Source organism: Rattus norvegicus, chromosome 5, assembly GCF_036323735.1.
Source record: "Rattus norvegicus strain BN/NHsdMcwi chromosome 5, GRCr8, whole genome shotgun sequence".
Taxonomy (NCBI): Eukaryota; Metazoa; Chordata; class Mammalia; order Rodentia; family Muridae; genus Rattus; species Rattus norvegicus.
The window spans coordinates 160951986-161015394 of record NC_086023.1 but is presented as its reverse complement, the minus strand read 5'-3'; the positions used below and the strand labels follow the sequence as shown (position 1 = coordinate 161015394).

Sequence of the window (63409 nt, the reverse complement as noted above, 5' to 3'; positions counted from 1 at the left end):
GGACAAGGAGTCCGTCCCCGAGGACATCGGCCTGGTACCCACTGGGAAATTGACTTCACTGAAATCAAGCCTGGTATGTACGGACACAAATACCTCTTAGTGTTCATAGATACCTTCTCCGGATGGGTAGAGGCTTTCCCCACGAAACATGAAACGGCCAAGGTGGTGACCAAGAAGCTCCTCGAAGAAATCTTCCCCAGGTATGGAATGCCCCAAGTATTGGGGTCAGATAACGGGCCCGCTTTCGTCTCCCAGGTAAGTCAGTTGGTGGCCAAGTTATTGGGGATTGATTGGAAGTTACATTGTGCTTATAGACCCCAAAGTTCAGGACAGGTAGAGCGCATGAATAGAACAATTAAGGAGACTTTATCTAAATTAACGCTTGCAACTGGCTCAAAGGATTGGGTGTCCCTACTACCCCTAGTCCTATACCGGGCCCGGAATACACCAGGCTCCCATGGCCTGACTCCCTTTGAAATAGTATACGGGACCCCACCCCCATTTATCAATTTCTTTGATTCAAACATCGCTGAATTCGCTAATAGCCCTTCCTTGGCAGCACATCTTCAGGCCCTACAAATCGTGCAGAGAGACATCTGGAAACCTCTAGCCGCGGCCTACCAAGACAGGCTTGAACAACCGACGGTGCCGCACCCGTTCCAGATCGGAGACACCGTGTGGGTGCGCAGACATCAGACCAAGAATCTCGAGCCTCGGTGGAAAGGACCCTATACAGTTCTCCTGACTACCCCGACAGCCTTGAAGGTAGACGGAATTGCGGCTTGGATCCACGCATCTCATGCCAAGGCAGCCCGACCTGAGGAAACGGCAGATCACAACATCGCACCCCAGACATGGAAGGCTCAACGCACTCAAAACCCCCTAAAGCTAAGATTTTCACGTTGTTGCTCTTAACTGTCTTATGGACTAGGGGTGGGGCGAGTCTGGGGGCTAGCCCCCACCAGGTATATAATATGTCCTGGATAATAACTAATTTAGAGACGGGCTGGTCTCAAGTCCTAGCTAATGGTAAGCATGCTGAAGGAACCTGGTGGCCCCCTTTGACTTTCGACCTTTGTCAACTGGCTAAGGACTCCTGGGAGCATACTGAGCGGACTCCCCACAACTCATACCCACCCTGCAGACACTCTGATTGGTATACTTGTCCCGGAGGTAAGAGGACACGGGAGTGCGGAGGTCCTGAGACCTTCTACTGCGCTAAGTGGGGGTGTGAGACTTACACTCGAGGATGGTGGGGGACCAAGAAGGGGGACTTAGTGGCCTTCTCCCCTGAGACTCCAGGCGAATCTCGAATTACAATAGAATTCACAGATCAAGGTAAAAACATAGATTGGAAGGTGGGGCGTAGGTGGGGGATACGGTTGTATACCCCTGGCCAAACTAACCCAGGACTCCTGTTCTCCCTCCAACTGGTGAGAGAACGGGTCACACAAGAGATTGGTCCAAACCCAGTCCTCATGGATCAAAAGCCCCCTTCCCGACCAGCACCAGCACTGCCCCCGGTCGGACCCCCACTATGGCTAAACACCACTCAGAACTCCGGGGATATCTTGACAACTCCCTCCCCGACTAGGGACCCTTCCACACCGGCCCCTCAGCTGCTAGGAACGGGAGACCGGCTAATCAACTTAGTGACCGGGGCATACTTGGCACTCAATTATTCAGAACCTGACAAGACCCAAGAATGCTGGCTGTGCCTGGTCTCTAGCCCGCCCTATTATGAGGGTGTGGCAGTCATGGGGAATTATACTAATCAGACTACGGCCCCGGCCAGCTGCACAACCCTCCCTAGCCATAGGCTGACGTTGCCGGAAGTCTCAGGACAGGGACTCTGTATAGGGACCATACCCCCCACTCACCAGGTCCTCTGCGCTATCACCGAGAGGATCCCCACTGGAAGCTACTACCTAGCAGCTCCTACAGGCACCTATTGGGCCTGTAACACTGGATTGACACCTTGTATCTCCGCCGCAATCCTCCGCAGATCCTCAGACTACTGTGTACTGGTAGAAATTTGGCCTAAGGTTGAAGGATTAAAAATTAATAATAAGCCGCCTAGCTACCCAAAAAAAAGAAGTAGGGTCTGTGAGAACATGAACTTTTCACCCCTCCCTTGCTGTACAATGGTTCCCGGAACATTCTTGCATGAAAAGTTTCCTGGAACAGCCACAATGACCCATAGCCTCCGGCCACAATGGTCCAATGGCCCTGTAAAATGTCACTACCCCTAATCACAATGTCACAAAGTCCTAAATTGTATGGGCAGTTTATGGTTTTGGAATTCCCCTCCTCCCTCCCTCTTGATCCCCCTGGTTTGTGGTTTTTTCCTTTATAAGCTCTGTGAAAATTCAGGTCGGGGTCGAACTCCTCTACTCCCTGTGTGGCGTATGAGTCTCGACCCCAGCATGCTGGCCTGAGCTCTCGTTTCATCTCGCTCACAATAAATCTTCCTCGTGTGATTACAGCAGGTCGGTGTCTGTGTCCTACTGGGTGCGCGTCTTTCCCGAGACTTGAGTGGGGGGCTCCCTTCGGGGGCCTTTCATTTGGGGGCTCGTCCGGGATCTGCGCGACCACCCAGGGGTCCTAGACCCACTTGGAGGTAAGATTCTCTGTTTTATCTCAGCGCTATGTCTGGGTCTGTGTCTATGTTCTGTCTGGGAATCTGGTGCGATCGCTGTTTCGGTTTTGCGGACGCTCAGTGAGACCGCGCTCCAGGAAGGAGAGCAGGGTGGATAGGGATAGACGTGTCCAGGTACCCACCGTCCGTTCGCCCTGGGAGACGTCCCAGGAGGACAAGGGGGGACCAGGGACGCCTGGTGAACCCCATCTGATAGGTCCAGAGGAGACTTTACTCCTTGACGACCGGTTTGTTAGGCAAGGTCTGCGACCTGCCGATCAGTTTCAGTGCCTCTGGTCGACACAAAGTCGACGTCGGTTTTGTTTTTGTTTTTTTTTTTCTTTCTCTTTTGTTTGTGCTCGTGTGTGTGAGTGTGTGTGAATTAAGTCCTGTAGTCTGTGTTTTTCGGTACCGGTTTAAGGTCTTAGTGCACTGTCTGGGCAGATGAAGGATTCCTGCCCTGTGCACGAGAGTCTTAGTGCACTGTCTGGGCAGAAGAAGGTTTCCTGCCCTGTGCACGGGTGGAAGAAGGTTCCCCACCCCGAAATGGCGCCTGTGAGTAGATGAAGGATTCCTACTCCGAATAGTCTTTTTCTTTCTTTTTTTTCCTTTTTAGAAAGCGCACCGGGGGACGCCCCAATCGCGCAGGCTCTGGGACTCGTGAGAGACGTTCCACGAGTCAGCCTTTGTTGGGTCCTGGCTCTGGGACGCGTGAGAAACGTTCCTCGAGCCGAATTTTGTCGGGAGGACCCGGCAATGGACAGTCAAAAAGATCTGACTGTGACTTTGGAGGTCGAGTTCGGCTGCCTATTTAAGTATAGGCACGGACAAGTGTGCTTAGATGTGTTAGTGTCTGTTGTCTGTATTCTGTTTCTGTGTTTGGTATCCCGGAAGCAGCTAAGGTTAAGCTGCAGTTTGGGCCAGGTACTGAAGGTACCAGGCATCTGTGGAAATTGGTTATAGGATGCTTTGTCTTGGTCTTGTTTGTCTGGATTGTTTTCTGTGGTATTGTCCAGTGTTTTTTTGACTTTTGTTTCGTGTTTGAATTTGGACTGACGACCGTGTTTAAAATCTTGGACTGACAACTGTGTTTGAAATCATGAAACTGTTTGCTTTGTTCGTTGAAGAGTTTTACTTGGTCCCCTTAATGCTTAGTGAGTAAGGAACTTAATTTTGTGGACCCCGCTCTAGTGGCGGTGTGTTGGTTGATAGCCAAAGTTAGTTTTTAAAACAGTGTTTTATCTGTGCTTGTGCTCGCAGCCAGCTGAGATAAGCTAGAGAAGTGAGTAAATATTGCTTGGGTTCTATCAAGAATCTTAAAGGCAGAGTTTCAGCCGGTATGACACTTAGTGCATAACTGCCTAAAAGATCAGAAATGCTGTTAACAGGCTAAAAAAAAAAAAAAAGGGACAGGCTGCGTTAGAAATGCTACAGGAAGAATAATCTAAAAAGGCTGAGAGCTAGGTGGGGCTATAAGGAAAACAAGAACAGGAAAAGAATTTCTGACATTTGCTCACAGAAGGAGAGTGCTCATTTAGAGAAGTTCTTTAAGGAAGCCTGCCTTATCTGCTGTCTTTATTCCAAGGGAGGAGTCAGTCTCCAGCACTAAATTACTTGGAGGTAGCCAAGGTCAGGATTAATGTTTTCTTTTCCATGGGCCTTTAAACCCAGTGAGACAGTTTGGTAAAGGGCTACTACTGAGGTCCTGATAGCCCCAGGTGAACTGGTTACAATTCTTTTATCAGCCCCCTGGCATCTAGCACCCAGGTTCTAACCATCTCTCCATCCTTTTGTTATTAGTTGTTACTAGAAGCCTAGTGTCATTTGGAGGCTGGTTCTCTTGAGAGGCAAAGCCATGGAGCTGACACTGACAATGGCCTTTTCGTTCCAAGAAAGGCCTCCTGGTTTAGCTGTGTGACTAAATGCTGTTTGCCCTCTTCGGTAGACTCTATTCTCAAGATTCTCTTGTTTTCTCACCATCCCATTTGATATGCTTGTTAGTAACTGTTACAGATCTTCTTTACCACCAAGGAAAGACAGAATCCTGCTAGAGGCCAGAAAGAATGTTCCAGACGTGGATGGAAGGCTCCTGACTGTTGATTTCAATACGCCTGAAGGTAGGGAGTGCTCCAGGTCTGCCCCCAGGCTCCAAGGGTGGGTCTCCTAGGGGCTGGAAAATGCCCCACCAATCTGGCTAAGATAAGGAAAGGGTATGAAGAGAAAGTTACAGAAACTTGAAGGGTTAAGCTAAGTCACTGAGAGAGTTATTGTAAGTTGCAGAGAAAATAAGTTGATGCGTGGTTCAGGGTCTGTGCAGAAAAGTGGACAGCACCTAATAGCTGTAGAAGAAGATGCAGAGAGACTGAAAAGAAAGAAAGAAAGAAAGAAAGAAAGAAAGAAAGAAAGAAAGAAAGAAGGTAAAAAAGAGCAGGAAGCTAGGGAAGAAAAGAGACTAAAAGAAGAGGAAGCTAGAGAGTTAAAGAGAGATAGAAGACAAGAGAGGAACATATACTGGCCACAGTAGTTAGGGAACCTAGGAAGATAGTACCTGGCAACAGAAGAGAATTCCTGGCTAAAGATTGAAAGACCCCAGCTTAGCAGCAGTAACGCCATTTTGCAAGGCTATATTTAAGATGACTGGTTCAGAGAAAGGTTAGAACACTGAGTACACAGCGGCTGCCAAACAAGATGTGTTTGGTTGAAGGCCTGGCAACAGGAGGACTGCCGTTGAGCACCTGACAATGAGAAAAGCCCCGGGAGAGGTCCCACACCCTGGTGGGGGGCCGAGTCAGCCGTTATGTTCCAAGAAGGTAGCTAAGAAACTTGCCCCCAGGCTGAACCCTTGGGGGGCCGAGTCAGTCCTTATGTTTCAGGAAGGTAGCTAGGAAACTTGCCCCCGGGCTAAACCCTTGCCATATTAGAATCCACCAATTATATCCCTGTAACCATGCATCTGCTTCTGTATGCTTGCTTCTGCTCCCCAAAATCCTATAAAAGCCCATCCTTGGTTCCATGGGGCGCGCCAGTCCCCCGAGTGACTGAAGCGCCCGCAGGTGCCTGTGCCTGTGTATCCCGACAATAAACCAAATCCTCTTGCTGATTGCATCCTGTGGTGTCTCGGTCTGGTCTTTGGAGTTGGAGGGTCTCCATCCCGAGGGAAAGTTCTCCATGAGAGCTTTTCATTTGGTGCGTTGGCCGGGAAAGGAGATCCTCCACCCAGGGACCACCGACCACCCACTGGGAGGTAAGCCGGCCGGCGTCTGTCTGTCTGTCTGATTTTGTCTCGTTCTGCCTTATTCTGTCTGTTCTGTGAGCACTCAGCCAGGTCTGTTCTGTGAGCGCTCAGCCAGGTCTGTTCTGTGAGCGCTCAGCCAGGTTCTGTGAGCGCTCAGCCGGGTCTGTTCTGTGAGCGCTCAGCCAGGTTGTTTGGAATTTGGGCGGGACGAAGAAGGAGCTGACGAGCTCGGACTTCTCGCCCCGCAGCCCTGGAAGACGTTCCAAGGGTGTTGGGGCCCGACTTTTCGAGGCCCAATCTGGGAGAGGAGAAAGATCCGGACTAACGGCACCTCTGTCTGTATTTTTGGCTTTCAGAGGGCCCCGGACCTTTGCCACCTCCATCTGACTTTTTGCTTTCAGTTTGGTACCAAAGCCGTGCAGCACGCCTGTCTGTTGTTTGTTTGACTGTTGGTGTTGTTTGTTTTCTCTGTGTTCTAATCTTCCTTAGAACTAACATGGGACAATCCCTAACAACGCCCCTAAGTCTCACTCTTGATCATTAGAAAGACGTCCACGACCGGGCACACAACCAGTCCGTCGAGGTTAAAAAAAAAAAAAAAAAAGGAAAAGGGCAGACTCTCTACACATCCGAGTGGCCCACTTTCGGAGCGGGATGGCCAGTGAATGGCACATTTAATAAGATCATTATTTTACAGGTTAAAGATTGGGTCGTCCACGGACATCCTGACCAGGTTTCTTATATTATCACTTGAGAGAGTCTCGCCTTAAACCCCCCCCTGGGCGGGACCCTTCGTGGACCCGAATTGGCCTCCCCTCAACCCCCAGCCTGTCCCCTCGGCCCCGCCCGGTCCGCCTGCCACGTCTTCCTCTCTCTACCTTTGTGAAATCAGAGCCTTCTAAGAAACCTGTCCTCCCGGCAGACCCAAACTCCCCTCTCATAGATCTTCTCTCTGACAGGCCCGGCTGAAACGGAGGAGGCAGAGCCGCCGGCCAGATCAGTTGCCGGGCCACAGTCTGATAAGGGTTTCTCCCCTGTCGCAGGGAGATTGCGCAATAAGCGCGAGGTGATGCCAGATTCAACCTCCCAGGTTTTCCCACTTAGACAGGGAACCGGTGACCAGACCCAATACTGGCCGTTTTAAACAACACAACCCTTCTTTCTCCAAAGATCCGGTGACACTCACCGACCTAATAGAATCTGTTTTACTTACCCACCAGCCTACTTGGGATGACTGCCAACAGCTCTTACAGGCCCTCTTAACCTCAGAAAAAAAAACAAAGAGTGTTCCTAGAGGCCAGAAAGCATGTTCTGGGAGATGATGGGCGTCCCACCCAGCTGCCTGAAAAAATTGATGCTGCATTCCCACTTAAGAGACCAAACTGGGATTTTAATACAGCTGAAGGTAAGGGACACCTACGCCTTTATCGCCAGTTGCTTCTAGCGGGTCTCCGAGGGGCTATACGACGCCCTACTAATTTGGCTCAGGTAAAACAGGTATTACAGGAAGCAGGGGAAACTCCCTCCGCCTTTCTAGAGAGACTTAAGGAGGCCTACCGTATGTACACTCCCTATGACCCAGATGACCCAGGACAAATGACGAGTGTCTCTATGTCCTTCATCTGGCAGGCTGCTCCAGATATCAGGACTAAGTTACAGAGGTTAGAAAATTTGCAGGGCTATACATTACAGGATTTACTTAAAGAAGCTGAAAAGATTTTTAATAAGAGAGAGATAAAAAAAGAAAAAAAAATTGAGTCGAATCTTGGCCGCCGTAGTACAGGGCCAAAAAAAGAAGGGAGATAGGGGGGAGCTCGAAAGGGGCTGAAGCTGGATAAAGATCAATGTGCCTATTACAAAGAGAAAGGGCACTGGGCCAGAGAGTGCCCCAAGAAGCCTGGTGGACCCCGAAAGCCTTGACCACGAACCTCCCTCTTGGCTCTAGATAAAGATTAGGGAGGTCAGGGCCAGGAGCCCCCCCCCCCCCCGAGCCCAGGGTAACGCTTAAAGTTGGGGGGCAGCCGGTTACTTTCCTGGTAGACACAGGAGCCCAGCATTCAGTCCTCACCCAAGCTTCAGGACAACTCAGCGACCGGACGGCCTGGGTACAAAGAGCTACTGGTGAGAAACAATACCGATGGACTACGGACCGCCGGGCTCAGCTGGCTACCGGTAAGGTGACCCATTCCTTCTTACATGTTCCAGACTGCCCGTACCCTCTGCTGGGCCGTGACCTGCTCACCAAACTAAAAGCACAAATTCATTTTGAGGAAAGAGGGGCCCAAATAACTGGCCCCCACGGAACTCCCCTTCAAGTTCTAACCCTATGAACCGGGACAGGACACTGGCTTGGACAGAGACTGGTGGGATGGGGTTGGCGCTCCAACAGCCCCCCTTAATTACAACTCCAGTCTCCATAAAACAATACCCCCTGTCACATGAAGCTTATCAAGGTATAAGGCCTCACATTATGAGGCTTCTGGATCAAGGCATCCTAGTCCTCTGCCGGTCGCCTTGGAATACGCCTCTTCTGCCTGTTAAGAAACCCGACACTAGAGATTATAGGCCAGTACAAGACTTGAGAGAGGTCAACAAGAGGATAAAAGATATTCATCCAACTGTTCCAAACCCTTACAATTTGCTCAGTAACTGTTCATCGATGAGAAACAGGGGTATGCTAAAGGGTCCTAACACAAAGGTTGGGACCCTAGAAACGCCCTGTGGCCTACCTGTCTAAGAAATTGGACCCTGTGGCCTCCGGCTGGCCACCGTGCCTAAGGATGGTGGCTGCTATTGCTGTCCTGATCAAGGATGCTGGAAAATTGACTTTGGGACAGCCACTCACCATCCTAGCACCCCACGCAGTGGAGGCCTTGGTAAAGCAGCCCCCAGACCGCTGGCTCTCTAATTCTCACACCAAGCCTTGTTACTGGATGCAGAACGGGTTCAGTTTGGGCCCGTAGTCGCCCTCAATCCTGCCACCTTGCTTCCTCTACCTGAGGAGGCAGAACAGCATGACTGCCTAAGTACATGGAACCAGGCCGGACCTATCGGACCAGCCTCTTCAGAATGCTGACCACACATGGTACACGGATGGCAGCAGCTTCTTGGCAGAGGGAGAGCGAAAGGCTGGAGCTGCGGTCACTACGGAGGACAAAGTAATTTGGGCAAAAGCCCTGCCTGCTGGTACCTCCGCACAACGGGCTGAACTCATCGCCTTGACTCAGGCGCTCAAGATGGCAAAAGGTAAGAGGCTAAATGTATATACAGACAGCCGCTATGCCTTTGCCACGGCACACATCCACGGGGAGATCTACCGGAGGCGGGGGCTGCTCACATCTGAGGGTAAAGATATGGCTAAAATTCTGGCCCTCTTAGAAGCCCTATTCTTGCCCAAAAGACTGAGTATTATACATTGTCCAGGACACCAAAAAGGGCACAACCCAGAGGCACGAAGAAACCGGCTGGCCGATGCCACGGCGCGAGAAGTGGCCATGAGCAAACAAATCTTGCCCTTAAATAGCCCAGACCAACCCACGCCCCCACCAGTGGGACAAACCAGTTGGGTTTATGCCCATGAGGACATAGAGCTCCTAGAAAAAATGGGGGCCATCTACCACCCTCAACTAAAACAGTGGGTCTACAAAGGACTTTTAAATTGATCTCCTTTTTACATAAATTAACCCATTTGGGGTTTAAGAAGATAAAAACCTTACTAGATCGGGAAGAGATAAATCTGTGTTTTTTTTTTAAATCGGGACAAAGCGATACAAAAGGTGACTGAGAGTTACAAAGCGTGCGCTCAGGTTAACCCGGAAAGGACCATGATTGGACAAGGAGTTCGTCCTAGGGGACACCGTCCTGACATCCATTGAGAAATTGATTTTACTAAAATTAAACCAGATATATATGGATACAAGTATCTCCTAGTGTTTGTAGACACCTTCTCAGGATGGGTCAAAGCCTTCCCCACAAAACACGAGACTACAAAAATGGTCACCAAGAAGCTCCTCGAGGAAATCTTTCCCAGGTATGGCATGCCTCAAGCGTTGGGGTCGGACAACGGGCCCGCTTTCGTCTCCCAAGTAAGTCAGTTGGTGGCCAAATTGCTGGGGATTGATTAGAAATTACATTGTGCCTATAGACCCCAGAGTTCAGGTCAGATAGAACACATAAATAGAACAATTAAGGAGACTTTATCCAAACTTACGCTTGCAACTGGCTCAAAGGATTGGGTGGCCCTCCTTCCCCTAGTTCTATATCGGGCCCGGAATACCCCGGGCCCCCATGGTCTAACTCCTTTTAAAATAATGTATGAAACACCACCCCCATTTGTCCATTTCTTTGATTCAAACATTGCTGATTTTGCTGACAGCCCTTCTCTGAGGGCCCATTTACAGGCCCTACAGATTGTGCAGAGAGACGTCTGGAGACCTTTGGCCGCTGCTTACCAGGACAAGCTTGAGCATCCGGTGGTGCCACACCCGTTCCAGATTGGAGACACCGTGTGGGTGCACAGACACCAGACCAAGAATCTCGAGCCACGGTGAAAAGGACCCTACACCGTCCTCCTGACTACCCCGACCGCCCTAAAGGTAGACGGAGTCTCGGCTTAGATCCACACACCACACGTCAAGGCAGTCCGGTCTGAGGAATTGACTAATCACAACACTACACCCCAGACATGGAGAGTTCAGCACACTCCAAACCCCTTAAAGTTAAAACTCCTACGTGGCTCCTCCTAGCCCTTTTGTGGCCTAGAGTCAGTGGGGGAATAAGCCCCCACCAGACAAAAATTTCTTGACCAAGTCGAGTGAAAGATTTCACTCAAAGTTAGCAAAAAAATGGGGGAATGAAAGACCCCAGCTTAGCAGCAGTAACGCCATTTTGCAAGGCTATATTTAAGATGACTGGTTCAGAGAAAGGTTAGAACACTGAGTACACAGCGGCTGCCAAACAAGATGTGTTTGGTTGAAGGCCTGGCAACAGGAGGACTGCCGTTGAGCACCTGACAATGAGAAAAGCCCCGGGAGAGGTCCCACACCCTGGTGGGGGGCCGAGTCAGCCGTTATGTTCCAAGAAGGTAGCTAAGAAACTTGCCCCCAGGCTGAACCCTTGGGGGGCCGAGTCAGTCCTTATGTTTCAGGAAGGTAGCTAGGAAACTTGCCCCCGGGCTAAACCCTTGCCATATTAGAATCCACCAATTATATCCCTGTAACCATGCATCTGCTTCTGTATGCTTGCTTCTGCTCCCCAAAATCCTATAAAAGCCCATCCTTGGTTCCATGGGGCGCGCCAGTCCCCCGAGTGACTGAAGCGCCCGCAGGTGCCTGTGCCTGTGTATCCCGACAATAAACCAAATCCTCTTGCTGATTGCATCCTGTGGTGTCTCGGTCTGGTCTTTGGAGTTGGAGGGTCTCCATCCCGAGGGAAAGTTCTCCATGAGAGCTTTTCAAGATCAGTGTGCCTAATACGAAGAAAAAAGGACACTGGGTCAGGGACTGCCCAAGAAGAACAAGAGGGGCCACTGGAGAGCCTCTTGGTCCTAGAGTGCTGGCTATGTACAGAGATAGAAGGGAAGTGTGGATACAGGGACCCAATGCTCTGTGCTCCTATGCCCCCCAGTGGGCCAATATCCAAAGACCTTGAGTGCAAGGGGCTACTGGCAACGAACAATACTTATGGACTGCCCGAAGAACAGTGGACCTTGGCGTGGGCCGGGTAACCCACCCACTAGTTCATAGTCATCCCTGACTGCCCCTATCCCTTGCTCATGAGAAAATTGCTCTCCAAAATGGCTTGCGTGGGCTGAAATGGCTGGGTGAGGCCATGTGTATGCATATCTACAGACTGTGTATGTGGAGCTTAAGACCTGTCTCAGTGCACCAGTACCTGATGCTGGGAGATGTGTGACTTTGTCCTGATCTGCCTGGAACACATCACTCCTGCCAGCCGGGCACTAACAATTATCACCCAATCCAGGACTTAAACTGTGATAGAGTGGCTGATGTTCTGCCTTTGAATAGAGTGTCCCAAAAGATGGGACCACTGGTCAGCTGCCATGGACTAGATTCTCCACCGGTTGGGGACAATCTGGTCACCTTGCTGCCCAATCCGGACCTGGAGCCACCACAGCACGAGTGTCAAGTACTGGCAGAAGCCCATGGGTGGAGGAAAGACCTCTGCGACTGGCTGATTGACCCCTGCTGAAAGCCGAGGACCTTGTCCACAGACGGGAACAGTTCTCTTCATGAATGAAGGTCAGAGACAAGTGGGTGCTGCCATGGTGGACAACACAATGTCATCTGGGATGGCTGAACCTCTACCCCCCCAGCACATCAGCACTTCAGATGCTTTTGCCATCTCTTGGATGCCCTGGTGAAGCCAACCACTGTGAGTACTATTCATTGCTCAGGATATCAGGAGGGAAGAGATTCAGTGGGATGGGGCAATAACGAAGCAGATCAAGAGGCTCGAAAAATGGCTATGCAGGAGCCTATCCTGGTTGCAGGCCTGCAAGAGACAGCCACTGAGAACTAGGATCGGACTAAGGGATGGCCTCACTTAGAAAAGGCCCAAATTGCTTAAAAGATAAAGGACAATGGCATACTTGAGGGGAAAGCTATACTCCCCAGAGAACAAAGAAAAGACTCACTTTGCCAAATACAGAAATGGACTCAATTAGGAGATAAAAAGTTTGTCCAAGTAGTTAAGTGTATGTAATAGACTTTAAGATTTTAGCCAGAGAGACAGTAGAAAGTATAAGGTATGTCAATAAGTGAATGCTTAGCAAGCAAACAGGGCAAAGAGACCTAGAGAGTTTGGTGAAAAGTCGAAGTGAACTTCACTGAGATAAAACCAGAAAAATATAATCACAAGTATCTCCTAGTGCTTGTAGATACTTTTTCAGGAATAGATAGAAGCTTTCCTCACCAAACAAGAGACGGCCTCTGCAATCATCAAGAAGATACTGGAAGAAATCTTCCTCCGATTTGGAATGCCCAAGGTAATCTGGTCAGACAACGGCCCTACTTTCGTTGCCAAGGTAAGCCAGGGTGTGGCCAAGTATTTAGAGGTCAATTGGAAATTACATTGTATTTACAGACCTCAAAGTTCAGGACAGGTAGGGTAAATAAATAGAACTCTAAAAGAGACCCTGACCAAATTAACCATGGAGACTGGCACAGACTGGGTGACACTCCTTCCCTCTTGCTCTCTTCAGAGCAAGAAATACCCCTTCCAGATTCAGCCTTACCCCCTTTGAGATCTTATATGGGGCCTCAGCCCCCCTGACTGTATTAGATGATGTTACTGAACCAACATGTCATAGTGCCATAGTAATAATGATTTGTGTGCCAGGCTAAAAGACCTACAGGTGATACAGAAAGAAATCTGCTCACAGCTGACAGCAGCCTATGCCCCGGAGACCCCTGAGACATCCCATCAGTTCCAGGTTGCAGCTACACTGAGTCCAGACACTCGAGCCTCGCTGGAAAGGACCGTACCTGGTGCTGCTGACCACCCTGACAGCTGTCAATTCTCAGCCCTCACCAGCCGTGTACTAGCTGTTGGGGCTGAGAGCTGGGACCTAGAGGGAAATTCAGTCATGTTTGTCCTGGGTTCTATCAAGATAGGTGTGGGATAGGCTTGATTTCCATTACAAATGATGTAACATTGCATATGTTAGTACTCTTAACACTTCTTGGGACTGTGCCTCAGGGATCACAGTCCGTATAAGCTTAGAAGTTCTAAAAGCTAGTCATGACCTTGGTGGATAGGCTTGGATAGTGTCCAGGTTAGAATCCTCATGTTAAGACTACAATACCAAGCTGTTATGCTAGATGAAGCTGAGTTCTCCATGAAGTTCTAGGATTAGAACTATTAACAAAAAGAAGAAGTGGGGAATGAAGGATTAAAAATTAATAATAAGCCGCCTAGCTACCCAAAAAAAAGAAGTAGGGTCTGTGAGAACATGAACTTTTCACCCCTCCCTTGCTGTACAATGGTTCCCGGAACATTCTTGCATGAAAAGTTTCCTGGAACAGCCACAATGACCCATAGCCTCCGGCCACAATGGTCCAATGGCCCTGTAAAATGTCACTACCCCTAATCACAATGTCACAAAGTCCTAAATTGTATGGGCAGTTTATGGTTTTGGAATTCCCCTCCTCCCTCCCTCTTGATCCCCCTGGTTTGTGGTTTTTTCCTTTATAAGCTCTGTGAAAATTCAGGTCGGGGTCGAACTCCTCTACTCCCTGTGTGGCGTATGAGTCTCGACCCCAGCATGCTGGCCTGAGCTCTCGTTTCATCTCGCTCACAATAAATCTTCCTCGTGTGATTACAGCAGGTCGGTGTCTGTGTCCTACTGGGTGCGCGTCTTTCCCGAGACTTGAGTGGGGGGCTCCCTTCGGGGGCCTTTCAAGGTCACCTACCATGGGCCCGAGTACATATACTCACATTTTGAGAGGCTGACTCGATTCAGGCGAGAACCCATCACCATGACCCTAGCTCTACTCTTGGGAGGAATCACCTTAGGAGGAATGGCTGCAGGTATAGGGACGGGGACCACCGCCCTCATCGAGACGGGTCACTTTCGTCAGCTACAAGCAGCCATGAATGCAGATCTAAAAGCTATCGAGGAATCCGTGAGTGCATTAGAAAAGTCCTTAACATCTTTGTCTGAAGTAGTCTTACAAAATAGGAGAGGGCTAGACATGCTGTTCCTTCGCGAAGGAGGGCTATGTGCTGCTCTAAAAGAAGAATGTTGTTTCTATGCAGACCATACAGGATTAGTGAGAGATAACATGGCTAAGCTCCGAGAACGTTTGGCCCAGAGACAGAAGCTGTTTGATTCCCAACAAGGCTGGTTCGAGGGGTGGTTTAACCGATCCCCTTGGTTTGCTACCCTGGTGTCCACCTTGATGGGACCCTTAATCATCCTCCTCCTAATCCTCCTCTTTGGCCCCTGCATTCTAAACAGATTGATGCAGTTCATAAAGAACAGACTCAGTCATTCAGACGCTTGTTCTCACCCAACAATACCAGAGGGTAAGACAACAGGAAGAGATTCCTTAGAATTCGATTTGAGTAAAGGATTTTACTCAAGTCTAAAAGAAAATGGGGGAAAATGAAAGACCCACCCCATGAGTCTTAACTCAGAGTTGCAACAGGCTTGAACAAGCCCAGGCACGCCCAGATACCTAGGGCCGAGTCACCGTTAAAACTAACAGACCATAAAAGGAAAGGAATACAGAACAGACTAGGAGTACCGGATCTGGCAGGAAGAGATAAGTCCCTAGCCCCCTCCCCCCCGACATTCAGGACGTCCCACCCCGCACGTACTCTTACCATGTTACAACCTCATTCGAATATGATTCAAACCTGCCAATGTGTGTAGCTATACCTTATTACCTCATCTTGTGAAATAACCAATCATATGTGAACATGTCTATATGCTTCGTTTAAATCCACCAATCCCCGTAACTATGCATCTGCTTCTGTACGCCCGCTTCTGCTTCCCCAAACCCTATAAAAGCCCCATGCTGGAGCTGTTGGGCGCGCAAGTCCTCCGAAGAGACTGTGTGCCCGCAGGTACCTGTGTTTTCCAATAAACCCTCTTGCTGATTGCATCCGAGTGGCCTCGGCTCGGTCATTGGGCGCTTGGGGGTCTCCTCCTGAGGGAAAGGTCCTCTCCGGAGGTCTTTTCATCCTTACAAGAGTTGCCTTGGTCATGGTGTCTGTTCATAGCAGTAAAACCCTAACTAAGATACAAGAGGGGATTACAGCTCTCCAGACAAACAGGACATACATGCATATACATACATACATACATACATGTGTGTATAAAGATTTATCAGAGGGGGTTACAAAGGGAATTGGCTCACTAAATTATGTAAGCTAAGTACCACAATTTATTATCTAAAAGCTTGAGCCCCAGGGAAGCCAGTGTCTCAGTTCATGTCCAAAGGCCTGAGACTCAGAAGCCAACAGTGCACTCCCAGGAGTCCAAAGGTGGGAGAACAAGATCCCAGTTCTATAAGGCAAAGATCAATCCATCTTCTCTCTGTCCTTTTGTTTCTTTTGCACCCTCAGCCATGGGCTGGGCTCGTCCACACTGCAAGTAAATAGTAAGTACTCATGCACTGACTCTGCCCAGACAACCCTCTCAGACACACCCTCTCAGACACACCCTCTCAGACACACCCTCTCAGACACACCCTCTCAGACACACCCTCTCAGACACACCCTCTCAGACACACCCTCTCAGACACACCCTCTCAGACACACCCTCTCAGACACACCCTCTCAGACACACCAGAAAAGATGCTATATCGCATACCTGGGCATCCTTTACCTCAGGAAAGTGGACACTCAGGTTTAGTCATCACAGAGGGTACCTGGGCTGGGCAGGAGAGGCCCCTCTCATGAGGTAATATTGAGGTGAGATTTGGATGCCAAGTGGGAACGGTGGTCTAGGGAAGAAGCAGGTAGAATGGCCTCAACCTCCACTGGGACAAGCTGGGGCTGTGCAAGGGACCTGAGGACATGGAAGGCCGAAGAGTGTGTGTGACTGGAGAGAGATATGGAAGGAGGTTGGACAACCCCAGTAGTACGGGACTACCCTCTGGGCCAAACTGCTGCCATCTTTAGTTCTGCTGGGCCCACTCGCAAAAGAAAATCACAGCAGGGCTTTATTGACTGTGGACATTTCCCCATAGAAGGAACAGGCAGTGAGGATCATGGGAGGCTCACCTGAGTAGCCGGATGTCCTTCCAACCAGTTGCATGCGGTTCTGCTCAGATTGCAGGTGGCCTCAAGGTTTGGGGGAAGCACTCGGGGTTATAGGTGGGAAAGGACTAGAAGCAGAATTCCACCTGTACAGACGTGGGAAAATGCCATCCCTGCTGGGCATAAAGTTTCCCGTTGTGGCTGCTTTAAGGTCACCCTTTCTCCCCAAGTAACCACTCACCAGTTACTCTGTAAGGAAGCCAAATGAACACTGTTCTCCAGGTAGACTTGGGTGGAATTGCACCCCCTACCTGAGTTTGTCATTGGTGAATGTTGTTTAAATATCTCCCAGGGAAGGGATCTTCTCTCAGAGAGGCGTCACGGTTTAAGGACCTGCAGGATGTCCCCTAGACTATGTAGAGGAGACTACTACAATATTAAGCCTGAATGCAGCGAATCCCATTCAGGCTTACTCTCCCCAGTTAAGGACTCCGTTGCTAACAGTGATATACAAACAAGAGTTCAAACAACACCTAAGTTCATGTGATGCTCAACTCCAGTTTACCTATGTGGTCTGCTCAGCAGAAAGCTACCTTCTTCAAGGGTCAGAGCCCAATAGGGAGCTAAGGTTGTCTTGGAAACTAGATAAGAAGTCAGCCCCTCTGCAGAACCCCATGATACTGGCAAGTGGAGTGGTGATTGAGAGTCTCACCAAGATTTTTGAGTAGGGAAGAGAAAGACTAGAAGAAAAAAGGGGAGAGCGAGGTTAGGAAAGTAAGAGGAGGGAAAGTGGGGTTCAGCTTGAAGCCATCCAGTCAGAAGCCTCTGGGAGATCAGCTTCATGTGTCAAGTTGACTGGGTTATAAGGTGCTCAGATATGTGCTTAGTCCTCAGTATGTCTCCTGCAGCTATTTCTAGCTGAAATCAACAGTTGAATTGAGCGATGGGGCAGCATGATGTTGGTATCATCCAATCCATTTGGGCCTGAGCAAATCGCAAAGGCAGCAGAGGAGAAACTCACTCTCCCTGACTGCTGAACTGAGCCTTCTACTGCCCTGGCCTGGGACTGCAGCATCATTTCTCCTGTCATTGCAGAATGTGGTACTTGTCCTCACCCACCTATGTGAGCCAGTTTCTTCAATAAGTCTGTTGATGTGGCTTCTCTTGTAGGCCATGTTTCTCTGGAGATCCCTGACACACATAGCATCCAGCTGTGCTGGAAAGACTCCTCTGCGTTATTCTCTGTCCTGGGTCTTCACTTATTTCCTTAAGAGTCTGCTACTGCTTTCCAAGTGATAGTTTTGTATCCTTGTATTTTTTTTTAAAAAAGTCTATGTTTCGAATGTGATGTGACCATGTGATCCAGTACAACCCAGAACCTGAAGTTAGCAACTGCTTAGTTAATAATCATGGAAGCAAGACTTCCTTCTTTCCTTCCTTCCTTTCTTTGGATGTGTGTGAGCTTATGTGTAATGTGTGCATGTAGGAGCCCCTGGAGGCCAGGAGGAAGCAGTGGCTCCCCTAGAAGTAGACTTACAGATGGTTGAGCTGCCACATGGGTGCCAGGAACCAAACCAGGGTCCTCTTCAGGTGGAACTGATCTAAACGGCTCAGCCATCTCTCCAGCCCCCAACTCTTTGTCTGAATCGCATGAAGCGCAGACTAGTCATGAACAACTGACCCTCCTGCCTCTGTCTCCCAAGTGCTGGGATTATAGGGTGCACCGTTACACCCGGCCTTTCAAGTGCACACTATGAACAATAAAGGAGTGGTTCCCTAAAATATCCTGGCAGTTTCTCGGGGGCTTCTGGTCCAGGTCCTGGGCCCCAGCCCCACTCACAGTAGCCAGCACAAGTCATCTTGCATTAACCCACTGGGGCTCACGATATATCTGCTTCAGACTGTCTCCGAAGCAAAGTGCTGTCTCCCTCACTCCAGAAGACACTGTCACAGCCTATGTTCCAAGGAAATGTCACGCACACCCTGAGGCCACTGATGACACTGGTGGAGGTTGTTCAGAGGCCAAGTCCCTGTGTAAGGTTTTGTTCGTTTGTTTTGTTTTTGAGACAGGGTCTCACTTGTACTACATAGCCCAGACAAGCCTCAGACTTGAGGCAATCCTCCTGCCTGCACCTCGTGAGTACTGGCTGGGATAATGCACGGAGCCATATTGGATTTGGGCCTAGCCGCTTTTTGACTGCATGGTTCAAAGTGACTCTGGGCTGTTTGGCCACAGAGACTCACCCTGAAGATGACTGCCATAAATCTTAAGATTGTTGGATAAAGCCTCTCCCATGAATTTACGGCACAGGAGTATAACATTCAAGGGATGCCTCAGCTCGAGCAGATACCAGTTATCTCCTCAGTCAACACCCAGTGTCTCCACCACCTGACCTCATCGCCTGACTTCTTTGCCTCCAGCTATCACTGACTATACCCTCATCTCCCCCTCCTTCATATTTCACAAAGGTCACTCCCCCTACCTGAAAGCCTTAAAAGCTGCAATGTTCATCCCAATAAACGAGACCTTGACAACAGAACTTTTGCTTGGTCTCCTTCTTCTCTTCACCCCCATTTTGGCCCACAGGTAGAAAGCCTCTTCGGGACCCTGAATAACTGGGTCCCCGCTGGCGGGGACAAGTGGCGCCCGAACACAGGGACCCCGAAGCAAGGCCGACTACAGGACGATGGAGATAAGAGAGCTGCAGCGGGAATCAAGGACTCTTCAGGCCGCATCGCTCGTGCGTCGCTGGAGAAGGAGGTAAGGACCGGTCGAATAATTGTCGTCTAATTGCCATGGGGAAGGTATGGATTTAGGAGGCTTGTTTCATAGGAGAGATCAAGCGCTCACTCAGGGAGAGAGGATTAAGAGTTAAGAAAAAGGATTTAATCAAGTTTTTTTGTTTTATTGATGAAAGGTGTCCCTGGTTAATTTTAAGCAGTGTGGGGCTAGCTTAAGTAAAACTTGTAATAAAAAAGGGACAAGGTAATGGTAAAGTGTTTTTGCATATGCGTTCTTTTAGAGTTATATTTTAGTCTTTGGACCCTGACTAGAGATAGTTTACACCCTAGACATGAGAGAGAATGGGTTTGGGAAAAACAGTCCTCCCAGACTCTCCGCAGATGCTTTGGAGAAAGAGAAAAACCTTTTCAGAGCTCTCTTAGGAACAGAGGGAAAACAGGAGACGTCCTGCCTCTCTGCTGGCTCCTATTGGAGAAATGCTTATTTCTAGTTCTGGGTTCCATAGGTAGGATATGTGGGTCCCTATCGTGGGACACCATCTAGTTTTTTCCCTCTATGTCTATTGTGTGTCCTTGGTGCACCAAGCTATCCATGTCTGTCAGTTTATGTCTGTGGTCTTTGTTTCTCGTTGTTTAAATGTTTTATGTTTCGTGTTCAAAAGAAAAAAATGATAAAAACTTTATCTGCCAGTCGTTCACACCTTGACTTGGTTTTAACTCGTTTCAAGAAGGGAACAATGCATAAAAAACAGTTTCAATTGGCTTTTGGAGCCTACATCTGTAGCTAGAAGCCTAAGTCTGCTGGACAAGCTCCCCAGGGGCTGGCTAAATGTTTATACTAGCTGATCCTAAAGACACCAGGAGCTTCACAGCTTAAAAGGTGTAACATTGGTAACAGAAAGTTGGCTTAAAACTGTAATTTGGATATGAGCCAACCTAGGGAAACAGGTCCAAATTGAGGTAATATTTTTATGGAATTCTTATTCTAAAAACCAGGCTTCTAAAAGATTTTAGGGCAATGTCTCTTTGTTGAGGTATTGGAGACCGCACCATCGTGCGTTCACATGTAGGAATTGGCAGTCACAGCCAAAGTTGTGGTTTGCCCTAAAGTTACTGTATTTTGATGCTAATTCCACTGCCCCAAGAACAGCTGCCTAGTCACATACTCAGAATTCAGGTGACTTTCCAAAGTTGTGGCTGTGCTCTGGTGTTACAAAGAGATCTTAAAGATTGTGATTAAAGATTGTCAGTGTTACATTGACTAACTCAAACTTATTTATAATTAAGAAAAAAATCAAACAGGTAGAGATTGTTACAGGATTTAAAAAGGATTGATGAGGTTTTAGAAGTTGTGAGAACATTACAGCCAGTTTGCTTACTCCAACTGCCATTTCAAGATAGATTTAGAGGATTATTTTTATACAATTTGTTTACGTCCTGGCGATTGTGAGTTTTCATTTCGTGAGCTTGCTTATAATTTTAGAGAGCCCATAAAGTGATATCATTAAAATTTTTACTAAAGAATGGCTAATAGCCTTATATTATGTAATTTTGTCGCTTCTTCAATGTAAGAAGTTAGAACTTTAAATCTTTAAGTGTATATAGAAATTTTTACTACAAACTTTTGCTCTCTAAATGAGCTTTAATATTTGGGGAGTAGCTGTTAGACTACTCCAGAAAAGAGTATTTAAAACTAATTTTAAGCTACTAAGGATATGTTAGTTGGCTAAGTACCTCACCTTACCAGAGGACTTAGGTCTTTGTTTGTTATCCTCATTGGAGATAAAGCTTCAGTTGTGTTAATACAGAATTGTAGGCTAGAGTCATGGAAGTATTTTAAAAAGCCAAACAACAGTTAATTGGTTATTACAAAATACTGATATTTGGCCTATTACATATACAAATTTTTCAGGCAAAATTGATAATTTTACTCTTTACATGTTTTTGTATTTCCTGTATATTTGTGCATACAACCCATAGGAAATGCGCTTACTGTATTTATAGGTGGTTCATCTAATGAAAAGGCTACATGTATGATTGGATCACTTGTTTATTCTCTTGAGTTTCTGCTGCTTCAGCACAGATTATTAAATTCCTGGCTTTAGCCACTGTTTTTATAATGTTAAAAAAATCAAGCTTTCAATTCACATACTGATAGCCCATGTGTGGCTTGTGGTTTACAATTGATTTCAATTACTTAATGCTTTATTAAAGGCAGGTTTTCTACATGAAATCAGTGAGTGATTTCAGTGTAAATTGTCTGACAACTCACTGTCCTTTCAGTGCTCTGGCTCAGACAACTAAACAAAACCATAGACCCAGCTCTTTGAAAATGATAATGGAGTTGATAACACTCCCTCACAAATAGAGGAAGACTCCATTTGCTTACTTTCAACTCCCAGCCTCACCTTGCCGGCTCAGGGATTTCTAGTACAGTATTTATAGGATTTGGCATCTCTAATTAATGCTTATGTTTAGGTAAATAAAGCTGGTGAGGGGCTGGAGAGATGGCTTAGTGGTTAAGAGCACTAAGTACTGTTCCTTTATAGGCCATTTAAGAACTCAAACTGGATTGCCTGGACACCTTACTTAGCAAGGGAGGACAATGATACCAGGCAGATTATAGGCCTTATATAGAAACAGTTAGTCAAAAAATCTCATTCTTTATATATCCAAAACAGTAATGCTGGAGACAATAATTTGGTATAAAAGTAAATTTATAAATACAAGTGCTCAGTGTCCTCAATTTAATCCTTAAGGACTTATCTTAATAAATAATATTTTAACAATATTTTAATAAATAAAAAGGGGAGTTATCCCTGTATGCTAAAATATGCTCCTTTTATTTCAATTTTAAAATTTGGATGCCAAGGAACACTCTGAGTTTATGGCACCCTACAGCTAGGCATACTTCTGCCTAGGTGAAATAGAAAGATCCACATATTGGCATGATCCTGTTCAGATATTTTATATGGGGAAGAGGGAATCTTTGTGTTTTTTCTACAGGATGCTACAGGAGTGTGCCAGCTGCCCGAGTGTCTGGTGAGACTTGCTGATCCTGGGAGCATGAAGATTCAGCTCTCCTGGTTCGGGTCCCTGGAGTCATTCCTGTGTCCTTGGAGGAATATGGAGGATTCCCACTCATCTTTTGTCATCACAGAAATTCTGGCGTTGCTGCAGTCATTGTGTCCCGTCCCACCACGGCCTGCGCTCCGACCCTCTGTGCACTGTTGCTTGGTGGAAGCTGCTGTGGACTAGGGAACTCTGCCCTGGTTTTGCAGATCTCAGACATGGTCCCATTGCCTGCTGGTTGTTCCAGAGAAGAATGGCTGATCCTGAACTGTCCTGGGAAAGACCTTGGCATTTTCGCTGCTATTGTAGCAGCCATTACTGCTGCAGCCATTGTGTCTGCAGTGTCTGGAGCTACCCTCCACCAATCTATTGTTAGGCAAGCACAGTGGGTGAACTTTCTGGAGTAGTTGCTAACAATTGGGAATTCTAAATTTTATTACAGGAGAGGCTTGACTAGGTCCTTGGTGGTATGGCCATAGCAGCTGAGGAGAACCAGATGAGGTGCCCACTACTTATTGGGAGAGGCTCAATTTCCACAATCTCTTATATTAATGCCATCTGGCTCCTGCTCCTTCGCCCCTGGGTTCAAGTAAGAGGAATGAGAAGATGATCCAATGTAGCTTTCCTCAGTGACGGGCAACTTCCTCTGACCCTTGACCAGTCTAGACATGGAGCCTTGAGGGCGACAAGGTGGTCCTATGACAGAGAGGCTGGGGTTTGAGAGGTCGATCCTAAGACAGAGGTGGCTACACCCCGTTTAAACGTGCGGGCCGGTCAAATGCTCCTCTGCCCAGTTTCTCCCCCAATAACACACACGTATAGCCCAGAACGGTGTGTTACAGCATAAGTTCATTCCTAGCCATTGGGGTGCAGTCCTAACTGCAAGAGTGGCTTGCCATGGCCGAGCTGGGCACTCTGTGAGGCATGTCTGATCTCTCTCAGACCACTACTTCCACCTAATGGTTTTTTTTTTTAAAAGAAAAATGGGGGAGATGCACGGAGCCATATTGGATTTGGGCCTAGCCGCTTTTTGACTGCATGGTTCAAAGTGACTCTGGGCTGTTTGGCCACAGAGACTCACCCTGAAGATGACTGCCATAAATCTTAAGATTGTTGGATAAAGCCTCTCCCATGAATTTACGGCACAGGAGTATAACATTCAAGGGATGCCTCAGCTCGAGCAGATACCAGTTATCTCCTCAGTCAACACCCAGTGTCTCCACCACCTGACCTCATCGCCTGACTTCTTTGCCTCCAGCTATCACTGACTATACCCTCATCTCCCCCTCCTTCATATTTCACAAAGGTCACTCCCCCTACCTGAAAGCCTTAAAAGCTGCAATGTTCATCCCAATAAACGAGACCTTGACAACAGAACTTTTGCTTGGTCTCCTTCTTCTCTTCACCCCCATTTTGGCCCACAGGTAGAAAGCCTCTTCGGGACCCTGAATAACTGGGTCCCCGCTGGCGGGGACAGGATAACAGGCATGTGTTATCATGCCAACAGCCAACGTTCTTTTTTGTTTGTTTGTAAGACAGAGTTTTATTATATAGCATATAACCCTGACTGATTATCCCAGGTTTATACAAGGAAACAAAACCATCACTTGGGAAGCAGTAGCAGACTCCAAGAAGGACATAAATGAAGTCCCAGGAGTAAATCATAGGAGGCATCCAGATGAACCTGGTTCATAGAGCTCTGTCTGTTTCTGCCTCATGGGTGCTGGGATTAATGGTGTGTGGAATCACACCCAGGTTTTTTGTTTTGTTTTGTTTTGTTTTGTTTTGCTTCATGAACACTTTGTCAGTCCAATGCAACCTCCTTATTGACCTCCTGGCTTCTAGAAGAGTTTTCTAAAACTTCTACAGCTGATAGGTCTGTGACCACTCCAATGCAGAGGAAGGCTCAGCTATTGGCTGAGGCAGGACTCTCAGAGTGAGCAGCCTGATGGTACACTACAGAGAGAAGACTGACAAGCAAAGTGGCCATCAACACCACGGCTGTCAGTCCTCTGCAAGGTGCCACCTCTTAGGATAAGGACTGGAGTCCAGGTGCCCACCGTGCATGCTTTCCCGACCTCTTTACCAACAGACTGCAGGCACCCTTGACAAGGTCTAAGCTTTTACTTTTTGGCAACATTTCAGCTAAAGATGGGATGGTGTCCTAGTATCCTTGAGCTGTTATTCCTCTCCCTCCCAAAAAAAATTACAGACACGAGGGTTTATAAATAACATTTATTCCTCTCAGTTTGGGAGGCTTGAAGGTGGAGGCCGGGCCATCAGTATGGTTGAATTCCTGTGAGAGACCCCCTTCCTGGTTCATAGACCTGCTCACTGGGTCCTCACCCTGTAGAAGGGGCAGGGAGGTTTCCAAAGTCTGAATTATAAGGGCGCTAAATGCACTGAGGATGACTCCATTCTCATGACCCAATCATAGCCAAAGGGACCTCTTCAAAACACCCTGAAGGAGTGGGACCTTGAAACGCCCCCAGGGACTTCTTGTGAGCTTCCGCCTCAGGTCTCAGCCCCCAGCCCACCAGCTTGGTGCTGCTGGCTCAGGTCATTTCCCATCAAGCGACGTTCAACACGTTGGGTGTGAGGTATCAACACAGCCACACAGGGGAGACAGACGTTGTCTATTGCAAATACATTTGTTTGTTCTTGGTCTAACAGCCCAAGGCCGCTAGGGATCTTCTATAGAAGAAAAGGATTCCTGTTCCCACGGAGAATGAGCTTGACTTGAATCTACACTGAGAACACTACTGTCTTTTTAGGGGGAAGATGGTTCGTGGTCCATAGTGCAGCTTGTAATAAGAACGGCACAAACACCTCTGAGGTCAGAAGCTGTGAGATCTCTCTTCGGCACGGGAGGGTTGTAAAGCTGTAAGCCATGAAGCCTGACTTGATTATCTTCACACACAGGAGTCCCCCCCCACCCCCAGCCTGGGAGGCAGGCTCTGCCTAAGAGTGAATCTCTCCATCCTTCCTGCGTCTCTACTCTGCTGATTCTATGCTCTGGGAATGGCTGTCCCAGCAGGTGCATCTAGGCAAGCTCCATCCCGTTTTCTGCTTGGAGTGATGTGATGCATCTGTCTTCAGCATCAGTCTCCCTTGGAGAGGCGCCACTGGTTGAGTGTGGGAAAGCAAAGAGGAGGAGGAGGAGGAGGCTCAGTCATCTTCGTCATCATCCTCATCCTCCGTGTCCTTGTTAGGGGCGCACCTCTGGAAACACTGCACCACAGTGGCCAGGAAGAAGCTGGAGATGATGGCAGCAACGGAGACAGCCACCCCAGAGAAGATGATGATGAATAGGTCTGTGAGAGACAGGCTGAACTTACACTCGCTGAAACTGGCTTCGGACAGCTCCCTCAGGGCCACCCTCCGCTCCTCCATGGGCAGTGAGCACTGGATGGCATCGAGGCCTGGGGAGAGATGGATGGAATGAGAGAGGGTTAGGCTGCAGCCCATGACTGCTCAGAAGTACCTCAAGGAAGGAGTTCTCACAACACTTGCTTCGGTAACATCCGAGGTTCGCATCTAGGCTCAAAAGCCCAGGTTCAAGACTTCCTGATATCTATGGAGAGGTTTATAAGGCGCGCTTTTTCCAGGGAGAAAATGGAAGACACTATTTTGACAGGAAGCTTAGCAACCATCAACCCTTGCTTACCTTTGGTGCCCTCAAATACTCAGGAAAGCCTCTCTTGTTCTATGTGTCTGTGTTTCAAGCTGCCAAGAGCTCACCCACAACCCTTTCCCAACATCATCTGAGAGTAAGGATGTTTGCTTCCAACCTTCTTAATGAGTTCCCTTGTGCCCAGCAAAGAACATTCTCACTCACTGCCCAGCACCCCCAAACCACACTTGGGGTTCTTACCAGTGTGTCTCATCTCCTCCAGCTCAGAAGCAAAACTGGAAAAAGAATATTTGAGCTTCCTCCCTCCTTCAGTCCTGGTCCATCCCTCATACGTCCACAGCATGTATTTCTCCCAAGAGAACAGTTGCCTAGCAACTCTGACCTCTCCCTAAATCAATGTAGCTACTTTATAGACTCAAAAATTTAGACAACCAGAACTCTTTGATTTGTACTTGACTTTGATTTTCCATGTACAAATATATTTTTTGAGTCAGGGTAGCCCTGGAAGTCCCAAAACTCACTATGTAGATCAGGCTGGCTTCAAAATCACAGAGATCTGCCAGTCTCTGCTTCCCAGGTTCCGGGATTAAAATCCTGTGTTCACCAGCCTTCCTTAGACTTATTCACATTAAATGGATAAATTAACAGAATTGACTTCCTATTCCTATATAGGCATGTACTGTACATTGATTCTGTTCATCCTACTGCTCCTATTCAGTGTGTGTGCACATGTGTGTCTGTGTGTGTGTCTCTCTGTGTGTGCATGTGTGTCTGTATGTATGTCCATGTGTGTGTATGCATGTGTCTGTATGTATAGGTCTGTGTATGTGTGTGCATGAGTGTCTGTATGTATGTCTATGTGTGTTTGTATGTGTGCATGTGTGTCTATATGTGTGTCTATGTGTGTGTGCATGATGTCTTTCTTTTTTACAGATTTATTTTATTGTATGAGTACACTGTAGCTGTCTTCAGACACACCAGAAGAGGGCATCAGATTGCATTACAGATGGTTGTGAGTCACCATGTGGTTGCTGGGAATTGAACTCAGGACCTCTGAAAGAACATGGTCAGTGTTCTTGACCGCTGTCTCTCCAGTCCATGAGTGTTTTTATGTGCATGTTTGTATATATGTATCTGTGCGTGTGGTCTGTATGTGTGTCTATCCCCTTATCCTCTGGAAAGGGAGAGGTCCCCACTGGCTTCCAAGCCTAGCACATCAAATCATTGCAGGACCAAGCACATCCTCTCCCACCGGAGCCAGACAGGCAGACAAGCAGCCTGGGAAGACTGTTTCAAGGGGAACAGGAACCACAGGCAGGCAACAGAGTCAAGGACAGTTCCTGCTCGTTGTTGGGAACCCATGTGAAGACCAAGCTGCACATTTGCTACATATGTGTGGGGTGGGGAGGTAAGTCCAGCCCATGTATGCTCTTTGGTTGGTGGTTTAGTCTCTGGGAGCCCCCAAGAGTCCAGGCCAGTTGACTCTGTTGGTCTTCCTAGGGAGTTCCTGTCCCCTTCAGGTGCCTCAATCCTTCCCCCAACTCTTCCACAAGACTCCCCAAGCTCCATCTGATGCTTGGCTGTGGGTCTCTGCATCTGTTTCCATCAGCTGCTGGGTGGAGACTCTAAGAGGACAGTTACGCTAGGCTCTTGTCCACCAGCATAACAGAGTGTTATTAATAGTGTAGCTCAGTGCTTACAAGTGCTTTTCCACAGTCCCAAGTTAGGGTCCCAGTATCCATGGCTCACAACTACCTATAATTCCAGCTCCAGGGTATCTGATGCCCACTTCTGGCCTACACACACACACACACACACACACACACACACACACACACACACACGAAAATTAAAAATCATGCATACTTTAAAAAAAAATCAAACTCCAAATCAAACAGTCTGAGTATTTGAAAAGCCTTTGGGCCCGTCAGAGAACTTCTAAGATTTCCCTAGTGGAACTCTGAAACAGACATCTCTTTCTTCAGCGCTGAAATCAGTTAGTCTGCCTCTTCTTGATAGCTACGCTAGCCTCTAGCCAAATGCCCTAAAAACAAGAAAAAAAGAGTCCAGCCTGAGCCTGAGCCTGGGCAGGGTTCTAACAGCCGCAGGCGGCACGCAGCCCTCAGGCTCGCATAGCCTGTCTCAGCTCCGTCCACAGCCATGCACACCCACAACGTGCGTGCGCTGCAGCTCCCCGAGTCAATTCCGATTTCCACAATACTCTTTGTGCCTAGAGATTAGCCTTGGCATTTTTACAAAGCGACGTTTTTAGAAAATGTCATTTCACATTTCTCTGTGGCCAGAAGAAAAGGGCTTATTTGGGAAATCGCCGCGCAACCCACCAGGCTGGAGGCTGGGCATGCGCAAGCAGTTGTGATAAGACATCAGGACTTAACGGCTCTCCCGAGCTCACAGAGGGCAGACAAATAAGAGGGGCTGGACACAATCAGATGGGCCAGGCAGAAGAGGGTGGAGACCTGTCCTTGGAGCCATCTGCAACAGTACCCATGACTGGTGCAGGGCTTCAGTGCTGGGGTCTGTGACTTCAGGGTTCCCTTCTCTCTATAGCAGTATCTTGCCAGAGACTGAGTTTCTCAATCTGGAACGGCTTTTGTTTGGGTTTAATTGCTGTCGTTTGCTTGATAGTTTGATAATTTTCTTTTTTTTTAATTTTTTTTTTTTTTTTGGTTCTTTTTTTCGGAGCTGGGGACGGAACCCAGGGCCTTGCGCTTCCTAACAAGCGCCCTACCACTGAGCTAAATCCCCATCCCCAATAATTTTCCATATGTATATTATGTATTTGCATTTAGTCATTTACACACACACACACATGTCTTGTTTTTTTTTAATTTTATGTGTTTTGCCTGCATGTATATCTGTGTACCATGAACATGCAATGCCCATGAAGACCAGAGGAGGGCATCAGATCTCTTAGAACTGGAGCTACGGTGGTTGTGGGCTAACATAGGTGCCGGGAACTAGACCTAGGTCCTCTGCAAGGGCAGCCAGTGCTCTCGACCACTAAACCATCCCTCCAACCCCACCGACAATGGTCTCTATTGCTGTAATAAAACACTAGGCAAAAGCAACTGTGGAGGGAGTTTCGTTTTGCTTTTAGATTACAGTCCATCGGGGTTGGGGATTTAGCTCAGTGGTAGAGCGCTTGCCTAGCAAGCGCAAGGCCCTGGGTTCGGTACCCAGCTCCGAAAAAAAGAAAAAAAAAAAAAAAGATTACAGTCCATCATCAGAGAAGCCATGACAGGGACACAAGGCAGGAACAAGAAGGCAAGATCTGAACCAGACATCATGGAGGGGTGCTGCTTACCGGTTTGCTCCCTGTGGCTCTCTCAGTCTGCTTTCTCATGCAGCCTAGGACACCAGCCCAGGGGTGGCACTGCCCACAGAAGTCTGGGCCCTCCTGTACCAATCATCAACTAAGGAAATGCCTCCAAAGACAAGCCCACAGGCTGATCTGACAGAAGCATTTTCTCTTTTTCTTTCTTTCTTTCTTTTTTTTTTTTTTTTCAGAGCTGAGGACCGAACCCAGGGCCTTGCGCTTGATAGGCAAGTGCTCTACCACTGAGCTAAATCCCCAACCCCCGGAAGCATTTTCTAGATTGGGGTTTCTCTTTTCCCAGATAGTTCTAGCCTGTGTTAAGTTGACAGACACCTAACCAGGTCATATAACCAGGCCTCTCTACTTTGTGAAGCCCATACATTCTTGGGTATATTTTCCAGGACTCTTTGAGTACATGTGTTCTCAGCTGTGTCTGTCTGTCCTCCTGAGAGCCCCTTTCTCTTCTAACCCTCACATTTAAATCTATATTAAAATATATCTTTAATAAATTCAGCTTTATACACTGGCCAGCTCTGAAATTCCTTTCTGTGTTGAAACAGAAATCCTGGTTTTGCATGACTGGGAACCCCTAAAAAGCCTGGGAGAACTTCTTCAGTTAGCTAGAGTGACAATGGTGGTGGGAAGGACTCTGGCTCCTGTACCCCAAGATACTGACAACTCCACAGGGCAGGGACCTGCATTACCTCACTATAGCTGCCCACAGACTGGGTTACCCAAACTGATGGTATTTGGTTATGGTGCCTCATATCTGTAATCCCAGGGTACTCAGGAACCTGTGGCAAGAGAATCAAAAGTTAAGAGGCTAGCCTGAGCTACACAGAGAAACCAGGTCACAGAAAGGAATTTAAAAAAAAAGGCTGGGGGTATAGCTCAGAAGCAGAACTCTCCCTGCCTGGCATGCACACGGCCTTGCTTCCAATCCCCAAGACACACGACAAACCACAAACTTCCATCTAGAACACAGTGGGGCACTCCGCATCATGGCGAGCATCATAGCACATGCCTGTAATCACAGCACAGTACTCTGGAGGATGAGGTGAGGCAGGAGACTAAGGGATTGAGGCCAACCTGAGCTACAAAATATAAGACCTTACCCCAACACGCACGCATGCACACACAAGATGTGGAGGTCAAAATCAGGGCTACCTCTGAAGACACAAGGGGAGACTAGGGGAGAGGTTGCCTTTCTCTTCCAACTTTAATATTCCTTGACTTGTGCCTGCCTCACTTCCTTCTCTAGCCTATCTTCCCAGGATCTTCTGTTCTATGTCTCTGTCACTCAGATATCTCTCAGCCTCTCTCCCACAAGGACAATTGTCACTGGAGTGAAGCAGTCCTCCAGCTCCCAGCCCCAGCCGCGCCCGGCTCCCTGACCCCAATAAGGATGGTCTCATCTCTAGATTCTTAAAGCTAATCACAGCTGCAAAGAGTCTTTCTAAGTAAGGTCACCATGACAGCAGTCTGGCTCTGTATCCTTTGGGGCTCACAATCCAGCCCTCTACAGGTAGCATCTATATAACCATCCCCCCCCACCCCCCCGCTTCTCATTGGTGCCACCCCCACCCTCTGCCAGGTTTCTCAATTTCTCCAGGTTTCTTTGAGGGCAATCGCCTGTTACCACTGAATGTGTGTGATGGTTTGTAAATGCTCAGCCCAGGGAGTGGCATTTTTAGGAGGTGTGGCCTTGTTGTAGCAGATGTGTCACTGTGGGCATGGGCTTAAAGCCCATGTCCTAGATGCCTGGGACTTAGCTGCCTTCAGATGAAGATGTAGAACTCTCAGCTCCTCCTGCACCATGCCTGCCTGGATGCCGCCATGCTCCTGCCTTGATGATAATGGACTGAACCTCTGAATCTGTAAGCCAGCCCCAATTAAATGTTGTCCTTACAAGAGTTGCCTTGGTCATGGCGTCTGTTCACAGCAGTGAAACCCTAACTAAGACAGTGTGCTTTAGCACAACTCCTTAAAACTGCTTGCCAGCTGAGGAGATAGCAGACATGAGGACCTCATTCCAATACCCAACGTTCACTTTTTAAAAGCCATGCATCATGCTATGTGCTTGCAACCCCAGCCCCACTTGGGGAGTCCCAGGCTGGTGAGAGATTCTGTCTCAGAAGACAGGATGGACGGTGTTGCTGGTTGGTGGTTGGTTTCTGTCAACTTGACACAGACTGCAATCACCTGGGAGAAAGGAATGTCAGCTGAGGGATCACCTCCATCAAATTGACCTGAGGTGCGTCTGTGGAACATTTTCTTGATTGGTGATTGATGTGGGAGGCCCCAGCCCACTCTGGATTGGTGCTACCTCTGGGCAGGTGGTCCTGGGTTGTGTAAGGAAGCAGGCTGAGCAAGCCAGCAAGCAGTGTCCTCTGAAATCTGGCTTCAGTCCCTGCCTTGGCTTTTTCTGATGACAGTCTGTAATCTGTCAGCCAAAGAAAGCTTTTCTTCCCCAAATTGGTTTTAGTCAGGGTTTTATCATAGCAAGAGAAACCAAACTAGGACAGATGTCATCTACAAATCTACGAAGTGAAAGCCAAGGTCATCCTTAGACTTAGACTTAAACACATGCACGCAGGCATGAACGCGCGCACACATGCACGCACTCACACATGAGCACACACAGCCACTCCTTCCCCAGCCACCAGGGAAGGACCACAATGGGGTTAGTAGCTCTCTGTGCCAGCAAAAACAACACTAAAGTTTAATACTTCCAAAAAAAAGTGGAGCCCACTTAGTCCAGCAACCCTTCTGCTGCCCTTCCCAGTGGGGTTCTGCTCCCCCAAACCCCAAAACCATCTCCCCTTCCAGATTATTGTTTGTTTGAGGGTTTTGTTTTGTTTTGTTTTGAGAAAGAGCTTCACTGTGTAGCCAAAGTTGGCTTCCAACAGGCAATCCCCCTGCCTCAACCTATATGGCCTGTGTCAACCACACCCAGTTTTCAGTGCCAGAGTCGGCACCCAGGACTTCCTGCGTGCCGTGGGAGAATGCTACCAGCTGAGCTGCATCCCTGTCCTTTTCTGAGACTGCTTCTTCAGCTCCGAGGATCAGCTGACATCCTTCCATTGAGAACCTTCCTGTTTATTCAGCCAGGCTTGGGTTCTCTTGCCTGCGCTCAGTGGCCCTGGGATGGACTGTGAAAAGTGGAAATCGCAGGTGAGTTACTCCCTGTCCTCACAGCTACTACCTCACAACCACACATTATCTCTGGCTGCCCAGACTTCCTGCAAACCCGACAGCTTGGAGGCTTGCTTATGCATTCTGGAGGACTATAGAAAAGGTGTCCGAGCAGATCACCTCCCTTTGGGGTAACTTCCCAGTGGACAGCTTAAGTGTCTCCCTGCTTTCCAGTGGCTCTCCCTTCTATCCATTCATCACACCAGTCAGCTCAACCTCGTTCTGGCCCAGCCTCTCTCTTGGGATGGGTACCTCACTCCTGTGAGTGGCTGGGGGTCTTCCTCCCGCCTGCACCCCCCAAGTCTCCATCCCCTGAATGGTGACTTCTCCCCACAGCTGACACCTGAGTGGCGAGGGTGACAAACTGCCATCCTAGAAATAGACAGTGACACAGCAGATGGTGGATCGAGATTAATCTCTCGAGCCTGGCCCGGTCCCTCGCCAAGGAACAGGCTGGGTTCAGATCTCTCAGGGGGCCTCTGTCCAGCTCTGGCCTCAAGAGAGCTCCTCGGTGCGATTGGCTCTCCTAAGCACCTCTGTTGTTAAAGATAGGTTCCTGCTCTCCTAATTCTGCTTACTGGGCAAATCCTGCATATGCACGGAGACATCAGCAGTAAACAAACGGAAGGCAGATGGAAAAACTTACAAATACGGTTTGCACAACAGTTTAGACCTTCCTAGGTCCTCTCCTAAGTGGACCTAGGAAATCTCCTAAAGGAAATCTGTCTGATAGAAATAACCCCAGCACGTGTCTGATGACCCCATGGGGAGTATCTTTCCATTCGCCAAATATAACATACCACCTTTATGAATTTGTTTCACTGTGTTTCCCAAGCTGGTATCAAACTCCTGAGGTCAAGACATCCTCCTACTTCAGACGCATGAGTCTTGGTACTGTGGAATAAAGTATACTTTGGAAAGTAAGATTTTAAATGGTTAAAATGAGCTTGCTGAGAAAGCATGACTACCAAAGTTGCACTCTCTAGAATATATGTGTGTGTGTGTGTGTGTGTGTATGTGTGTGTGGTGTGTGTATGTGTGTGTGGTATGTGTATGTGTGTATGTGTGTGTGGTGTGTGTATGTGTGTGTGGTGTGTGTATGTGTGTGTGGTGTGTGTATGTGTGTGTGTGTGTGGTGTGTGTATGTGTGTGTGGTGTGTGTATGTGTGTGTGGTGTGTGTATGTGTGTGTGGTGTGTGTATGTGTGTGTGGTGTGTGTATGTGTGTGTGGTGTGTGTGTGGTGTGTATATGTGTGTGTGTGGTGTGTGTGTATGTGTGTGTATGTGTGTGGTGTGTATATGTGTGTATGTGTGTGTGTGGTGTGTGTGTGTGGTGTGTGTGTATGTGTGTGTGTATGTGTGTGTGGTGTGTATATGTGTGTGTGGTGTGTGTGTGTATGTGTGGTGTGTGTATGTGTGTGTGGTGTGTGTATGTGTGTGTGGTGTGTGTATGTGTGTGTGGTGTGGTGTGTGTGTGTGTGTGTGTGTGTGTGTTAAAGTTGGGTGAGGTTGTTAATGTACCTGTCATCCCAGCACCAACTTTTTTAGGCAGGCATAGCCACATGCACACCTGTAATGTGAATGGCTGGGACTCTATGGCTGCCAGCCTATCCCTAGGTTCTGCGAGGGACCCTGTCTAAAGGAAATAGGTAGACCATGGCATCAGGTGTACCCTGGCCTCCGAATGTACTTTTTCACAATGCCTCATGCACCATGAGTATATAACACACACGCATATATACCACCACGTGAAAACACTCAAAAATACACATTTAATGGCTGCAGGGTACTTTATGGTAGAGAAGTCATGGTCTCCTCACTCATTTCCCAGATGTTTCCAGGATTGTTTTCTCTCTCACTGAAAATTTTATTACATTTTATTTTTTTATTTTTGGGTCAAGGGCATGTGCCACAGTGCACTTGCAGAGGTCAGAGGACAGCAGGCAGAAATCCGTTCTCTTCCACCACGTAGGTCCCAGGGATCAAACCCAGGTCATCCAAATTGGCAACAATTGTCCTTAAGAATTGAGCCATCTCTCCAGCTCTGGCTGGTCACCTACTCGTCATCATCAACCTGACAGGCCATAGAAAAGAATGTCACTAATAGATTTTGTACGTCTGTGGTCACCAGTTGAGCTGCATTCTCCAATGCGCAACCGGGGACCAAGACCTGTCATGTGGCTTTTGTCAGTCTTCCAGAAGTGTCAGAGGTCTTAGTGACAGGGTAGGCTTGGGGAAGGGGTGTGGTACAGCCAACCCAACCTACTAGGCTCACAGATCCAGATCCAGATCTCAGGAGCTCCTCCCACACCTTGGAGGAGGGGAGCTACAGCCTGCCTCTCACAAAGCCACCCAACAAACAATCCTGCTTCCTCTTCTTGCCTCTCGCTGGGCAAAAGGGAGCACGCCCTGTGCCAATAAAACCCTTCCTTGCCTTTACCCCCGAAACGTTTGAGTCCAAAAAAAAATTAGCACTTTGAGGCCTTTCACGCCCTGTCTGCTCTCACGATCGCACAGTGAAAGGTTAGAGGTGTGAGAAGACACATTCAATGCCCAAACTTCCCTCCTTCTCCTGATAGCAGCTCAGCTCCCCCTCATAGCAGAGATGAGAAGTGAAGGGGAGTCAACTTGCCTAAGGTCACTATGAGTACTAATCTCGAGGGCAAGATTGCAATTGAAGAGTGGCCTCCATCAGATTGGTCAGTGCGGACTTATGTGTAGGAGCATTTTCTTGATTGCTAATTGATGTAAAAAGACCCAGCCTGGGGACGTAACAACTGACTCAGAGATTAAGCACACTGACTGCCCTTCCAGAGGTCCTGACTTCAATTCCCAGCAACTACATAGTGGCTCATGGATGACCATCTATAATGAGATCTGGTGCCCTCTTCTGGCTTTCAGGCATACATGCAGGCAGAATGCTGTATACATAATATATAAACATATCTTTTGAGAGAGAGAGAGAGAGAGAGAGAGAGAGAGAGAGAGAGAGAGAGAGAGAGAGAGATCCAAACAATGACTTCATGAAATTCTTAGGCAAATGGATGGAACTAGAAAATATCATCCTGAGTGAGGTAACCCAGTCACAAAAGAACACATACAGTATGCACTCACTGATAAGTGGATATTAGCCCAAAAGCTCAAAATACCCAAAATATAATTCACAGACCACATGAAGCTCAAGAAAGAGGAAGACCAAAGTGTGGATGCTTCAGTTCTTCTTAGAAGGAAGAACAAAATACTCACAGGAGGAAATACGGAGACAAAATGTGGAGCAGAGACTGAAGGAAAGGCCATCCAGAGACTGCCCCACCTGGGGGATCCATCCCATATCCAGACCAAACCCAGAGACACTGTTGCAGATGCCAAGAAGTGCGTGCTGACAGGAGCCTGATATAGCTGTCATCTGAGAGGCTCTGCAAGAGCCTAACAAATACAGAGGCAGACGCTTGCAGCCAACCAATGGACTGAGAATGGGGTCCCTAATGGAGGAGTTAGAGAAAGGACTGAAGGAGCTGAAAGGCTTTGCAACCCCATAAGAAGAACAACAATATCAATCAACCAGACCCCACCCACCCACCCAGAGCTCCGAGGGACTAAACCACCAACCAAAGAGTACACATGGACAGACCCATGGCTCCAGTCGCATATGTACCAGAGGAAGATCTTGTCTGGCATTAATGGAAGGAGAAACCCTGGGTCCTGTAAAGGCTTGATGCCCCAGTGTAAGGGAATGCCAGGGCGGGGAGGAGGGAGGGAGGGAGTGAGTGGGTGGGTGCGTGGGTGGGAGAGCACCCTTATAGAAGCAGGAGAAGTGGGGATAGGATAGGGGGTTGTTGGAGGGGAAACCGGGAAGGGGGAAAACATTTGAAATGCAAATAAAGAAAATATCCAATAAAAGAAAAAAAGGACCCAGCCTACTATGGCTGGACTGTCCCTATGCCAGTGGGCCTGGGGGCAAGCTATAGCTTTCTCCTATGGTTTCTGTGTCTGCTTGAGTTACTACTCTGACTTCCTTCCACAATGGCCTGCAACCTGTGAGATAAGTTTCTCCTCTTACTTCCCTACGATGAAATAAACTCTTTTCCCCCCAAGTTGGCTTCGTGATGTTCATCACAGCAATAGAAAACTAACTAGGACAGTCACCTAGAACCTGGCCTGGACCCCAAGTCTTCTGTCGCCCTGTTTGGTGTCTTTCCAGATACCTGCTCTTCATCACTCTGAACATCTGGAGAAGGTGTATGTGCCAGGGCCTCAGCTGAAACTGTTTTGTGCCAGAGAGGAACACTGCATAAGGAGGGATGCCAGGAGCGCCGTGAGGCTCGCTCCTGCTCTCGGTGCCAAAGAGCACGGGCTCTAATTTCTTATAGTGCTAACCTTTGTTTTCTACTCCCACTTTCATTAAATATCCACCATCGCACAGGGGAAAATTCCCAATTATCCTCCCTGTCTCGGCTGGCAGACACTCCGTCTGCTTAAATAATAAGCTGATTTCATGGAGAGAAAGAAGGGCATATGCACGGCGTCGGGTCAAGGGCTCATCCTGGCACCACGCAGCCAGAGCTCCTATACCTCTCAAATAGAAATTGTCCCCCATTAAATGTCCACTCCCTGGCCCCTGGCAACCCCCGTTCTCCTTCCTTTTCTGTGAATTTCATCACTCCGGTCCTCTATAGATGGACAGCCAACTCTATGGTAGTTGGCTTAGTTCTGGCTACTACTGCGGTGATGAGACACCATGACCAAAGCAGCTCCCCAGAGGAAAGGGTTAATCTGACTTACACGGCCACATCACTGTTTATCACTGAAGGAAGACAGGGCAGGAGCTCAAACAAGGCAGGAACCTGGAAGCAGCTGATGCAGAAGCCACGGAGGGGGGCTGCTTACTGGCTTGCTTCTCATGGCTTCCTCAGCCTGCTTTCTTATAGAACCCAGGACCCCCAGCCCAGGGGTTGCACCACTCACAATGGGCCAGGTCCTTTCCCATTAGCAACGACTTAAGAAAATGTCCTAGAGCCTGACCTTATGGAAGCATTTTCTCAACTGAGGTTCCCCCGTTTCAGATGACTCTACCTTGTATCTGGTTGAAATAAAACTAGACGACATAGAAGTTACCATTTTGTGACTCATTTATTTCTTGTTTTGTTTTGAGACGGGGGGGGTCTCTCTATGGAGCTCTGGCTGTCCTGGAACTCACCATGTAGACCAGGCTGTCTTTTATGTCACAGAGATATGCCCACCTGTATAATGTGCCCTCCTGAATTCTGGGATTAAAGGCATATACTACAATGCCATATATATGCCATATATATATATATACATATATATATATATAGTTTATTTTTGTTCGTTTGTTTGTTTTTTGAGACAGGGTTTCTCTGTGTAGCCCTAACTGCTCTGGAACTCACTCTGTAGACCAGGCTGGACGATAACTCAGAGATCTGCCTGCCTCTGCCTCTTGAGCACTGGGATTAAAGGTCTGCACCACAACACCCAGACAAACTTTTTCTAAACATAGAACTTTAATAGTAAAAGGATTCTTGTTGTTTTGCTGTGGTGGTGGTGGTGGTGGTTGTCTTTTTTTCAAATATGTGTACAAGCCTACATGTATGCAAGTGCATGGTGCATGGTTCACGTGCAATGTACTTGGGGATCTGAAGAAGGCATCAGATGCACTGGAACTGGAATCACATATGGTTGTGAGCCACCATGTTGGTCTTGGGAACCGAACCCGGATCCCCTGCAAGAACAGCCAATGCCCTTGGCTGCTGAGCCATCTCTCTGTCCTCTGTTTGGTTCGGTTTGGTTTTTGTTATTGCTGCTTGCTTTTGTTTGCTTGTTTGTCTTTAACTTTTATTTCAGCCAAGTAACACGTATCTACTTCCCAACCGTCTAATGACTGAAGCTCATTACTTTTATAATCAGGAAAACAAAACTGCCTTTATTTTATTTTTAGAAAAAAGAAAGAGAGTCACCTTGGAGTAGTCTGAGAGAAAGTAACCATGTGACTTCAGGCAAGCTTTAGCTTTTTTCCCCTCCAATCTGGATGACAGTAATCCCTATTCATCTGCCTGAGGCAAGCCTGCTAACATCAGAAAATTGAGGCAGCTTCTGGGGCTCAGCATGGGCTCCCCCACTGGCCCTGAGTTAATAGGGTTAAGTGATATGTATGACACGGAGTCTGGATAAGCACCCTGTCTGCCATGGCACTGTATCAGGAAAGGACTCAACCCACAGAGGTGCCCACTCGAGCTCCCGGCCCCCAAGTGCCAGGACACTCCCTACAGATCTGTTGTGTCGACTCTAGGAGGAAGGCAGAGAGAGGCAAGGCACTTCTGCTTAGTTCAGCCGTATACCCTCCTCCCAGCCACGCAGCCTACATCTCCAAATGTCAAGGTCATAGGACAACAGAGTCAAGTACCTTCTCTCTGGTACTGAAGGCTGTGACTATGGAGGACACCAAGATCGTGGCTAGAAAGGGAAGGCACAAAAAGAGGCCTGACCAAACCAGCATCCCTGATGAGACTCGTTGGCACCCTTCCCCACATCTGATCTCTCAGGCCTGGTGTAGGCTGTTACCTGCTCTACACACCTCCAAAGCCAGACATACAGTCTTGGCCCTGCCAGCTCTCAATCCCAGCGACCTCTTCCACTATGGCTCCAGGACAAGGCTAGGGACCACTTAGGAACAGGCCTTCTGTGATGACATCTCAAGCTGCCTAGCACATGTCCACACACTGCACACACACACACCCTCTGAGAAGATTTGCACAGCCCGGCATAGTGGTGTGCAAAGAGGCAGAGACATGTGGATCTCTGTGAGTTCAAGGCCAGCCTGGTTTACATAGCAAGTTACAGAGCAAGTTCCAGGCGAGGCAGAGTTACATGGTGGATCTTGTCTTAAAAGAAAAGAACTAAAAAGAAAAGAAAGGAAAAGAATATATAAATATGAATATTTTTAAAAAGATTTATTTCTTTCTTTCATGTATGTGGGTACACTGTCGCTGTCCTCAGACACACCAGAAGAGGGCATCAGATATCATTACAGATGGTTGTTGGCCACCATGTGGTTGCTGGGATTTGAACTCAGGGCCTCTGGAAGAGCAGTCAGTGCTCTTAACCGCTGAGCCATCTCTCCAGCCCATGAACATTTTTTTTTTAACCCACAAACTTTTACTTGAAAACAGCTTTCTGGGTCTCATACTTAGACTCTCTTGATTTCAGAAGTCTTGGGCCCAGAGACTGTCAGCAATTTAGGTCATATCACTGTGCTGTGTAGTTTTATGTCAACTTGACACAAGCTTAAAATCATCTGAGTGTAGGGATCCTCAATTAAGAAAATGCCTCGGGCTGGAGAGATGGCTCAGTGGTTAAGAGCCCCCGACTGCTCTTCCAGAGGTCATGAGTTCAATTCCCAGCAACCACATGGTGGCTCACAACCATCTGTAAAGAGATCCGATGCCCTCTTCTGGTGTGTCTGAAGACAGCTACAGTGTACTTACATATAATAAATAAATAAATCTTTAAAAAAAAATTTAAAAAAAATTTAAAAAAAAAATAAAAAAATAAAAAAAAAAAGAAAATGCCTCTATGAGATCAGACTGCAGGCGTGCCTGTAGGGCATTTTCTTAATTCATGATTGATGTGGGAGGGTCCAGCCCACTGTGGGTGGTGCCATCCCTGGGCTGGTGGTCCTGGGTTCTTCTATAAGAAAGCAGCTGAACAAGCCAGGAGGAACAAGCCAGTAAGCTGCACCCTCCATGATCTCTGTGTCAGCTCCTGCCTCTAGGTTCCTGCCCTGGCTTCCTTAGATGATGAAGTTTAAGCCAAATAAACCCTTTCCTCCCCACTTCGCTTTTGATCATGGTGTTTCATTACAGCAATAACTGTAACTACAGCAATCACCCAGCTGCAAGGGGCACAGCCAGGGAGCCAAGGCTATCCCGGAAGCAGCTCTCAAGTGTCTGTGCACAGGAAAGCCCCAGATGGAATTTATGCAATACAGTTCATAGACTTCTCCCCTGGTGCTCGCTCAAGAGGTCTGGGGACCTAGAGATCCACAGGAGGCTCCTGGGTGGCTCTCAGATGATGCCGTCTATCTCCCAGGCTGATGGGAAGGACACCATGACCAAGGGAAGACTTAAGGAGCACAGCCTCTGGGGCTGCAGAAATGGCTCAGCGGTTGAGAGCACTGACTGCTCTTCCATTTCCCAGCAACTACATGGTGGCTCACAACCATCTGTAATGGGATCCGATGCCCTCTTCTGGTGTGTCTGAAGACAGCGACAGTGTACTCGTATATAATGAATAAATCTTTAAAAATAAATAAGTGAATAAATAAAAGAGCACAGCCTCTGTGACAAAGGTGTCATCTGGTCTCCTCCTGACACACACACACCCCACCTCTCTCTTACCCTGGCTGGTTACCCGGGTGATTTCCAGAGTCTACCTGGCTTCCAGGTCCAGAGTACTTTCTGTTGAAAGAGATGTCGGCACTATGCTCTGGCCGCCCACTGTCCCTTTGATACCTAAGAGTCTGGTGTCTCCTGGTGAACTACCAGAGTAGGTACAGAACCTGGAACTGGAAGGAGGAAGCAGCCTGATGTCACCCAGGACTAGAGGAGAAAGATGCTGTTCCTTCCCACGCCTCTCAGGGCCTGAGGTGATACATCTCAGAGTGCAAGGTTACCTAAACCACTAACTCTTCAGCCCTATGCCAGCACTCTCTCTGGTGCTGCTTTGGTTTCTTGTTGGGGAAATTGTTGACGAGGGTGTCCCCAAGCACAGAAGTGGAGTAAAAGCGACTTAGATGTGACAATGTGCTCTACAACTATAGAAAACGAGGTAGGGCTGCCAGCCAGAGAACTGGGCATGGAAATGAATGCTTGGTGACCCTAGAACTTGAGAAGCTGGGGCAGGAGGAGGATGAGTTCCAGGCCAACCTAGGCTGCACAGCAAAAGCCTATCATAAAAAACAAACAAAACAAAATACACGTGGGCTGGCAAGATGCCTTAGTGGATCAAGGCACGCGTCACCAAGTTCCATGACCTGAGTTCTATGCCCGTGACCCACGTAGTGGAAGGAGGGAACAGCCTCTGAAAAGAACTTGGCACTTATAATTTGATACCTAGGTGTCCCCACCCCTGACTAAAGAAATCGAATTAACAAAATACACATATAGGATGCCCACTTAAGGCCTGCATTTCACCTAAAAGACAAATAACATTTCATGGAAATACTAAATATACATTAAGTAAGTACGGCATGTTTGGTCTGCAAAGCTTTAAGAACAGCAGCTTATATTAAAACTGGATTCTGCATTTATCTGAAATTCAACGCTAATTGGGCACCCTAGGATTTCCGTATGGCTTATTTGCTGGCGGATTTTGCTTTCTGCTAACTGGTCACTGGAGGTGCTGGCTTTCCTAGTCCTCCCAATGAAAGAGCCAGGCCTTTCCCTTCCCCCTCCTTTCTAGAGGGACCAGCTTTGAGGCTGAATACTCCCCATCCCTGTGTGGCCGGCCACAAAGGGGCCTCGCCTGGAAGACAACACATTTTCGCTACTGGCTGAGGCGGTCAAGGTCACAAGGAGATAATGAGGCTCTGTCCTGATGCAGGAGGGTGCAAAGGTGTCCAGAGCAAGGCAGGAGGGAGCTGTCCTCTACTCAGGCCCGTGGGCTCCCTCCCTGGGAAGAGGCAGGGCTTGTGATTTGAGAGCCTGGAGCTTGTATCCCAGTGTAGCCCCGATTCTCATTGGCAGCAAGCGGGTGGTCCGCATAGCTAATGAGCTGGGAGCCAGAAGGTCCTTGCTCGGCTGTGAGTGTGGCTTCTCTGCACTCATGCCTTCATTGCAGTGGGGGTGGAGGGAGAGCGGTGAGGGGAGGCAGCCTTAACACCACCACCACGGCTTAAAGCCCCACGAAGCCCCTGCTACTGTTTCTTTCCAGCCTCCCAGGAAGCCCACCTAGCCGGTTCTGTATCATCTTCATTTACAGATGAGATAAGTGAGTTACAGAAAGGCCATGCTATACTGGGGATGTCACACAGTGGTAGAGCATGTGACACCGCAAGCACTGGGCCTTAGAGAATTTTGGGCTTGACCAGCCTGAAAGACAGACTGGGAAGAGGTGGGGAGGGAACGGAGGATCCCTTGTAATGGATACCAAGGAGGAATAAACCTTAGTGTTCGACAGCACCTGCCTATATTTAATTCTTTAACTAGTTAAATCATTCATTTAATTATCTATCATTTATCGTGTGTTTATGTGTGGTGCATGTGTATATCCAGATACACATAGACATGGGATGTGTGAACGTGTGCGTGGTCACATGTCTTCCTCGGTTGCTCTCCACCTAATTTTTCAGGTAACCTTTAAATGTTTTCGTTTTTATTTTTAATTATGTGTATAGAGGCCTGCTGTAGGGATGCTATGTGCACCACAGGAATGTAGCAGAGAGGGAGGCAAGAAGAGGTCTTTGGAGCCCCTGGAGGAGGAGTCACATCCTGGGTGCTGGGAACTGAACTCCGATCTTCTGAAAGAGCAGTAAGTTTTCTTAACCACTGAGCCATCCCTCTGGTCCCCTCCACCATCATTTTTGAGAGAGGCTCTCTCACTGAGCCTGGAGGCTGCTGAAACAGCTAGATTGGCTGACTAATGAACTCCAGGGATTCATTTGTCTCTGCCCATCACCATCTCCACTAGCACACACACCATCATGCCTGATTTTTACATGGGTGCTGGAGAATTGGTCCTCATGCTTGTGAGGCAAGCTCTTTATAAATGGAGCCATCGATTGTCCCCTTATCAACATATAATAGAATTTATTAAGGGAGAAAGAGCCTCTTCAAGGCCAGAATAAATAACCAGTGGCTAATAGGATTGAAATGTAAGTTTCTTGTATTTAATAGCTGCACATTTTATATATATATATATATATATATATATATATATACATATATATATATATATATATTAAAGTATCAGGTTATGTGCCCCATGAATATGCACAATTACCAGGTACCAATTAAAGTTTGAAGAACTGTCCAGCATGATGTAGTCAGGAGCGGGACTTAAACCCCTGGAGCATCCATTACATACTGGGCGTCACCTTGCCTTTCATTAAGGAGACTGCTTTTAACCCACCCAGCAGGTAGAAGGACAATGTTCACATTTTGAATTCAGAAGCAGAGAAACTGAGGCTTGGGGAGGTCAGGGGCTCATCCGGAATTATAGCCCCTGAGTCCAGATCAGAACTCGAGTCTTGCATTCAGTTCTCAACCTGAGCCACTTCCTTTGCCCTCCCCGCTTCTGGTTCACTTTGGGGACACTGCCTTGGCCACAATCTGTAAGCAGCTGGAGCAGCCTTTGGCGCTGTGCCCCGGGAGGTACATTCCAGCTGTCACCCTCCTTTCCCGGCTGAATGAAACCAGTCTTCCTCTCAGCCCTGCCCTGTTCAGTGTAAGACCCTTACACTGTCTCTGTTCAGTGTCTGTCCATCCTCCCCCATATCCACCTGCTGTCCATTTTCTCCCATAGATGACGGTCACTGAGAGAGTAATAGCTCCCCTTGCTCTGGTGTTATACCTCCATTACTGTGTTTTGATCTTGACAACACATAAAAAAGGCAAACTTCAAAAACCTTCAGTGCCCAGGACCTTAAAACAAAATGCAAACCCATGACTTCCAACTCTGACCCAAGGCTCTGTGGAGTTGTCAGAGGTCAACGCAAGTACTGGAGAGACAAGAAGCCAAGGTACAGAAGCATTAAGGGCCCACTCAAGGGCCCAGTCACCTAAAGCATCACTGAAAACAGAACCTAAGCTCTTGCCCTGAACTGGAAAGCTGGATGCACAGTCGGGTAACTGAGAAGCAGTCCACTAAGACAGGGGCGATCAAAGACAAGGTGACCCTCTCTCCAGCGAGGGCTTTCATGGGACATTTCCATCATTCAGAATCTCCTGGCAGATCTGAGGAGGGAGGCAGGAGAACAAGGGCATCTTTCAAACCTGGGAGACTCTGCACCTTGCAAGCCAAATCTTTTACTAACTGTTACACAGTTAAGCCATTAGAGAAAGTGTCCCATACACAGAGGAACACTGTTCCTGAGCTCTCAATTGTAGGAAAAAAAGATCACAGCTATGCCACCTTTTATAATGTCTGCTATACTGGACCGCAGCCAATTTCGCCAAAGTTTTAAGGACTTTTTCTGAGAGGTCAATTTGGGCCACTGCTCGAAGTCTCACAAGTAGAAACATAAGGATATCACCTCCCTTCGGTCCTGGCACGCACCCCATGAGTGTTGGAGTCCCTGCCTTCTCAGTTCTGCCTTTACTTCCTTGGTACTGTGTTCCCAAATGCTCTTGTGTTCCCATCAGCCAATTGGGTATGTGTATGGGTCATCAGGAGGGGCAGCAGGAAAACAGGGGAGGTGCCCACCCGAAGGGTTTCTGTCCCACATTTCACACCGGCAATTTTCCTCACCAGGGGTGGACTGAAGAGTCAAAGAGAGATGGGAACAGAGGGACCGGTTTCGAATCTGTGGCAGCCAGATCGTGTTCAGGACTGGCCAGCTCCTCTCCACCTCTGGGGTCTGGAAATGGTATGGTGTCCTACAAAGCGTGGGGTTTTCCTACTAGGAGGGTCGGGTACATTGCTCACACCCACCTGTCCTAGGACCTAAAAGCTCCCAGAGAGAATGGGGACCACAATGATGGAGAAAGGGCGGGTCCTAAACTTGGGTAGCAAGTGAAGAAAGGGAGAAACTTGGAAGAGTTCCGGATGTGTTCTCTAACACTCTTTGCCAACATATCCGAGATTTTCGGGCAGCTGATCTTACGGAGTTACACCACAGGGATCCTCATTCAGGAGACTTTCTGGTGAGCCTCAAAGCCTCAAAGCGAGGCCTCACACATCCAGACCGTGCTGGCCTCTTCCCTCTCCTTCCCTTCTCCACCCAGCCCTGGCTTCCAGCCACCCTCTGGCTCACCTTTGGGCAGTTTGGATGCGTTCTCCTGAATCCAGGAGAAGAGGTGAGCGAAATCACAGTCGCACAGCCAGGGGTTCCCGTCCAGGCGCACAGTGCGCAGCGCCGGCAGCGCATCCAAAGCCGCCACGTTGAGGCTGCGCAGGTTGTTGCCGTTGAGTTCCAGCACCTGCAAGGACTCCAGGCTCTCGAAGGCGGCCTCGTGTACACCGGCCAGGTTATTGTTGGCCAGGCTTAGCTTGACCAGCCTCCCCGCCGAGCGGAAGGCGCCGGCACCCAGCTGGGTGAGGTTGTTGTAGCTCAGGTCCAGGAAGGCCAGCTTGGCCGAGCCGCTGAACGTGCCCTCCTCCAGCGAGCGCAGCGAGTTGTTCCTGAAATCCAGATATACCAGATCTCCATGGAAGATGAAGAAGTCCTCGGGGATCTGCTGGATGCGGTTGCCGGCCACTAGCAGCTTGCGCACGTCCAGCGGGAAGGGATCGGGCACGCTAGGAAGCCCGCGATCGCGACAGTCCACCGTGTGGGGGTCAGTGCAGGCACAGCCCGTGGGGCACGCGCGTCCCGGCCCGAGCAGCACCAGGAGGCTACCGAGCCCCAGCGCCGCAAAGGCGCCCGTGGGGCGGCGGGGGACAGCGTAGAGACTCATGTCCCCGGGGATTCCGGAGGACTCGGCTCGCGGCGGGGAGGACGCAGCGGGGCCCTGACTCCCGGGCGCCGAAAGCCCCAGGGCAGCGGCGCCGGGCGGGGAGGCTGCGCAGGGGTGCGCGGGGGCGATGAGAGTGCGGCGGGGACAGAACGACCCGGGGTGTCGGGACGGCGGGGAGGGAGGAGGCAGAGGAGAGGTGCTGGGCGCAGAATTCACCCGCAAAGGAAACTGACCCTCTGGAACATTCCAAAGCACAGGTGGAGACCGCGGAGGGAGCCCAGCGCGACCCTACTCGGGCGGGGAATTGGGACCTGTCGCACAGACCTGGCCAGCGGTGCTCAAGACTAAGTTCAGTGACGGATCCCTGGAGCGATTTCCATGGGGCGTGTCTGGGGCATGCGCCCGGAGCGCCACCCTCGCCTTTGCCAAAGGGGCCCAGGTCACTCTAGCTCCAAGTCTGGGACAAAGCCCGAAGGCTGTCAAGTCCTCGCCTGGGGCTGCGAAGCTGAGAATTGGCTAGACTCCAGGATAGCTGGGCTTCCCTCCGACCCCCTCCTTCCTCCCACCTGCTTTTGTCCCACCTCCTGCAGGAGGAGAGTGTGAGCCTGGCGGGTGGCTGCCAAGGTCCGGCTGTGACTGAAAGGATAGCCAGGGCCAGGACCAGTCAGCGTTTTCCACGCTGGTCCTGAGCTTGGAGATAGAACTGATTATCCTCCCAGCACGGATCTTCTGTGGCTCTGAGCAAAGCCAAAGCAAGAGGCACTGGGGCAGTTTGGAGGAGAGTGACCTGGAACCGGGGTCCCTAGTGGCCCCTGACCTCCTGTCGAATCATCTGTGAAAAGGCATGGGTAGAGACGTCTCTCCACTCCCTTCGAGGACTGAGGAAGGCCAGAAACAGTGTTTGGGAGTTACCAAGTCTTCTTTCCCCATCAACCCTTCATTTTGATGGCCCAGGAAAGTAATCTGGTCAGAGAGAGATGCCAACGCTTAGAGCCCAGCTCCACAGAGGTGAGGTTGGTCTTAGAGGGTGATAGAATTCCTTCCTTGCTGTTCCTCAAGTCAACGCCCTGTTCTACTCCCAACCCCTGAATGTTTTTCTTTTGGAAAAGCCCCTATGGTGCTACAGGGAAATTGCCCTGCAGGTGGCTATTTTAATCCCAACACCCTGGAACGGAAAAGCTCAGCCCCTGGCCCAAAATAACCCACAGAACAGCTGTCGGTTACTGGCCCCCACTGACCCTGCCCCAGCCCCTGGCACTGCTGGGGATTGGTGGAGCCAGCTATTCCGAAGTCTCAGAGCTAAGTCTGGGTATTTTTCCCAGTTTGGAAGGGAGTTGGCTGACCTCTTTTTCCAGTTTGAAAGCCAGTTGGTGCCTCTGAGCCAGGGATCGGGCAGTTGAGCCTTTGGGGCAGAGCCAAAGGCCCCAGAACTTTCATGAGTTCCAGGAGGGGCTGGGTGTCAGGCCCCCTCAATCACTCCTCCCTTGCACACACCCTGGCTACCAAGCTAGACCTGCAGCCCCTGTCTTGCACCCACCCCTCTCCATAATGTCTTGCAGTTCCCGGTTTCAGGGGCTCTGCCTTCTGAAGAGGGTGGAATGGATCGGGGTGGGTGAAGGTATCTTAGCCACATTGATGCTGTTAATGGTGCAAGAAGAGCATGTGCCACCACCCTAAACTCTGCAAAAGCACCCTGAAAAGAGATCTCTTGCTCTCTTTCAGCCTCGGGTTCTGTTCTGGGCTGAGCAATACCATCGCTCCTGACGGAGCTGTAGGTCTAAGTGTACACAGGCGTCTTCCTGTCAAGGGGTCTGGCTAACTGCGGCTCTGCACTGTGAGTCAGATCCCAGTCCTTCCCCTGGTGTCTGGACCTGATCCTGCCGCTGCCTACAGAGCCATAGGGGGGTTGCCTCCATCTTTTTGGAGATAGCCCAGACCTTGTCTGTTAAAATTCAGCCTTGTGAGAGGTGGGCTTTCACCTCAGAAGAGGATACCCAGAGTAAACATGGCACTCACTCACGGGTGGCTTTATTCAGCAGCAACAGTCCCCTTTTATCTAGAATGTGCACAGTGTTTAGCCAATGATAACTCACAAAACAGGGCCATGCTCGATGGCAAAATAATGCAAGGGGACTCCGGGGACAAAACAGCTGAGAGATGCCTCTCCTTGGCTGTAACTCTCTTGTCCTGAAATTAAGAGGAAATGTTTCCTCTGCCCTTGCACAGACAGTGTGAGGGCATGAGGGAAATTATTTGTGTGGAAACGTGACTTGGAAAATGTTGTAGAAACCACGCGTGGCTTCTATGGAGTGGCCACAAATCTCCCTGTCGGGAACTCCTTGCTTTTTGCTTTGAGTGTCTCCCAAAGTCCCCTGGATCCTAATCTGACTTGTTTTCTTTATTAATTAACATCAGCAGGACATGAGCAGGTTGAGGCTCAGGAGAATCAGGAGGCACCCCCATGCCATAGGACTCTCATTCCTTGGGAAAATAAAAGCTTTGCCATCTCTGATATTTCTTCCTCTTGCAAGAAACACAAAACCATGACCTGAGCAAGGTCATCCGTGAGTCAGGGATAAGAGCTGGGAATAGAATGTGGGCATTGTGGGTCCCCACTTGGCCACTCACCCACTCTTCCCGGACCCACGTGGGACAAACCTCTTAGGGAGAGGACAAAATGCAAATAAAGAGGCCTGAAGAAGCTTTCAGAGTGTCTGTCTGTCAGGAGTGTTCCTGTGTTTACTCTTAGAGGTAACAAACATACCAAGATTCCTACTCAAGAGACTCTAAATGGGATATAAAATACCCAAGGTATTCTGGTGGATGTTTAAAAAAAAACAACAACCTAACATTCAGGTCATTGAAATAGCTCAGTGGATCAAGGTGCTTTCTATCAAGCAGGATGAACTGAGTTCGATCCCTGGGACCTAGAAGGTTGAAGGAGAGAGAACAACTCCTACAAGTTGTCCTCTGAGCTGCAGAGGAACGCTGTAGTACATGTGTGCCTACACATATACCTGTACACATACATGCTGACACACTAAATACAGGAATGTAATTTAATGTCTAAAAATGTCCTATTGCTTGCATTAACATCTTTATTTCATGCGTATGCACATTTTGCCTGCATGTATGTCCATGCACTACTTGTGTGACTACTGCCCAAGGCGGGTCAGACGAGGACTTGAACCCTTGGGAACTGGATTTACAGATGATTGTGAGCTGGAAATCAAACCCAACTCCTCCAGAGGAGCAGCCAGTGCTCTTTTTTTTTTTTTTTTTTCTTTTTCTTTTTTTTCTGGAGCTGGGGACCGAACCCAGGGCCTTGCGCTTGCTAGGCAAGCGCTCTACCACTGAGCTAAATCCCCAACCCCGCAGCCAGTGCTCTTAACTGCCGAGCCATGTCTCCACTCCAGCTCCATATATATATATATATATATATACACATACATACATATATACATATATATACATATATATATTAATATAGGGTCTCATTCTGCCTTTCCCCTCCTCCCTTCCACCCCTCATCCCTAAACCTCCCTGTACTGTACTTCCCAATCTTTATTCAGAGATCTTTCTGTCCTGTCCTTTTCCCAACCTTCTCCATTAACCAGGAGGCGAGGTCCAGGGTAGCTGCATGCACAGAAATCCCCTGGAAATCCCCCAGTGGGGCCAGGATCCCGAGAGCAAAACCAATCCAACAGACTGGCTTCCCCTTTTTGTTGCCAGGCTGACATCTGAATTAGCCAAAGTCCCAGGCCTTGACTCGTAAGCGAGATGATGCCAGTACGTCGAAGGCTGTGTTGGAATCATAAAAATTGTGGCTTGTGTTGGGTGATGTCATTTGGATTACTGGTGTGAATCACTTTTTGATCAGAGCCTGGCTGCCAGGGCAGGAGGCATGAGGACATCCCCTTGTCCCCCAGGGATGAGAACATACTCTAGCCCTTTTCCTGAAGCAGCTTGACACGTAGATGTCTGTGTCCCTTACTTAAGGATTCAACTCAACTCCCGACACTTCTGCACCACCACCACCAGGGGGTGCTATGTGCCGCTCTCGCAGGTTCCAAGAGGGAACTGGAGGCAGGTATTTCTTCTACACACACACACACACACACACACACACACACACACACACACACTGCACTTTACTCAGTAGCTTGCTTGGTCTGAGCATGAGAACGTTAGGATTTGTGTGGGACTCAGGACATGGGATCAGTCCATTGGCCTGGCACCTTCTGTATTCATAGCCGGTGCTCCTAATGCCAGCCAAGCATCCGTCAAGTGTGTGGCCTCATGTAGGGCTGGAGGAAGTTGGGGTTAACGGCATCCTATCTGTTCCACGGAAAGCATTAGTCCTAGGCAACATCATCCTATGGGCAAGACATGCTCCAACAAGCCATGGTGTTACTCGCCCCCAATTCCGCTCCACCTGTCCTCATCTCCTATCCACTGACAAGACCCCTTCCCCATTATCTCCTTACCCAAGCCACACAGCCTGCTAACTCTCACCAGAAGTCTACTCCTGCCCAACCCCCAACTCCTGACTCCAATAGTCAAGGACGCCAAAGTGACCATTGAAAATATACATGAGAATATGTCGCCCCCTGCTCAGATGCTGCCGATGGGTTCCTGTGTGTGACAGAAAGATTTCTAAGATCTCGGGATCGCGCCCCCAGGCGTTCCTCGAGTGAGGGTGGACGGAACCTGTGGCTTGTTTCTGCCAGACAGCTCACAGCAATGGAGGATATCACATCTGAGACTGGGTGACAAAGGACAGTGGTTTCATTCTGCGTTGCCAGCAGACTGTCACCATCTTGGCTTGCACAGTTTGATGGAGCAAGCTGCCAGCTTGGAGTGGCCCACATGGCAATGATCGGAGGGTGACCTCAGAGCAACGGCCCACAAGGAACGGAGCCGGCCAACATCTGCAGGAGCTTAAAGCGGAGCCTTCCAAGTTGAGCCTGAAGCTGTCCACAGGCCCAACCCAAAGTGCTTTCTTACTCAGAAAAAATGTATACAAAGCCACGGTTAGTTTTAAGCTACTAAATGGGAATGGGGGTGCGTTTTGTTATACAGCAGTAGCTAACTAATACAGCCACTTTTAATAAAAATCTCGCCAGGCCTGGCTCTATGTATCTTTTCCACGGGAGCTTGTGACCCTTTCTTTGCCTATAGTTTACCAGCCTCTGGCTAGCCTGACCTTCTGTTTATGTAACGTCTTATTGGTTTCTGCCTCAAGGTCATTGTTCTAGTTATAGCCTCTGTATAGACACCGTGTCCCTCACCCCGCCCCCACCCTGTCCCACTACACCTCCCACCACACACACACACACAGAGAGAGAGAGAGAGAGAGAGAGAGAGAGAGAGAGAGAGAGAGAGCGCTGGCTTCTGGCTTGATTGGTGCCATTTTGTCCTTTGAATTTTCTCAGTCCAAATAGCATCTCAGCTGCAGGCCAGCCTCTACTTCCCCGCCTCTCCATAAGTCTAAACATCCCTTGTCTTTTTGTTGAAATGCTTATTATCATCGGTCCAGGGCTCACTTGCTCATTTCTTCCCCCCCCCCCCCCCCCCCCGGAGCTGAGGACCAAACCCAGGGCCTTATGCTTGCTAGGCAAGCGCTCTACCACTGAGCTAAATCCCCAACCCACTTGCCCATTTCTTAACTTAGTCACTCCATTGTCCCTTCATTAACATGGAAATGGGACACTGTATCAGTCAAGGTTCTCTAGAGAAACAGAACCAATGGGATGAGTGTATGTTACAAAAGGGATTTATCAGACTGGCTTACCCACTATGGTCTCTGTGGTCCAAAAATGGCTGGCTGGCTGGCTTGCAAGCTGAGCACTTGGGAGCTGATGGATAACTTTGGTGGCTGGATGTCTCAGCAGTTTCTGTCTGGTGCTGAAGGTCTGAAGGATTCCTGGAGAGCTGCTGGTGTCCATCCAGGTTAGAAAGCCAAAGACGCCGGATTCTGATGGCAGAGGGCAGTGGTGGAGCAACAGCAATAGTACAAACTCCCACACCAGAAAGAAGCCAAGTCAGGTGGTAAGCGTTGATTTCTCCTGGGACATTCTTAGATCTGGGCCACTGGAAAGTACTACCCACTCTTGGGGACGGGCTTGTCCCTCCTGGAGGCATCCTCAAGAACCTACCCAGAAGGGTACCTCTGCAACGACTCCATATTCCATCAAGTTGACAGTCGCTATTAACCATCAGACATGATTGGTCTCGATTCCCAGGATCCACCTCAACATACAAGAGGCACTCGAGAAATGTTTAAACCATTAGCCAGCTGTCGCCCGCAAATGATGCTTCTTAACCGGGTTTCACAGTCACTCCCAGGGCATCCCACCTAGATAGAGACACTCGTTAGCCTTCCAGGATGGGGCAAGGGCATTGTCTCTCCAAACGTAGCCTCTGATCTGGTCCTGTGAGATGTCAGGTAGGGGTGTGTGTGTGTGTGTGTGTGTGTGTGTGTGTGTGTGTGTGAGAGAGAGAGAGAGAGAGAGAGAGAGAGAGAGAGAGAAACAGAAACAGAGGCAGAGGCAGAGAGACAGAGCACCCCAGTTGTACCCCAGCCATAGCCTGGGAATTTAGGGTTCCCCCAAATATACTTAGAGTCCCATCACAAGCAGGCAGCACCCCACAGCTTATTCTGCCCCCCACAAACCTTCTTCAAAGCCTCCTCCCAACTTGTCTCTCACTCTAATCCGCACTTACTTAAGGAAACTTGACTTTCCAAATTTACCCCAGACCTTTCGGATCCTCCTTCTTAGGAGAATAAGTGTTCTGCTAGGTGTGGGGTACAAAGATTGAACAGACACAGCCCCATCCTAAAGGGTTCTCTGGTTTAGGAAAGGAGCCAGAAGAGGTAACATGAGTTCTGCTGGAGCTCAGGACTTCCTGGAGAGATGGCCCAGCAGTTAAGAGCAGTAACATGGGTTCAGTTCTCAGCACCCATGTGATGACTCACAGTCACCTCCAACTTCAGGTCCAGGAAATCTGATAACCTCTTATGGTTTCCAAAGACACTGAATGCACATGGTGCATAAACTAGCATGCAGGCAACACACGGGCACACACACACACACACACACACACACACACACACACACACACACACACAAATCAAGTCCATACTGTTTTACAAAGTACACTGAAATGACAATGGTAAACTTGGGTAAAGCGGAGCTCAAAGCCTCCGCCCTCCCACCAGTTGGTCTGCACTCAAAGCATTTGTCTGCATGTGTGCTACCCATATGCAAACATGCATTGACCCATGCTAGACTGTGTTGAGGCTAGAGGTTGCCTTCGGGTATCTTCCTCTATCACTCTCCACCACAGTTTTTGGAGACACGGTCTCAGGCTGGAGGTCATCATCTGACTAGACTAGCTGGCCATCACAGCCCTGGGATCCTCCTCTCTCCGTGCTTCTCCCCCATCCTTTAGCCCTGGGGTTCCAGGGACGCCCGGCCATATCTGGTGATCATGTGGGTACCGAAAATACAAACGTGTATACTCAGGATTGCAGAGCAAGCATTTTACCCTCTGAGTCATCTTCCCATCTCCAAAGTCAGCATGCCTAGGCTGCTTCTATCCCACAAGCAAGGCCATGCCTCCAATCTGCACTGATTCCTCTGCAAGGTAGGGGACTCCATATGTGCCCCACAGGTGGCGATTAAGTGAGATACTAATATACAGACTCCCAACTGCTGGTCACTAAAGGGGCGCTCAGTGAAGAAGGTCACCATGAAGGTGGGAGAATTTTTATCTGTTCCTACACTTCCTGCAAATTCCCATCTTTTGCCTACTCGAGAGTCCAGGGGAAGGCACTGCCCTGGATCTCTGTCAGGTAGGGGGGACGCCAAGATGACGCAGATAGCTCCAGTTCTTGGTGACTCGGTCTCCTTGAAGTGTGGAAGCGTAGGCAACAGCAGAGGACAAACAGCACAGAGTCGCTGTTTACCATAATTGAGGAGCAAGCCCCTGGGGCCCATAAATGTCACCGGCATTTGTAAGAGCCACGGGTGCCAGGGAAAGACGGGTACACCTTGACACCGTTGTCCACACTTCCCAATTGGAACACACAGCCGTGTGGCTTCATGCTTCTGTGCCCTGACACACAGCATCCCTTCTGCCAACCCACCTGGCAGGCTCCTGCACACCCCTGAGACACAGTGCATTCCTCCGAGTGCTTTTGACCTTCCCAGGTACAGCCAGACCTTTCCTCCTTGGTATCTCTTGCAGTCAAGGCTGCCAGACCTGACTTGTGTGTGTTGTTTCTGGGTGATACATTTGTCTCCTGCTCTGGGGGGTTAAGCTCTGAGATAAAAAGAAGTCCCTGTGAGCGAGGGCAGCGAGAAAAGATTCCTTTTAGTGTGAACAAAAAAAAAAAAAAAACCGACAGTGTCCTTTCTGCCCTTATGTCCTGGAACCCTGCAGAGCGCTGATGGGAGAGCCATGCTCTCTGAATCTTTGTCAAAATGAATGAACCAGAGCGTGTTTGTAGGGACAAATGAGCCTGCTGTCTGGAATGATAATTGAACCAAGTTCTTGAAGACTGAATTACTTTTGAAGTTCACGCTGCCCAGACTGCAGCATGGCTCTGTGCTAAGCCTCCTTTCTTACCACCTTCCTTCACCTTCACCTTGTATGAGGCCGCCCAGCTGGGGCTGTGGAAATGGGTCGGTGGGTGAAGTGCTTGCTGTGAGGAGTAGAAAGACCTGAGTTCAAATCTCTAGCACCATTTAAAAGTCAGGCACAGGGCTGGAGAGATGGCTCAATGGTTAAGAGCACTGACTGCTCTTCTAGAGGTCCTGAATTCAATTCCCAGCAACCACATGGTGGCTCACAACCATTGGTAATGAGATCTGATGACCTCTTCTGGTGTGTCTGAAAATAGCTACAGTGTGCTCACATACATTAAAATAAATAAATAGATTTAAAAAAAAAAAGAGCTGGGCATGGTATCATGTGCTTGTGATTCCAGGTTCCAGGAAACCTTCCTCAAAAAATAAGGTGGTAAGAAATGAGGAAGACTCTTGATGCTAACTTCTGGCTTCCATGCACACACACACACACACACACACACACACACACACACACACACACACACACACACGTAAAGGCATGCCCAAACACACACCTGAGATGTACATTTACATGCAAAAACTATTAGCAATTCTGTTTGTTTGTTTTGTTGTTGAGTCATGGTCTTTTTGCTGTAGCCCTGGCTGTCCTAGAACTCACTCTGTAGACCAGGTTGGCCTCAAACTCACAGAGATCCGCCTGCCTTTGCCTTCTGAGTGCTGGGATCAAAGCTGTGCACTGCCCTATCTGGCTGAAAGTTTTAAATATTGGACCATGAGAACTCGTTTGTAAGCTGTATCTGGGAAGCATAGTTACTTGTATATCCTGTCCCCCAAAGCCACCCTCGTTTATTGAGAAGTGCTGTTCTCTTCCATTGAGCACTCTCCTTTGGGAGGAACATTTGGGGAGCTGTGACGCCCACCTAGTCACCCAGATCAGCCTAGTCAACCCTGGTGATTAATAGGGTGGCGGGTCCCAAAGACTGAAACTAAGATCATCAGGGACCTTACCCCACTCAGCCATCTCGCCGACACAAATACTAAAGTCTACAGTCTTAGACCTGCAGCTTCTGTCTCACTGCTAAGCAGTTCTGAAGCGGCCGCCATCAACCCCTCTGCCTCTGGGGCCCATGCACATCCATGCGCACGCCTCTCCCTAACAGGTGCGTCTTTCAGAGGGGACAGATTAGACACCTGACAGAACACGGAGTGGCATGGTACAAAGCCACAGATTTCTTTCTAGTAAATGCGGAGGTGGTACTCACAGACTACTTTATGCGACTCTGAATGCGATTTGCATACATTTGCATGCATTTCCCAAAGCCATCCCACTGAGTTCGCCGAACAGTAAATTACTCCTGGTAAAGGACACCTTACCTGAAGCTTTAATTCCGTATGACATCCTTTCTGTATTCATGGAGACCCCAGAGGCTGCAGAAAACACGATACTTCCTTGGTAAAATAGTCATCATGGAACGTGAGAGATGATTTGGTGGTTAAGAGCACTGGCCGCTCTTCCAGAGGACCGGCGTCTACACTGTGTGGATAACTACCTTCAGTCCAGTTCCAAGGCATCTGACGCCCTCTTCTGGCCTCTGTCGGTACTGCATGCACATGGTAAACATACATGCAGGTAAAACAGCCACATACATAAAATAAAAATAAAGGTTAAAGGGCTGGAGAGATGGCTCAGTGGTTAAGAGCACCCGACTGCTCTTCCAGAGGTCATGAGTTCAGTTCCCAGCAACCACATGGTGGCTCACAGCCATCTGTGGAGAGATCCGATGCCCTCTTCTGGTGTATCAGAAGACAGCTCTGGTGTATCAGAAGACAGCTACAGTGTACTTATATATAATAAATAAATAAACAAAAATAAAAAATAAAAGACTTTATTTTTTAAAAAAAATGAAGGTTAAAAAAATAGTCGTCAGTCAGGCGGTGGTGACCTTTAATCCCAGCACTCAAGAGGCAGAGGCAGGAACATCTCTGTGAGTTCAAGGCCAGCCTGGTCTAAATAGGAAGTCACAGATTGGGCAGAGCACACAGAGAAAATCTTTCTCGAAAAACCAAACCAAAACAAACAAAAGATAGTCACTATGATCACTTTTATCATTTAACTGAGCACTTTTAGAATATTGGGCGTGGCTCTCTGAGTTATAAATCTGCAGAGCTTTAAGTGAAGTCATCTCAAAGCAGGTCTGGCTGTTCTCCCCATTTTACAGGTGAGGAAATTGAGGCCCATACATTCAAGGCCACACAGCCTAATGCACAAATCTAATGCAGGCAGACTCTCCATTCATTGACACAGGGGACAGCTACTCCCTCAGACAGTGGGTACACTGCAGTGGATAAAAAAAGAGCAAGGCAGGATAGTCACCAAGCGCTTTTGATATTATTAAGGGAAGGTTGGACTGCTATAATAAAAAGAGCCCAGGTTTGTTAGGGAAGTCAGAAATGAGGATTGGGGAGAAATGGCTCACTCCATGATGCTAAGGTTTGACTGCCAAAGCATGTATGTTTGCTTGTTTGTTTGTTTATTTAAAGAAAGTCTCACTGACTTTAACCCTGGCACCCAGAAGGCAAAGGCAGGTAGATAGATCTCTGTGAGTTTGAGTTTGAAGCCAGCCTGGTCTACATACTGAGTTCCAGGTCAGTCAGGGCTACACAGTGCGACCCTGTCTCATGTTGGGGAAGCGGGTAGCCATGCACAGTGGTGTGCACTTTTAATCTCAGAGATGGTGAGGCAGGTAAAGACAGAGCTTCCTGCCCAGCTGGATGGCTATTGAAAAGAACTGAGGTTGTCCTTGGGCCTCCATACTCTCTCTCTCTTTCTCTCTCTCTCTCTCTCTCTCTCTCTCTCTCTCTCTCTCTCACACACACACACACACACACACACACACACACACACACGAGAGAAGGAGAGAGAGAGAGGGACTCAGCTGTGGATTGTTCCTGAGAGACTGTTGGAGGTTAAGTTCCAGATGACTTGGGCAGCCTTGTAGCCTCTACCATTCACATAGGCATACAGAATCCACCCCATCTCTGTAAATCACCTCGGTTGTTTCTTCACCCTCTGGATGGGGCTGGGCTGCACCTGCTGATAGCGGGAAGGAGGGGTGATAGAGACAGAAGGGGCTGCCTGAGGTACCAAAGCCCAGCCTGCTCTCTTCTCTTTCCGTAAGTGGCCTGTGGCCATGTTTCATTTTGAGAGGAGCTAGGGAAAGGGGTAGGCCCAAGGGTCTGAGGAGAGAGGCAGGGCGGATTTAGGCAGCCAGGAGTCTTTGCTGGCTGGTTCAAAGTGAATAGAGAGCTTTGAGGTAGATGACATCTGGGTAAACCCCGAGGAAAAGGAGCAGGGAAAGGCTGGAGATGACATGGGATTGAATTTGTGGACAAAGTCCTCAGCCCTTCTTACATCCTTACCTGACCCAGTCGCATGCATGTACACTGGAAAGATGCCCAAGGCTTTGGAGAGCGTCGGCCCTTCCTGAATCCGGTAAGGTCACCTTACATCCAGCTGAGTAACCTGGCGCTCTCTCCAAGCAACACTTTACGAGTCTACTGAGCCCTAGCAGCCTTTCAGTGATAGATTGTGTATCCATTATTTTGTTCTTTCTCCCGTTTTGTTTTTTATTATTTTATTTTATTTTTGACTCATGGTCTTCCTATGTAGCTCTGCGTGGCCTGGGATTCACCATGTAGACAGACTGGCCTCCAGTCAAATCACAGAGATCCACCTGAAAGGCGTGCTCCACCGTGACTGGCTTTTGTTTATTTTTAAAATCCTTTAAGGTACCCAGGGAAGTTGTTGTCATCCTCTTATTAACATTTTTTTTGAGATTTTTCTCATTTGTGTTTTATAACTGTGGGCGTTATGACTACAGGTTATATAAGTCTGTGTGGATCGCATACATGCAATGCCCACAGACGCCAGAAGAGGGCGCTGGATATTCCGGAACTGGAGTTGTGCACAGTTCTAAGCTGCCATGCGGCGGGTCCTGGAAATCAAATCGGGGTCTTCCATCTTCTGTTATTTCCTTTTGATACTAAGAGAATTCAGGAGTTGGAAACATTTGGTTCAAATAAATGATACAACGTACTGAGTTTCTGTGGGCTAGGAGCTAGGAGAAAAGGCAGCTTAAGGCTGGCTTCAGTGTATCAGAAGAGACAAGAGAAATTAAAGCATCAAGCCAAGTCTCCTATCCCTTTCCTTTCTGTAAGTGCTCCGTGGACATATCTAGTTTCCAGAGCACCTGGGCAGCCCCATTGTTTCAGTCCCTGGTGACAGTGGGAGCCCTTTGGCTGTGGCATCATGTCAGAATAACAGTAAACAAGGAGAGATGACAGAATCAAGCCTGAGAGCCGGGAACAAGGCTGCTTTTGCAACAAGGCTTTAATGGGAGAACACTTTCACTCCATAGCATTGGTCCCTATAACAGACATTGAAATGAAATGCTAAGATGGGCTGGAAAGGGAGAAGCCTCGGTCATTTCTCAGCACTGACTTTACAGGTTAGCGAAATCGTTCTTTGGGAGATTTGCATCACGTTGTTGGGCCTCTGTGCTGTTATGAGTAAAGTTTCCTTCTCTCTGGAACACAACTCTGTCTGGAAGGGATTCTCCATCTGTGCTCTCGTTCAACCTTCAAAATCCTAGGCATGGGTCTGCAGCTAAAAGCTGTTCCTTTAGGGGACTCAAGTTTGGTTCCCATCACCCAAATTAGGTGACGCTCTGGCTTCCTTGGGCACCTATCCACGCGCACGTGCATGCATGCGTGCGTGCGTGCGTGCGTGCGTTGTGCGTGGTGTACCCATCCTAGGACCGCCCCCGCCCTCCTGCCTCTCCTGTTCCCCACCATCCTTCTCCAAATGCTTGGTGCTCTTCCAGCCTCTCAGAGCTGCGAGTTTGCTCTCAAGTCCATCTTCAACCTCAAACCAAGACCTTTGAGGTACACTGCGCATGCTCAGTGAAGACCCTTGTCTTAGAGAAAGTATGATTCATGTCTGGGAACTCAGGCGGAGTCACTATGGTGTCAAACTTTAGAAATAGCATCCTGTAGCCTACAATCAGTAAAAACTATATGCAGTTTGTCACTAACACTTGATAAACATTAGACCCAAGTAACCAGCCCCCGGCACTCTTCTCTGTAGTCTGCTCAGTGATTCCCAGTTCCAGACCCACCTCCCGGCAGTGTCCAAAGCCTCATCTCTCTCACCTTCTTTGTCCTTCTCCGTCCTGTTCCCTAGTTTCTCATTGTCCCAGTTTGATCTCTCCCAAGGGCAGAATGCAGGCTGTGGAAAACCCAGCTCCCTTTCAAAGGTGAAGGGAACAGCTTGGCTGTACTGGTTGAAGCCATAATACCACTTTTAGTCTCCAGGCTGTGGTCGTGAAAGGACACCCGTTCCCTCTGGGTTCAGTTCTAGAAGGTTCGTTATAGCATGTTAAGTCAGGGTCAAGGTCACTGCTGGACATACCTGCAGGGCGCAGCTGTTTGGCTTCTCAGGACTTTCCCTGCCAATTGAAGAGGCTGCTTATCGCCTACTTAGAAAAACAACTTGGAGAAACTGAGTCTGTTGCACCCAGCTCTCCCCTCTCTATTCCATAAGAGCTCATTGTTTCTAAATTAGGTCCTCGATATATATTCCTGGCCGTCCTGGAATTCACTATGTAGGCCATGCTAGCCTCGAACTCGCAGAGCTCTGCCTGCCTTGGCCTCATGGGTGCCCAGCATATAACAAGTCATATATTCCTGCAAACACCTGGTAAGCTCAGCTCTGAAAAGGGTAGACACCTCAGGACCACTGAGGGATCCAGGAAAGCTCCTGCCTCAAAAGGAATAATCCATTAGCCAGTGAGATGACTCAGTGGGTGGTCACTTGCCCATGACCATGATGATCTGAGTTGGATCCCCAGGATGCACATGGTAGAAGACGAGAGCCCATATCCACTGCTTGTCCTCTGACTTCCAAGCTCACACCATGGAGCATGCATGCTCACACATACACACATTAAATAGTAAATGTTTTTTAAAAATTCAGACCTGGGACTGGAGAGATGGCTCAGCGGTTAAGAGCACCGACTGCTCTCCCAGAGGTCCTGAGTTCAATTCCCAGCAACCACATGGTGGCTGTATGGGATCTGTAATGGGATCCAATGCCCTATTCTGGTGTGTCTGAAGACAGTGACCATGTATGTATTCACATAAATAAAATAAATAAGTAGATCTTAAAAAGAAAAAGGACATTTGCTGCTTTAAAAAAAAAATTAGGCTCAGTGAGACGGCTCTATCCTACCACAGGGTAGAAGAGAATCAACTGGAAGCAAGTTGTCCTCTGACCTCCACTCATACACCATGGCACATGTGCCCCTGCCCACATACACACATTCATATTAAATCAGAGAATATGAAAAGCAAGTCTTGTTTTTCAAGACACTGTTTTCTCTGTGTAACCCTAGCTATCCTGAAACTCACTCTGTAGACCAGGCTGGCCTTGAACTCAGAGATTTGCCGGGATTAAAGGGGTGTGCCACCAAAGCCTGGCCAAGAAAAAAAAGCTCTAAATCACGTGTTATGTAGCTTTCTTATCAGCTCTGAGGGGTCGGGAGAGCACGCTATACTGATGCTGTCGTGAAAATCCAATCCCCACCCCCCAAAAATGATGTACCTCTCGGAGAAGCAACTGATGGGTGATTTGGGGGTCAAGTTGTTGTGCTTTGAATTCCCAGCAACCAAGAAGCGGCAGTCATTTTGTTTAATCATCTAACCCTCAAACAGCTGGGCTTCCAGACTGATCTCTGAGAGGCGAGGAGATCTGAGGAGGAATCCACGAGGCAGGCTGGTCCTTTGAGTGGGGAAAATGAATTCATTTCCACTGGCAGACGGAAATAAATAGAACCTACTTTTCCCATAAGCTTCCAGCTCCTCTTGACTCTCAGGGCCGCGGCTCCCCGTTGTTATGTCCCGACGATGATTTATGGTTGTTCCAGTGAGACTGTCGTATTGGGGAGCGCGTCTCAGATGCATATTACTCACAGGGCTGAATCCTGGTCAGAACCAGCAATGTGCTGATGAGAAGGGTTTCCTGGCTTTTCTTTTTATGCATGCATTGGCTTTTCTGATAGGAAAGGTTCGTAACATGTGATTTAAATATAATCATAACTTGCATTATATTCCTTATTGCACACTGTGATTATTCCAAACTACTTCTCATAAAACAAATGTATTTGAATTTTTTTTTTTTTTTTTTTTTTTTTTTTTTTTTTTTTTTTTTTTGCTGAAGTCATGACCTAGGACCAACCTACGGTTGTTGTTCAACCTTGACTTAGCAAAACCAGATCACTGGAATACCATCCAGATGGCAAATTTTAAGGTTTTATTTATCTCAAATTTTATATTTTGTGTGTATGGGTGTTTTGCCTGCACGTATGTCTATGTGCCACTTGCGAACCTAATGTCCGCAGACACCAGAGGAGGGCGTCCGATCCCTTGGAATAAGAGCTATAGATAATGCTGGTTTCACAACTGAACTGGCCCAGTCAGCCGGCCACTACCTCACAGAGCTGACTACATTGTGTTACTCTAACAGAATGCCCAAGATTGGGTAGTTTATAAAGAACAGAGGTTTCTTCATTACTATGCTGGAGGCTGGGAAACCCCATAGTTGAACGACCTGTAGGGGGCAGTGCAGAGGTTTGGGGGGGAAAACAGAAACCTCAGATTTAAAACCAGTGGATCAGAAGTGCCTGAAAGTTACAGCTGGCATCCTCCAGCCAATGTCATATTGTAATGGGATCACACACACCCAGCCGGTGGTGGAAAAAAACAGAAGAGGGCTACAGAGGAGAGTTCATAACAATCCTCCCCCCTCATTAACTTCTAATTCATAGTAAAAATTAAGCAAGTGGAAAAGCACAGGGGAGAACAGAGTACAACCTCTATCCGAGGTGCTGGAAATTTGACTCCAGGATGTCCCCGGAGGCTCCTCCACGACTGCTCCCCCCCCCCCCCCGCACTCCCCCTCGTGACCCTCTAAGTCACATGACTTAGGCAAAGCTGCCTCCTTGAGGTAAATCCTTCGTTAGCACAAAGGGTCGGTGCATCCCTCAAAGGGGTCCTAAGGAGAGGTGCATTTGTCTGTCTTGTAATGCTGAAGTAAGATACACAAAGCTGGGTGATTTCGAAAATAATAGGGATCGTTTGGCTCATAATTTTGGAAGCCAGAGGGTCCAAACGTTGTCTGGTGACGCCCCCTGGCTACATCGTCTTGGGGGGGGGGGGCAAACCATATCCAAACTTTAACAGGAGGACTGAACTAAATTAAGCTTTGCTTGTGTGTCAATCTCTTTCTTCTCTCCCTAAACCCCTTCCACCATTATTCTCTGCCCCCGAAAGGCGGGGCGCTGTTGGGTTTTCGTAAAGGAAGCAAAGGTAGCAGAAAGAAGGGAAGCGGGACACAGAAAAGACAAAGGCCATTCAAAGAAAGCAGTCGGGGCAGCAAATGAGTGAATTATGCACTTGCAAAAGCAAACCAAGCCGGGCAGAAAGCACTTATTGAGTCCTGTGTGACCAGAGGCCTTGAACCAGCTCTGAATCAGATACATGGC

At 48.5% G+C, this 63409-nt stretch overlaps 1 protein-coding gene and 1 long non-coding RNA gene across 2 annotated transcripts; one reads left to right on the top strand and one right to left on the bottom strand.

The window, feature by feature from the left end:
- Window positions 1–24523: 24523 nt before the first annotated feature.
- Lrrc38 (leucine rich repeat containing 38) lies at window positions 24524–46605 on the bottom strand. Its single transcript, NM_001107991.1, has 2 exons — window positions 45570–46605; window positions 24524–25837 (listed from the first exon to the last, which is right to left on the bottom strand). Exons 1-2 carry the CDS (start codon window positions 46210–46212, stop codon window positions 25584–25586), a joined length of 897 nt encoding a protein of 298 aa, NP_001101461.1. The 5' UTR covers window positions 46213–46605; the 3' UTR covers window positions 24524–25583.
- On the top strand, window positions 45954–51358 carry LOC108351056 (uncharacterized). Its single transcript, XR_001838106.3, has 2 exons — window positions 45954–46092; window positions 46470–51358. It is a non-coding gene; the product is annotated as an uncharacterized LOC108351056 (long non-coding RNA).
- Window positions 51359–63409: the final 12051 nt, after the last annotated feature.

Coding starts and splice junctions, on each gene's coding strand:
- Lrrc38 (NM_001107991.1), bottom strand. CDS start 46,212: ATGAGTCTCTACGCTGTCCCCCGCCGCCCCACGGGCGCCTTTGCGGCG. Junction 25,838..45,569: donor CGCATCCAAACTGCCCAAAG/GTGAGCCAGAGG, acceptor ATCTCTCCCCAG/GCCTCGATGCCATCCAGTGC.